General features: G+C 38.2%; 2 protein-coding genes and 1 pseudogene across 4 annotated transcripts in view; all 3 read right to left on the bottom strand.

The window, feature by feature from the left end:
* Positions 1-12950: 12950 nt before the first annotated feature.
* Positions 12951-14144, bottom strand: LOC149145105 (sugar transport protein 7 pseudogene; annotated as a pseudogene). The gene is made up of 2 exons (XR_016265140.1): positions 13833-14144; positions 12951-13646 (listed from the first exon to the last, which is right to left on the bottom strand). The product of XR_016265140.1 is annotated as a sugar transport protein 7 pseudogene (transcript).
* LOC149145104 (sugar transport protein 7-like) lies at positions 14024-59049 on the bottom strand. 2 transcript variants are annotated; one of them, XM_089448741.1, is made up of 4 exons: positions 58665-59049; positions 57277-57602; positions 56464-57090; positions 14024-14158 (listed from the first exon to the last, which is right to left on the bottom strand). In XM_089448741.1, the coding sequence occupies exons 1-4, from the start codon at positions 58807-58809 to the stop codon at positions 14150-14152; spliced, it is 1107 nt and encodes a 368-aa protein (XP_089304867.1). In that variant the 5' UTR covers positions 58810-59049; the 3' UTR covers positions 14024-14149. The 2 variants fall into 2 exon arrangements, with proteins under 2 accessions (XP_089304867.1, XP_089304868.1); XM_089448742.1 differs by having other exon boundaries at positions 57277-57683; positions 58665-58784.
* Positions 59050-70809: 11760 nt separating this feature from the next.
* Positions 70810-72089, bottom strand: part of LOC149145103 (sugar transport protein 7-like) — a 3517-nt gene continuing 2237 nt past the window's right edge. Inside the window, exon 4 of the mRNA XM_089453224.1 lies at positions 70810-71497. Within this exon, the coding sequence (XP_089309350.1) occupies positions 71048-71497 (450 nt within the window). The 3' untranslated portion in view covers positions 70810-71047. The remainder of the gene's footprint in view (positions 71498-72089) is intronic.

Genomic DNA, 72089 nt, shown 5'->3' with positions numbered 1-72089 from the left:
TCTTTCAACTCAATAATAAGATTTTGACTCTTCATTTATCATTTTCTCAATGATATTGTTCCAATTCAATTTATTATGCATATCAATTCCTAAATAATTGTATAAAGACACTTCCTTGAAACTATTATTATCAGAAACAAACAAACACACACACACACACATATCCCTAATGAGAATATTGTATTAAATCAAAATCCATGCCTAGGTCACAGACTGTATAGCAAGTGAGTACAATAATAATCCTTCGAGGCCAGCTATACATGTAACTTTAGGGTGGACTTTATTCTCAAAATATATTAGTCGTATTACTATCCTAAAGGATACATGGTCTTGGAGGTGTAAATTCTCCAAAAGACCTGTAGATACAGACAAAATTTACATTGCATAGTAGGTCGATTGTTAAGGAATAGTTGTGAGGGAAGGAATACCATTTCTCATTAAGACTCCTATGTCCAATTTTACACCTTTATTGGTGGGATCATCTGACAAGAGTTATTTATTTTTGAAACCTGAAAGAAGCTAATAGTAGAGAAGGCTAGTTTCACATTCTTTATTCGATCAATAATGCTTCACAACTTGCAATCCTTGGGAAAAGATCCATGAACAAGTTGATGGATAACCAACTGTGAATCTCCTAACACCACCAAATCTTTGATGTTTACTTATTTGCTCATAAGGAGCCTTTGCAGTAATTCATATGCTTCCGTTGCATTATTTGCTACCCCAAACTGTAGTCAATTTCAATTTTCCCATCGACTTTGAGAGTAATCCCTCTAGCTCCTGCCACCCCAAAAACAAAACTATACTAGAAAATCATTTTAAATTTAATTTTCATATTGAAAAATAAAACATTATATGTAATCTTTATTAAAAACACAAATTCAATATAATAAAAAATTGTTTAATAATTTTAATTTTATTATATTTAATAAATGTATTAAAAAGCATCTCATATCGAAACAAATTTGATCATCATTAAACGATGATACATTTAAAAAATATTTAAATATACAATAAGCTTATATAGAAACAATGTTTATGGTGTCGTCCACCGAGGTGGAGGAATTGCCTGGATTCCGGCCAAAAAAAATTCAAGAAATCTCGCAGTAGCACAGTTTGAATCATATTTATGGGCAACCCAAAATCTTGAAGTTTGACAGCTATAACCTGGATTTACAAAAATCCAGGGGACCAAAATATTGAAGTTTGACAGTTGTAACCTGGATTTACAAAAATCCCTGTCGGATTTTATCAAAATCTTGTCGGAATTTCTATGATTTTCAGAGCAAATTTGTAGCCTAGTTAAATTACGACAATGTTTATTATCTACAATATTAAAGAATGATACATTCGAAAGAATATTTCAAAGTTCAATAAGTTCTAGACTAATCATGTTTATCGTCTAGGATATTAATTAATAATACAATTTGTGATGAAATGGAATTTTTTTTATGTTTAAATTTTATTTTAAAAATACAAAATAAAATTGATTAGAATATATATTTTAAAAAGTTTGATATAATTTTTTTATTAAAATCTAAATGTTTAATAAATATATAAAATAATGTTTATCCTCTATAATATTGAACAATAATATATTAGAAAAATATCTGAATATTTAATAACATTTATCATTTATAAAATTTGAGGAGATATAATATAATGAAGGAATCAATTTATCAAAATTTCAAATATAATTTTTTATCGAAATCACTCTTTTTCACGCTGAAAAATGACTCTTTCTCTCTTCCATGGTGAGAAGAGCTAACATTGAAAATTGCACTATCATTTTCTATTGTAAAGTCGTTGTCAATGTGAATCAAAAACATTTGGCAGAAAGAGGGTGGATAGGAGGAATCAAATACTAAGTCGTCAGGTCTGTTGTCAGTTACTGCAAAATGTGTTTTCAGCTGTCCAAAGAGTAAATGAGAAGAGAAGTTTGCAGGCATCTTCTAAGCCCCAAAAGGACTCAAAACCCAAATCAGACCCCCTCCATTGGAAAGTTCTATGAACAAACTTTCCAACGATATGTGGAAGTCCAAAAATGGACTCCTGGATCAAAAGTTATGGTCTTCTGAAGTTTCAAGGATTGAAGCCTTGTGAAGGCATATCAGAATATTGAAGACTGCAATATCGGAGGTCTAGTGACATCAGGCATATCGACAATCACAACATCAGATATATCGGCGATCGCATATTAGAGGTCGGAGATACTAGCGCACCGCAACATCAGAGCATCAGTATATCGACGATCGCATATCAGAGGTCCTGGCATATAAGCAATCGCATATCGGAGGTCCCGCATGTCGAAGGTCCAATACAATAGAGTAGGCAATATCAGAGCTTGGAGGAGATGGACACATCAAAGCATCAAGCAGATCAGAAATCGGAGAATCAGAGCTTTTGAAGCTGACAACCTTTTAAAAGTTGCGACATGGAAAAGTTCTGATAGCGTTAAAAACCATTGAGGAGTGCCAAAAAGTATTAACAAAGGATTTCATCACAAAAACCAAGGTGAGCAAACCCTTTTATCTCTCCTCTAGCCAGACATGTGGCGACATAGCATTGGTTCCGGTAAATCTATAGTGGCATCTGACATGGCAGTATGACAGGACACGTGGCAGGTCGTTTTGGCAGTTTGAGGGGGCCCAAGGGGGCAAATATGGGTGACAAGTATCACCACTCATGAGGTGCCACGTGGAAGTGATGACATCATATCGTAGGTCGCACATCAAAGGTTAAAGATGTTGGCACTTTATAACAGTTTGCAATTGGAAACTTCCGATAAGGGGGTTCTGATATTGGGCTAGCACCACGGTCGCAAGGACTTAAAGAACCAAAGGCGTAAAGGTAGGGGTTGAGCACCAAGAGCTATCGGCGTATCAAAATATCACGACTCCAAAGTTATTTCCCCAATTGGAAACCTCTGATGAGAGGAGATATGATATTTGCCTAGAAAATGGTCTATAAAAAGTTAAAGAACCTCGGGCACTAAGCAGTTAACAAAGGGAGAATGGCCCATGGCAGGAGTTTAAATGCTTTAATGCCTCAAGGCTGGGTAGTAGGTCATGGCCCATGGTCCTATGGTGAAAAATGCAAGAAGGGCTAAGCAGAAGGGGCTTGTCATATTAGAGGTCGACAATCGACATATTATAATTATGCACCACTGTAAAGTCTACGATATGGAATCACTCTGATAAGAAAGTATAGAGCTTTAAGGGTGTATGGGTCAGTAGCAATGATATTTAATGAAGGCATAGAGGAGTTGGTGATTGAAAATGTCTAATCATGTGGAAGACCCTGTAACAAAAAACCAAGGAAAACATTGGCAACAAAAATGAAGTCTATTGCTTCGCGTGCATGTCTTCAGCGTGGTAAATGGAGGTATGGGACTCAGGAAGCAATTATTTCTCAGCATGGAGATCCATGTTGTCAGGCAATGAAATATTGTCAGGTCAATCTCCAGTTCTGTTCTGTGACAGGAAATCACATTTGATCGCTCCCGGCTCTAGAAAGTGGCAGATTGAAGTTGTTAAGGTGAAAGCGATAGGTGAACCAACCGAGTCGCTGAAGAGGAACATTATAGCAGAGACGTGGCCTGATCAGAGGCCATAAAAGGAATGGTGTTGAGATATTTTCCTCAAATCATCATTCAATTTCCCTTTTTCTTTTATTCTGTAAATTCTGCATTTTAAAGAACATAATCAAATCTGATTGCAATGACTTGGGCAGCAGACCTTCGTATCCCAAGACAGCGAGTCGATTAGACAACTGGAGCTCGGCTGAGATATTTTGTAACTGTTGTTTAAAGCTTCCCCTCTCCTTATAAATAGAGGGAAGAAACACTTAAGAGAGGTTCCTGAATTCTGCATCTAAGAGGCTCGAATTCTATGGTTCCATATTGGTTATATTTTCCCCTTCCTGAGGGACTTGAGCGATACAATTATTGAATGTAAATGGATTGGTGATTTGGACTCCATCTTGAAGGATTAATGAAACTATTTTGTTGATTCGAATCCTAGAAGTGCACATTATGTTTTCCCCTGTGTATATCATTTCACGTATGTCTTTCCTCTTTTGAAATTGTGTAATGAAGCTATCAGTTTCACTCTCATTTATGGATGTATCTATGCTGCTAAGTAGTGAACAGTACCTGTGAAAATGACATATTTACTTGTGTTAGTTTATATCCTGTAGTACATGTGTGTGCACGGATTTACTAATTGTTGTCTGGTGATAAATGTGTCCAGGAGGCATAGAGCATGAGACCTTGATTTGCGCTCCACTATTTCTATGTTTTCACCTCTTCATTCTTACATACCTCTGTTGGAACTTATTTCGTAGGGTTCAGTGTTCTATCCAACCCTCTGCATTGAATTCCCTCTTTTCTTTCCTCCTCTTCATTTTTACTGCAACGCCAATATTGGGCTTCCTATTGTTGTGTGTCAGCCACCAAAACCAAGACATTTCTCCTTCAGATTAGCCATATTTACCCCCTAAGTATTTAGATCTATGTATTTGCTTGAGTTTACCTTGATGAAGGAATATTGAACCAAGCCCCTGAATTATATCTTTCCAAATTATGTGACATATGGAGTGCAACAGAAATCCCTCAAATAATCTTCAAAAGCACTCCTCTCGAATGCCCTAGGCACTGGTCTTCTTTCAATCTAGAGGATGTCTCTAGGAGCCTTCTACATCTTTTGAAGCAATTGTGTGACATGTGATAGAAAAAGCTACAACATCTTTCTGGCACCGTTGCCAGGGACGAATTTGAAATACTTTTCCCTAGGTATGACAATTTTTTACATTCCCTCAGTCAGGGTAGAAAGGGAAATGTGGATTTAAGATCTCTCACCCTAGTGACTCCATTGTCTGAATCTTATTTTAAATATCCGACAACGACAACATATTTCTGGCGCCATTGTCGGGGAATAGATTAGAATATTTTTCCCCGGGTATGAAAATTTTTACATTCCCTCTGTTGGGTGAGCAAGGGAAGTGTGGGTTGAAGACATCTCACCTTGGTGACTCCACTATTTCAATCTTATGGTAAACAACCTGGCGACTTCACTGTCAAGTCATGCAAGAAAAGATGGATGAGATGGAGAGGTTAATAAAGAACTCAATTAAATTGTTAAAACTCGAGCTAGAAAATAGAAACATTCGATGGCAAAACTCCCAGTCTACTAATCGAGGTTTAAATCCCCAATACAGAAGGCCTCCCCTATATATATTGCAAAGGGAGAGGAAACAACAATAAGACCACAACCATCCTCCATTATATATAAAATATGATCCAGAGGAGCAGATACAAGATGCCAACGAAGTCCAGGGGAACCTGTATTCCTCTATCTCTGATGAAGAACAAGAAGTCAGAACGCATGAAGAAAAGGAGGATGATCTTGATGCACCGCTAAACGATGGTGAGATTGATCATTATTGCAAGTAGTTCATTGATTTCATGATGGCTCAGCTGCACAAGAAATATGATCTTCGATCATCTAGAAAGAGATCAAGGGGACACGACCAAAACGAAGGAACTTCCTTCCAAGAGCATCTTAAGCCCACTAACAAGGGGAAGGGGCCTTTAGATCAATTTATTCAAAAAAAGAGGGAGTCCTAAGATCCAAACTGCTTTAAGCTCAAAGGTCTCAAAGAAGAGAAGTCACCTCCCCCTTTTAGGCCCATCTATGAAAAATAAAAAGATCCAAGTAGTGTTTGTGGCTGCCCTAACCAAGAAGATATTGGTTAGCAGACTTTCCAAGAAAATAAGGCAGCTGTAATTTTCTCCTGACAGTTCTATGACCTAGTAGCCTACTACATGACAACATTCTTTGGTCAATAGCAGAGGTTGTTTCTGGGGTATGTATCAAACTTTTTGTTTGAAGATTTTTCACGGTGCATGTTTGTTTTGATTTTTAAATTTCAACAGCATGGAGGTATTAGGTCCAACACCCAAATGCTGACTTGGTACCATTGGAAGGTTGACCTCACTTGGGTGCATTGAGCCCTATGTCTAAGAAGGATTTGTATATAAATAAGCTCATTAGTTGAGCATTTAATTTCTAGTTGTTAGAGTTTATATTTCTGCATCTCAGTATTATGAGGAAAGGACTCCTAATAGATAAATTTCCATGGAGATTTTCTAGTTTTATAGGTTCAATATATTTTTTGACTCCATGCCCAATGGTGAAGATTATTAGTCTGCAGGTTCTCAACACCCTTCCAGCAAAGCACTATCCCCAAATGGAACCAATGTTGTCACTCACTACAAAATGTGTTTTCCGTTGCCCAAAGAGTAAATGAGCAGAGAAGTTTGCATTCATCTTCCAAGCCCCAAAAAGACTCAAAGCCCAAATCAAACTCTCTCCATTGGAAAGTTCTCTAAACAAGCTTTCCAAAAATATGTAGAAGTCCAAAAATGGACTCCTAAATCAAAAGTTATGGTCTTGTCAAGTTTCAAGGATTGAAGCCTTGTGAAGGTATATCAGAATATCAAAAATTGCAATATTGGAGGTCCAACGACATCAGGGATATCGACGATCACAACATCATAGATATCGTCAATCGCATATCGGAGGTCAAACATACCACCACATTGCAACAATAGAGCATCACATATAGGCAATCGCATATCGTAGGTCCTGGCATATCGGAGGTCCCACATGTTGGAGGTCCAATCCATCGGAGTAGGAAGTATCAGAGCTTCGAGGAGATCGACACGTCGGAGCATCAAACAAATTGACAATCGGAGAATCAAAGCTTTTGAAGGTGACAACCTTTTATAACTTGCGACATGGAAAAGTTATGATAACATTAAAAGCCACCGGGCAGCGCCGAAAAATATTACCAAGGGATTTAATCGTAAAACCAAAGGTGAGTGGGCCTTTTTCTCTCTCCTCTAGCCGGACACATGGAGACATAGGATTGGTTCCAATAAAGCTAAAGTGACATCTGACGTGGCGGTACGACAGGACACATGGTAGGCATTTTTGGCATTTTGAGGGGGCCTAAGGGGACAGATCTGGGTGACACGTGTCACCACTTATGAGGTGCCACATGGAAGTGATAACGTCATATCATAGGTTAAGGATGTCAACACTTTATAACAGTTTTCAATTGGAAACTTCCAATAAGGGGACTGATAATAGGCTGGCACCACAGTGACAAGGACTTAAAGAAAAAAAGGCATAAAGGCAGGCGCTGAGCACCAAGTGTTATCGACATATCAGAATATCGCAACTCCAAATTTATTTGCTTGATTGGAAACCTCCAATGAGAGGGGCTCTGACATTTGTCTAGTGCATGGTCTATAAGAAGTTAAAGAACCTTGGGTGCTAAGCAGTTAACAAAAGGAGAATGGCCCCCGACGGGAATTTAAACTCTCTAGCGCCTCAAGGTTAGGCAACAGGTCATGACCCATGGTCTTATGGTGAGAAATGCAGGAAGGGTTAAGCAGAAAGGGTCTTGTCATATCGGAGGTCGGTAATCAGAATATTATAATATTGCACCACCGTGAAGTTTGCGATATGGAATCGCTCCTATAAGGAAGTACAGAGCTTTAAGGGCCTATGGGCCGGTAGCTGCGATATTGAATGAAGGCGCAAAGGAGTTGGTGATTGAAAAGGTCTAATCCTGTGGAAGACCCTATAACAAGAAACCAAGGACAACAGTGGTCGCAGAAATGAAGTCTACTGTTTTGCGTGCATGTCTTTAGTGAGGTAAATGGAGGTATCGAACTCAGGGAGTAGTAATTTCTCAGCATGGAGCTCCACGCAGTTAGGCAATGAAATACTGCCAGGTCAATCTCCACTTCTGCTCTGTGACAAGAAACTACAGTGGATTGCTCTCGGCTCTAGAAAGTGGGAGATTCAAGCTGTTAAGGCGAAAGCGACATGTGAACCGACAGAGTGACTGAAGAGGAACATTGTGGCAGAGACTTGGAATAATCAGAGGCAATAACAAGAATGGTGTGGATGTATTTTCCTCAAATCATCATTCAGTTTTCCTTTTTCTTTTATTCTATAATTTCTGCATTTTAAAGAACGAAATCAAATCTGATTGCAATGATTTCGGCAGCATACCTTCGCACGTTGATATAGCTAGTTGATTAGATAGTCGAAGCTCGACTGAGATATTTTGTAACTGTTGTTCAAAGCTTCCCCTCTCCTTATAAATATAGGGAAGAAACACTTAAGAGAGGTTCCTGAATTCTGCATCCAAGAGGCTCAATTTCTGTGTTTCCACATTCGTTCTATTTTCCCTGTTCATGAGTGACTTGAGCAATTCAATTGTTGAATCTAAATGGACCAGTGATTTGGACGCCATCTTGAAGGATTAATGAAATTTTTTGTTGATTCCAATAAGAGCAATGCGCAGTATGTTTTCCCCTCTGTATATCATTTCACATATGTCTTTCCTCTTCTAAAATTGTGTAATGAAGCTATCGGTTTCACTCTGATTGATGGATGTATCTATGGTGCTAAGTAGTGAACAATACCTGTGGAAATGACAAATTTACTTGTGTTAGTTTATAGCTTATAGTACCTATGTGTGCACAGATTTACTTATTGTTGTTTGGTGATAAATGTGTCCATGAGGCATAGAGCATGAGACCTTAATTTGCACTCCTCTATTTACGCATTTTCACCTCTTCATTCTTCCATACTTCTGCTGGAACTTGTTGCTTAGGATTCTGTGTTGTAGCCAACCCTTTGCATCGAATTCCCTCATTTCATTCCCCATCTTCATTTTTAGTACAACGCCAATATTAAGTTACCTATTGTTGTGTGTCAGCGACTAGAACCAAGACATTTCTCTTTCAAATTAGCCATATTTACCCCCTGAGTATTTAGATCTATGTATTTGCTTGAGTTTACCTTGATGAAGGACTATTGAACCAATCCCATGAATTATATATTTCCAAATTATGTGACATATGTAATGCGGCAGAAATCCCTTAGATAATCTTCAAAAGCACTCCTCTCGGATGCCCTAGGCACTAGTCTGGTTTCAACCCAGAGGCTATCTCTAGGAGGCTTCTATATGTTTTGAAGCAATTGCGAGACAGGTGATAGAAAAAGCTACAACAAGGTCATACATGTGAGTTAATGTACTCTAGCCGGGTCGACCGCGACATGTTTAGTGCGTGGATAATTTATCCATTCACACAACCTTTCTGATTTATATGCCTCTCTATCCATTATGGAACTATCACTGTTGTGATTGATCTTGTTGGGTTAACTGGTTTACTTGACACATAACGTTGATAGCAAATTGGAAATCTAGTAATGTCGACTTGCCTAACAAGGGTACCTCCGCTAAGTCTAGAAGAGGAAACTATCCCATTCAAGCTTTTATTGTCCATGGTTGTGAAAGGGTGACAAGTAGCAGCGCTGATAACGTTAGTCACCATCACGTAGGTCCACTACTAAATGTAGGATTTCCTATACATGAGATGCTGAATTTACACACTAGGATTCATATCCCACTTTTGAGCCTATATATTCCTAGAACCCATTTCCGCCTGGGTTGATTCTGTAGAGGATGGCAAGTGGTTCTCTGCATGTAGTGGGAGTGTCATGAAGAAGGGCACAACAATACCAAGGCCGAGTAACGTTCTATGTTGTTGTTGTATGCATTATTGGTGCTATTGGGGGTTCCATATTCGGCTATGATATCAACATATCTGGTATTTGTGACCAATGTTTAAAAAAAATCAATTTCAATTTATATTTTGAGTTGGAAAATAATGCTATGAATTGATAATGATAAGAAGACAATAATTGAAGCCTATCTACTTCGATGAATTTATTGAATTATGTGTTGTGTTGTGAATAACAAGTGGGGTGACATCCATGGATCCATTTCTTGAGAAATTCTTCGCTCTAGTCTATCGCAATAAACCACAAAAGTGATTATTCCAAGTACAACAACTAGGGTCTGGCCATGTTCACCTCGTCCCTCTACATTGCAGGCCTCGTTGCTTCGTTGTTTGTGTGTCCCGTGACTAGGAAATATGGGCGCAGGGTCAGTATTATCAGTGGAGGTATCAGTTTTATCATAGGTGCATGTCTGAATGTTAGTGTTGTGAATTTGGCCATGCTTATTATTACGCACGTTATGCTTGGAGTCGGAATTGGCTTTGGAAATCAAGTAGGCTTGTATGGATTTTGGGGATTTTGAAAGCGGTTTTCTTCACCGAAAAAATTGTGGGTAACCAACGGTTATAGTCTTTTGGCTTTAACAGTTATTTCTATGGAATTCAATGACTTGGGATTACATAATTTTTAATTCCACTTATAATGACTTTTTTTTCAGAAAAAAAAGCAGTATTGATTATATTATGTTCAATATAAACAGATTTGTATACAAAAGAGCGGGCATCTGTCCCAGGAGAAGGCAAAATTTCCAGCGAGCATCTGGAGATATCTTTCCTTATACATTACAAAATTTTTTGGGGATCTTGTTATCGAAAGATCAGAACAAAATCTATAACTTTCCAGAATATATAAAAAGCCAGCAGATTGAGATATTTTCAGATATATGGCTGTAATTGCATACCTGTACATGTTGACTTCATATTCCTGGCATTGTGAAGGGCTGTATGTCATATGTACAGGGGACAGAAGTGATAAACAGGTGCCACTTACCGTGAGGCGAATGTAATCCTTTCTTTGACAAAATATCTGCTTGTCCATTTTGTTTGCGCCTTATATGAGTGATAGGGAATGTCGCCGGCTTCCATAGAGCTGCTATCCTTGCTAACCATCCAGTGAGGCTGTCGGTCTGAATTGCATGTATGCCTTTCACATGTTCTATGATAATTTTTGAGTCCCCGTATACCTTAATAGGCTCTATATCCATGAAAATGCAGAATAAAAGTAGACCATGTACGGCCATTGCCTCTGCCTTGTTACTTGTTGCTTTGCCACCGTTCCAAAATAAGGAGTAATGGACGTCATTTGTCATAGCAATGTAAATTCCACTTATAATGACTTGGTTACAAAGCTTATGTTTGACTTTGAACGAATTGGGTTTACAGGCCCTTTAATCTGAATTACTAGGGTTTGCAGACTTTTTTGGTAGTTTGGACACAAGAGGGCTTCGGTTTACAAAGTTTTTGGTTGGAATTTGAACGAATTGGTTAACAATTTTTTTTGTTTGATTTTGTGTCAAGGTCGTTCCCCTGTACCTCTTAGAACTGGCTCCTCCAAAACTCCACGGTTCCCCTGTACCTCTTAGAACTGGCTCCTCCAAAACTCCGTGGAGGACTTAATATGTTGTTGCAGTTCGCCACAACACTTGGGATTTTCATAGCAAATATGGTTAATTACGGTACTCAGGACATAACATCGTGGGGATGGCATCTTTCCCTGGGTTTGGCTTCAATTCCTGCTCTTTTGATGACAATTGGAGGGATCCTCCTTCCTGAGACTCCCAACAGTCTGATAGAATGCGGGCATCTAGAGAAAGGTCGCGCTATCCTGGAGAAGACTAGGGGCACCAAGCATGTAGATACAGAGTATGAGGATATGCTGGATGCAAGTGCATTGGCTAACACCATTGAACATCAATTCAAGAATATTTGGAGAGGAGGAATCAACCACAGCTAGTGATGGCCATCTCCCTGCCATGTTTCATATCTTGACTGGAATCAATTCCATATTGTTTTATGCCCTTGTTATTTTCGGCAGTTTGGTTCAAATGCTTCCTTGTATTCCTCTGTTTTGACCGCAGCTGTTGTTGTACTTTCCACCTTGGTATCAATTGCAACTGTTGACAGGTGGAGCCATAGACCCTTGTTTTTCGGTGGTTGTATTCTAATGATATCATGTCAGGTAAGAGCAAAACTGAGAGACGACGGGCCTTTTTTAATTTTGTTGCTTCTTGTTTTCAAGCATGTCAAAAGCAAGAAAGACTAATTCAAATCTCTATAATCTGCTACTAATTCTTTCGGGATCAAATGAAAATATGGTCAACTTCGTTTTTGCAGTGCAGTCAGTTTCCTAGATTAAAGAAGGGATTTAAATTTAAAAACTCGAGAAACAGATTCGGGTGTCTTGTTGCAACTTGGACTGACTATAAAATCTCTCCTTCCAAGCTACTTAGAAGATGGGGTTACAAACTTACAATTCATCTCATTTTGGACTCGGATTTGGACTGATTATAAAATCTCTCTTTCCAAGCTATTTAGAAGATGGGGTTACAAACTTACAATTCATCTCATTTTGGACATCTGAGTGGTTGCTGATACAATGAGATATTATCCCCTCCACCCAATTTTAAATCCTACATCGATATTATCCCCTCCACCCAATTTTAAATATCCCATATCTGTGGTTGGCACAATGTAATGCCTCCCCCCAATTTTGAATCACGCTGGCTAAGTAAATTTCTAATTTAATTGGAGAATTTATATCCAAGTTTTTTCCATAAATTAACAGGAATTTCTGTAACAATTCCATTTCAGAAGTAATAGGGACTTCTATGGTGAATAAAGGCATTCATCAAGATAATTGAAGCATGTTTGTTCAAGCTCCGTTCTCACCTAACGCAGCTTCTGCAGGCAAGAACTCTGGTTTCCTATTCAGCTCTGAAAATGTAAGCGAGACAGGTCACAAAAGGACTCGGGCATCGAGAGCTACCATGGTTGCAGAAAACTCAAATAAAAAAGAAAGCATGTTATCTGGGGCTTTGTTTAGCTGGTGTAAAAGTAAGAGACCAATGCAATTCCCATGGTTTAAAACTTTTCTGACCCTAATAATCGATAAGAGATCATCACTTCCATTCGGTTTCTAGATTTGAGGAACAGGAAATCTCAGAAAATGGATAGGAACTGGTATTCCCTGTCTGTTGGGGACCTCCCAATCCATGGTTAGAACATGGGTCATGATTCTTGAGCTTTGGCAGCTCAATTACCAGGTCTAAGATATATATTGTCATTCTTAAAAACAGGAAACATGAAATGCTGTGAAAAACAGAACAGAGACTACCTCTGTGCGTTTTAGTCTTACCTTACAGACTATCATCTGAATACCCCCACTAAGTAGCAGGGCTCTGCGCCCCCACCTGTCAACAGTGGCAATAGATACAAGGGTTGAAGCTACAAGAACAGCTCCAGTCATGACAGACGAGTAGAGGGAAGCATTTGCACCAAAGCCCAAACTGCCGAAAAGGACAGGGGCATAGAACAATATTGAATTGATTCCAGTCAAAATCTGAAACATGGGCATACAGATGGCCATCACAAGCTGTGGCCGATTCCTCCTCTCTAAAATATTCCTGAATGGATGCCTGATGGATTTAGCCAGTGCGGCTGCATCGACCATATCCTCATACTCTGCTTCTACATTCCTAGTGCCCCTGATCTTCTCCAGGACAGCTCTGCCTTTCTCCAGATGACCACGTTCTATCAGACTGTTGGGGGTATCAGGAAGGAACATCCCTCCAACGGTCATCAAAAGTGCAGGACCTGCAGCCAAGCCCAGAGAGAGACGCCATCCCCAAGTTTTTATGTGCTGAGTCCCATAATTAACCATATTTGCTGTGAAGATCCCGAGTGTTGTGGCCAACTGGAACATTATATTAAGCCCTCCGCGGAATTTTGGTGGAGCTAACTCTGAGAGGTACAGAGGAACAGCCTTGACACAAATTCAAACAAAAAGCTCTGTAAACCCAAGGCATTCATATCTAAACAAAAAACTCTGTAACTCAAATCACTCCAATTCAAAGCCAAATGTCTAAAGCTTTAGTAATGCGTGCTTTTATCAATATATCTTGGAGAAACTCTTTCGAAATCATTGAGCCCACAACCCATACAAGCCAACCTGATTTGCGAAGCCTATTCCCACTCCAAGCATTATGCGCCCAATAATGAGCATGCCTAAGCTGATGGCGCCGGCGTTGAGAGCTGCACCCACAAGAAAACAGATGCCTCCGCTTACAATACTGGCCTTGCGCCCATATCTCCTCGTTACGTGAGACGCGCCCACCGAAGCAATCAGACCTGCAATGTAGAGGGATGAGGTGAACATAGCCAGGCCTTGGTTGTTGTATTTGCAGTAATCGCTATCATGGTCATTTTCATAATGCTTCGTGTGGTACACTGCGGGGAAGAATTTCTGGAGAAAATCGTCCATGGATGTCACTCCACCTAAAATTCAAAACATAATTCATAATTCAGCCCTCGGCTGCAACTCCATTAAGCGTTATCCTCTAATCGAGTCATGGCAATCTGTACACAAACTATAAACTGAAACTGAAAACCAGAAGCAACTGAAACTGAAAACTAGAAGCAATTTCTGGGAGAAAACTATGGGATGAAGAGGTGAAATGTCTGATATTTCCAATGAACCTACCTATTATCATGGTAATCTAATAGTGATCTGTACGCACTGAACCTATAAACTGAAATTTTAAAGAAGCGAATTTTTTGGAGAAAACTGTGCGATGAAAAGGTGAAACTTCTAACATTTTAGATGAACGCACCCATTATCAAGAACAAGAAACGATAGAAATAGTGTTAATCTATGTTTATTGGTTTTTGTTGAGAGAAATTTTATGTTTATTACTTCTGGTCATTAACTATAAACTGAAATTGAAAAGAAGCGATTTTTGAATAAAACTGTGTGATGAAAAGGTGAAACTTCTAACATTTCAGATGAAGGCACCCATTATCAAGAGCAAGAAACAATAAATATATTGTTAACCTATGTTGTGTTAATCTAGGTTTATTGGTTTTTGATAAGAGAAATTCTATGTTTATTACTTCTTGTCATTAACTCTAAACTGAAATTGAAAAGAAGCGATTTTTTTGAGAAAACTGTGGGATGAAAAAGTGGAACTTTTAACATTTCAGATGAACGCACCCATTATCAAGAACAAGAAACAATAAACATAGTGTTAATCTGTGTTTATTGGTTTTTGATGAGAGAACTATGTTTATTACTTCTTGTCCGTGATGATGAGAGATGCTTCTTGTTCCTAATGATGAGAAATGATTGGAAAAGTTTTATGTTTTGTTACTTCTTGTACCTGATGATGGAGAAGTTCACCCACCTCTTCATCACACAGTTTCTTGTACCTGATGATGGGAGAAGTTCACACAGTTTCTTGTACCTGATGATGGGAGAAGTTCACCCACCTCTTCCTAACACAGTTTTTTTTTCCAGAAATAACTTTTACACCATAATACATACATAAGTGTACTGGATATACCTCGAACATACATACCTGATATACCGATATCATAGCCAAAGATGGAGCCCCCAATCGCAGCAACCATGCATGCAAAAACAACATAGAACGTTACTCGGCCCTGGTATTGCTGTGCTCTTTCGTGTGATACTCCCGGTGCGTCTACACAACCCCCTGCCATCCTCTACTGAAAATGAAAATGAAGGTAGAGATGGAGGTGGGTTTAACCAATTTTCATCCACTCAAAAAGCTGGAATATAAATCGTGACGGAGTTATATAATATCGATATTTAATCGACTGGTTGCTGACGTTCGATCACTTTCGTCGGCAGTGTGAACCTTTTCCAAATCCCCGACATGGGCGTGGATATTTTCAGAAAACTGACGGCTGGAGACGTTCGCAGAGGGTGTATGGCCTGTATCGCACAAATGCAGGATTTGGGTTTTGATTTGATTTGAACTCTAAGGTGAAGGTGGTGGTCACTAACTTTACCAGCGCCCACGAGTCATGCTTTCTTTCCCGGGAATTAAAAAACACATGAATTCACACAATATCTGATGTAACCAACCAGAAAGCTTTTTGTGTAAAGTATGTTTTCATAGAGAATGACCTGTGCAAAAAGTCATGTACGGCTGCCATAGTGATGTCAATTATTCCCCGAACTTGTAGTCACGGAATTACTGAGGTTCACCTGTTCCCAAACTTTTTGATTGGGCTTCATTTCAAGATATGCAGATAGCTGTAGTCGGCTTGTACTACGTTTTGAAGTTTTTTTCGGATATACATTTGAGTCGAATTTAGTTGGAATTACATTTTGAGTTTTTAAATTTTCATAATTTAAGTTTTATAAGAGTTTTTTAAGTTTTAAATCTATTTATATAGTGAAAAATATAGTTTATTAAATTTTGGCTAAAAAAATTTCAAAAATTAAAATAGTTTAATAATTCTTATCGCATCAAAATATTTACTTTATAATACATTTCATATTGTTAAAATTAAAATAATCATAAAATTGAACTAAATTATAACTTTATTTTAAATCAATATTAATTAAAAAAATTAATATACAAATTAAACATATACACATTTAAAGGAATATGGGACACAATTTTTAATTATGGAGATTTACCCTTACTTTATTATCGCTTTATTATGGAGATTCCTAATTTGTTTGTAAATATGTTTTGTTACAATATTATGGGTCAATACCATGGCTTATCAATAGTGCATACCCAAAAAATGGTAACTCACTTCAAATGACACTTGTACATATGACATTTTTTTAATTAATCAATTTAGTTAAAACAATAAAAATGACATAATTAATCTCAACCATTAATTTTTGTATAATACTATGAGTATTCTAAAATATTTTAATAATTATAGATAATTAAATTAAAATTTGGAAAGCTCTTTACTAAAATAATAGTTCATATATATATATATATATATATATATATATTAAACTGGTAGCCTCAAATTTCACCATTTAAAATTATATATATAATTAAATAGTAAACTAATTAAGTACCATTTCTAATTTAGAAGTGTGAAATTATACAACATGAGTGGGCTTAATGGTTAAGAGCATGTGTTTCCTCCTACGATGTCACGGGTTCAAAATCAAAGGGGGGTAGAGTATGTATGTCTTTGTAGGCTTAGCAATCAAATCGATGGGCAAAGGTGGGTCCCTTGTCCCACAAACAAGGAGGTCTCATACACCAATTTGGTGTTGGCCCACAAACAAGGGGGTCTCATACACCAATTTGGTGAATAGTAATATGTATATATATATTTAAAAGGTGGGTCCCTTGTCCCACAAACAAGGAAGGTGGGTCCCTTGTCCCACAAACAAGGAGGTCTCATACACCAATTTGGTGTTGGCCCACAAACAAGGGGGTCTCATACACCAATTTGGTGAATAGTAATATGTATATATATATTTAAAAGGTGGGTCCCTTGTCCCACAAACAAGGGGGTCTCATACACCAATTTGGTGAATAGTAATATGTATATATATATATTTAAAATTTAAATACGAAAACGGTAGTTTTTTTCTATAGGAGGTATGGCTTTTTAGGTTATCTATATAGAGTGAATCATTCACTTAAATCTTATATTTAAGAGTATTAATTGTAATTGATTATTTTTCTTTACTTTCAGTGATTTCATTCAGTAAGTGTTGGAAAACAGGGAAATATTGAGAGGGTTTGAATCAGTGTTTTATAAAAGAAATTAAATATTTTGCCAATCAAACACATTCAACAATACAATAGTGCACAAATCATATCAAGCTTGAACTCAGGATATTACATGGAGACCCATACAGGGGAAAATCACAAATCTTATTTTAATTTTCAATGTAAATGCAAGTACCAATTGTGGTTTACATTAGATTTTGTCAGCACCAGCCTACAAGAGACATCAACCCCCTTTTCTTTGCAAGCACCCACTTGCTTTAGCCACTCAAATCCCTCTCTCATAAATTTTAAGACTCAGATCTATGGCACTTTTATCATAGAATCATACTAACAACAAATTATATTCTCATATCTTCTCTAGGCATCAATTCTTTGCAGGCTCTCCAAACATTGCTTTTCACAACAGCTCTATAGCTCTGATATTGTTCACCTTCATCCTTTGTTTAGTATATATTTCAACACCCATTGTCTTAGATATGTAATCATTGGCTCCTAACTTCCTTAGATCTACATTTTATCCTTTACGTAACAACTACAAAACTCAATGAATCTACATTTGCACCTCTATACTACACTTCTCTCTCACAGATCCACTTGATTTGACATTTAGATCTTGTGTTATTTCATTATCTTCTTATGCTCTCTTTTGCTCTTGGCTCAACTGCAAATTGATTGCACTTTAGATTAGTTCTTGGATTCTCATATGCATTAGCTAACCAATTTGTTCAAGCATTTAGATTTTGTATTTATACTTTATTGCATCTATTATCAGGTGTATTGATCCATGGTTTTCACCCATGGTATCATGAGTTGAATTAGTTGTTCTACTCGTCCACGATAGTTACATTATTAATTTGCATGCAAATAGCTCGATCTGACATCATTTTTTTTCTTTTATAGATGCAAGGCTCCATATCTCAAATGGTTTCAACCTAAATTTGTTTTAATAACTTTGACACCTAAAACATTAGTTGTCATTGCCTTGAGTGCTTTAATGATCGACCCCATGTGACCAGTTCTAACCATTGTAGCTTAAATGACACTCTCACATCCCGAAGGTCTAGGATGAGGTTCAATGCTGATACACTAGAGTCTAAGGCCGAGATCCCAAGACCACATTTTCAAGATAATAGACCCATAGGTATCTATTGTTAAACCCTTCATGACCAAAAGGAGTGACCATGGTCATTAAATAACTCTTCTTAGATCTCGAAGGACAGAGATCCATTTAACACTAAACTCAAAACACACAACTCTAAGGTTGAATTCTCGAGACAATGAGCTCTGAAGCGCTTCATTGCTAACCCTTCATGAACAAGGTTGTGACCACTGGGTTAAGCTCTTCTTGAATCTCGAAGTTCGAAGATATTTTCAACATCAAGCTCCAAACATAAACACTAAGATCAAAGTCCCTTGACAATGAGATCTTGAGCACTTTATTATTAAGCCCTATGTGACCGAGAGTTATGGCCATAAGCTTAAGCTTCTTGATTCTCAGATATTGGGAACACCTTCCAATACTCCAAACATGAAACTCTGAGGTCGAGACTCTGATATAGGGTCCACTACCACATCACCTACCATCAGTACTGACACACCATCTATTGTTTTCATTAAGTGCCTACCATGTGTCCACTTGTTCATGCTTTCCTACCATGTGTCACTTACCAACTATCAATTTGTCTGATAAAAAATGTTGAATTTACTTGTCACATATCACCCACACATCCTGCCATGACATCTACTTTTCATATATGTTCCACTGTGGCAGCCATGTCATGCAACTTGTCATCCTTGTAAAATGTGCCACCAACTTGTCACGTGTGCTAGCCATTGTCTCACTAGTCATTTCTTTGTTGTATGCAAATAGAAATCTTAACAAATGGTTCGATACATGCCTAGGTGCTTTCCACTAGGATCCTTGTGATTGGGCACAGTGACCAATGGCTTGTTGTTCCACTACCTGTTAGTATACTTCATTGTTGTGTGCAAATAAGGTCTCAACTAGCAGTATGATGGATGCTTGGGTGCTTATCGTCAAGCTCCTTGTGACAAGGAATTGTGACCAACAACTTGTTGGTTCACTACCTACTAGTTGTTGGCACTATCTCCTGAGCTTGTGATTTGGGTTTTTGGTGTCGATCCAATGATGGGATAGTGTGTTGCATTCCCTTAAGAAACCACTAGTATCACGAGGGAGCCCTTCCTTCATTTGGGATAAAACAAGGGAGGGGGGTTGTGTAACCAATTGCATGCTGCCACTTAGTTGGTTGATAAACCATGATGGTTTCCACAATGATTTACATCCCTATTAACTTTAATACAGACTTGGGTCCCCTCTTGTCGTCAATCTACCCAAGAAGTTTGATCTGATGGCGCACTTTTTCCTTTTATCACCCATTTTGGCCAATCCACTTCAAACCCAAATTTCTTTTCAGTCTATGGGAGTTAGGAAAAGTTCCATATACCATTGGAAATGACTTTGAACAAGTTAGCTAACCATACATCTTTCAGACTCAACTGGAATAAGAACCTATAGACAAAGTTCTTGCAAAGATATGCTACTCAAGCTACACTATTGACACTTAGGAATCAAACTAGGAAACCAAAATTTAGAGAAATAATGACATCAAATATATCAATGAAAAAATAAAATTAGAAACCTACTATCGCATTCAACAATCTCCCCTTGAATTTTTCATCAATGACAACATATACTCAACAGTCTCCCCCTTTGGCATTGATGGGAACATCACTAGACATTGCTAGTCATTGATGGCTTTGGACTTGACTTCCCCTATCAACTCCCCTTGGTAGGCTATTAGGCTACTGTATGCTCACTCTCTCATTCTATCTTTTTATTCTCCCCCTTTAGCATCAATAGAAAACAGGTGTGGCTCAAATTGCATTTTCTGTAGAAAGGTATATATCTTTATTATTTGTCCTTTGTTTCTAAAATGAAGTCTTATATTTCTATACTAATTCAATTTTATGCTAATGTACACCAATGACTATTTCAAGATCCAAATTCTTCACCTGAACACGTGTTTCTCCTATTGATCTTTTAGTTCCTCCTAAGTTTATTCACTTTTGTTCTCTTTGACATCCTAGTAGACAATTATTCTTGATAGAAGTGGATAGTCGCTTTTGTTCCTTTCTAAGGAAATTATGGAAGAGATGAGGGAGTCATCACTATCAACTTTTCCTCAAATACTCAAATGGCTCTCATAAAAAAGGCTTGATGAATATATTAGCTATTTTTTCCTTTATTTATATATACTCCAACCTTACAATTTGATCAACCACTTGTTCTCTAAGAAAATGGTACTTTATGGGTATATTCTTGGTTTTTGAATGAAGAACGAGATTCTTGGACATGCTTATAACACTGGTATTATCACACAATGAGAATTAGTGCATCATACGTTACCTTCTTGTCTTGCAATGTTTGCTTCATTCACAAAGTCTGAGTGGAACACCCAACAGTTATTATGTACTCAGATTTAGTTGTGGACATTGAAATTAATGCTTCCTTTTTACTTAACCATGCTACCAAATGATATCCTAGAAAGAAAGCACCATCACTTGAGCTCTTATGATCATCTACACTGTAGCCCAATCAACATCTATGTATGTAGTTAAGGAAAAATTCTCACCTCTGAGCTACCATAAACCAAAGTCCATCGTGGCCTTTAAATATTTGAAGATCTTTTTTTGTTAGGTCCCTATAATACTAGTGTATCACACATTGGTATTATCAGTGTAGCCCCCTTATTTTTGTTGTTGTAACCATGTAGTCCCCATATTGTTATTATTGTGCCTCGTAGAAGCCCACTATTGTTATTGTTGTGCCCTTACATTATTATTGTTATGTCGGCTCTGATTATATTGTGACCCCTTAGACTCCTATATAGAAAGGAGGTTTTGTCATTTGAATCATCCAAGAATTGTTCCATTGTGTAATGTAAAGGAGTTTTCACCCTCAAAGAGGCTAATTTTGAAGTCGTTGATCTATATTTTCTTCTATTTTGTGAGTTGGTTGCATAATATTTGGTATCAAAGCTTTGGATTCTAGGGTTTTGCTTCTTCAAACGGGCCATCTTGGAATTTTCACTATAAAGTTTTTTATACAAGACTTCAAAAGCCGAATTTTTTTACCACGTGGATCCGAAATATTAGAGAGATTCGTGTAAAAAATTCAGATATTGGTTCGCTATATTTTCAGAGATATGTTCTGAGGAAGTTAGGGTTTTGGCAGGCTCCAGAATTTTGTCTCAAACAGGTGACATAGAGAAAATCGTCATAACTTTTGTTTCAGGCATCGCATTTGAATTATGTAAGAATTGGTTGAAAGTGCACGGACTGTAGTTTTTCTTGTAGCAATTGCAGGGTTGAAGGTTGAAACAGTGACACGTGGTATCTCGTACAACTTCGCTCTACTAAAGTAGTCCATAATTAGGTCATCATGGGAGATTTCGCATAGCTCTTTCTCGAAGAATACAATCTCAATAATACTTGTGGGGTTGGAAAGAAGACTCAAAGAGATACCATAGGAAGAAAATTCAAAACTTGGAGATGCGAAATTATAAATTTACAATTGTTTCAAGATCGATCTCCTAAAATGAAGAAAAAGGTGTGTATCATTTTTTTTTTTAAATTTGCATAACTTTTGTTTGAAAAATCAGTTTGAAGTGATTCAAAGGGCATAGTGAAGAATATATATATCATTGTTTGATTTCGAAATGCCTGGAAAAAAAAATGGAAACACCTAGTAAGAAAACAGAAATTTCTACTATGACACATGAAGAAGAAGAAGAAATCCAACATGATATATGAAAATTACGAGACCAGGGGTAACAAATTTTGAACTCACAAAGAGTAACCAAAAATGAAATGGAAGCTAATATGGATGGTTTGAAGAATAGTTTAAAATCATACATGGACGGTTTGAAGGATGGCATAGAAGCAAAAATGAAAGACAACATGTAATATTTGAATAATGGTTTAAAAGAAGACTTGGAAGGTTTGAAGGAAGTTTTGACAAAGTTGCTACAAGAAATCCTTCCTAATGGTGAAAAGGTAGTAGAGGAAACTCATGATGAGGACAAAAGAAATGTTAATCATGATTTCATAGACTCTAATGTTGGATTGAAGACCCACCATATTCCAAAGATCGATATGAGGAATTTTGATGGCAAGGATCCCGTAACATGGATACTTTAGATGGAGCAATATTTTGATCTCCATAATGTGCAAAACACATAAGAGGTGCGCATTGCAACTTTATATTAAGAACCCAATCAGTTTGTATGGTATCGATGCCTTTGCTCTCGTAAATAAATTATCACCTGGTCAATTTTTACAGAGTAAATGATAGCACATTATGAGGATACAAAGAGCAACACCTTCTTTAGCCAATTTATAAATCTCAAACAAAAGGGTTCAATGGTGGAGCACATTGAAGACTTCTAAAAATTGAATATAAGGGTAAATGATATTCCAGAGGAGCATAAGATTGATGTCTTCATAGAGACTTTAAAGGATTACATCCAACATGAGGTTCTCCTTTGGGAACCTGATTCATTGGAGAAGGCATTCAGATTGGCAAGAAAAATTGAAAGAAAAATTATGGCAACAAGGAAGCCTACCACTCACAACTATAAAGATGGAAGTGTTTTTTCTCCTAGCCTTCCACAACCTATAAGGTTGACACCACAAAAATTGGAAGAAAAAAGAACAAAAGGGATCTGTTACAATTGTGATAGAAAATACACTAAAGGTCATAAGTGTGCGGAGAATAAATTAATTTACATAGATTGTGAAGGGGAGGAAGAAAAGGAACAAGAAATGTCAAAAGAAGAGAATATAGACTAGGAACCAACCCTAGAGAAAGAAGAAATGAATCTGACCATATCTTGTAATGCATTGGCAAGAATTAACACTCCTCAAACTTTCAAGATAAAAGGATATATCAAGAAGAAAAAGGTAATAGTGTTGATTGATTTGGGTAGTACCCATTATTTTATTCATTGTAAGATAGCCAAGGAATTGAATTTCTTCCTATATCCAGCATCATAGTGTCAAGTGATGGTTTCAAATGGAGGAACCATATTTTTCTCTCGAAAGTTCCATAATATTAAGCTATCCATGGGAGAATTTGTATTGAATAGTTCAATGCTTTCCATTCCAATGGGTGGTGTTGATGTTGTACTAGGAGTCCAATGGTTACAATATTTGGGTACGAGAGATTTTGATTTTCAAGAACTTTTCTTGATTTTTTTTGGGAATGAAAGGAAGTTGAATTAAGGGATATCATAGGGAAACCAGGAAAGATAATCAAATATAATGGAATGAAAAATATTCTAAAGAAATAACAACGGGGCGTAATTGCACAATTATGTTCACTAGAGGTTCAAACATCCAAATCATCTATTTCTCCAGACCTCCAAAAAGTCTTGGACAATCATTCTAAGGTTCAAGAAATGGAATATCGCATTGATCATCTACAACAAGTTCTCCAACTCTTAAAGGATAACCTCACTTTGGCGCAAAATAGAATAAAACAACATGTAGATAAACATCGTAGTGAAAGAAATTTTGATGTAGGTGGCTGGGTATTTTTACAGCTACAACCATACAAACAAATGTCCCTCAAGAAAGCTAAGAAGGATAATAAATTATCACCAAAGTATTATGGTCCTTACAAGGTGTTGCAAAATATTGGTACTATGACATATAAATTGGATCTGCCTACATCTTCCCGAGTGCACCTAGTTTTCCATGTTTCATACTTAAAGAAGATTATGGGTGACAAGCTCCCAATTCAAACAATATTTCCAAAACTTGATGAGGAAGGAAAACTCATATTGGAACCTGAAGTAGTCTCGGAAACAAGAACATGACAACTACGAAATCGATCAATTTCAGAGTATCTCATCAAGTGGAAGAACTTACCCATGGAAGATTCCACTTGGGAGGATGAGAATTTTATACAGAAATATCCAGAACTACTCAAGCGTTGAGGAAAACACTTTTTTGGAAGGAGAGGGGCATGTTAGGTCCCTATAATACTAGTGTATTCCCTCATTTTTATTGTCAGTGTAGCCCCCTTATTATTATTGTTGTACCCATGTAGTCCCCATATTGTTATTATTATGCCCCATAGAAGCCCACTATTGTTCTTGTTGTTCCCTTACATTATTATTGTTATGTCAGCTCTAATTATATTGTGACCCATTAGACTCCTATATATAGAAAGGAGGTTTTGTCATTTGAATCATCCAAGAATTGTTCATTTGTGTAATTTAAAGGAGGTTTCCCCCTCAAAGAGGCTAATTTTGAAGTCGTTGAGCTATCTCTTCTTCTATTTTGTGAGTTGGTTGCATAAAAAGCAGTAAAGGTGGCCATGTCAATAGCCACAGTGTTGCACCACCTCCTCAACAAACAATCCAACTAGTGATGTTTGATCAACCTGCTTCCATGGGGAACCTCCTTCCTAATGACAAATACTATTATGAGCCCTACCTAGTTTTCTAGGAACTTGAACCTCGAGAGCACTATCTAGGTAAAGCACGACTATCAAGGTAGTTTTTTATGTAGCCACCACATAGTTTCTTAGTGCTTTTTAGGTTCCTTTCCCTTTTGATTTTGTATGTAATGATGCAAATATATTCTAGGAGAACATATAGTTTCTCCTTTTGGGGTTATGTTTCCTCCTAGTTTTTCACTTTCTTGACTCTCAGTCGGGCCTCAGAGCTCCCCTGCATCTAATTTTTGTACAACAAGTGTATTACAAAGGCTTATAACTTACCAAAAAGATATATTAAAATATTTTCTTAAAAAAAAATTAAATATTTTAATAATGATGGTTAACATCTATTAAAATAATAGGTTTATAAAATTTTTAAAAAGATTTAAAGAAATTATTTGGACTTTCTAAAAAAATCTCATGCATGAAAAATATTGAGAAAATGGTCTTAATATCACTGTAATGTTGATGACTTATAAGATTATGAAGGTTAATATTATGACACATATTTTGAAATTTTGACACTTCAAAAGAGAATCCCTCTCATCTTCAACCCTCTTAATATCACAAAGAGGAAATATTCTTTCATCTCAAGATGTTTTGAAAATTTTACAATGTTCATTTTCATTATGCAACTTGTGAGAGTTTATTATTATTTTAGCAATATTGATCCACTTCTTTGCCCTAGTCAAACCTGAGATATACTTTTGATTTTCTATGTTAGATTTGACTACTTGATGCAAGCCAATATTATAAGTTATATGTATTTCCTTGTTTTAATCGTTAAACCCAACGTTGGCTCCTTAGTCTTATTCCTTCAGATTGAGTCTAAAACGCCCAAATTATAGGCCTTAATTATATTTCGATTGGCAGCTTCGGTGCCAGCCCTAGATTTGGTGGGACAAGCATATGACCCAGTCTTATGTCCACGGTCTCAAATCTTGGTCTTGGCCTTTCCTAACGAGACCACCCTTGCAACCTTTAAAATTTCCTGAGATCGATATCCGAGACAGATATTTCAATCAACAAAAATTAATTATGGTTCTTGCCCTATCAACTAACGGGTCTCACCCTTTTTAAGGCCCCGAGATGGAGATTCAATTTACAACAATTATCTGGATTGGGTCTGTCTCGGCCTCCATTAAGAAATGACTTAAAATCTCCTCCTGTGAATCTCCTTTGAGATTCTAATCTGACAATGAATGTGAATAGTCCTCCATTAAATAGTGGGGCATACTAAAATTTTTTTGAATCAACCTTTGATGGTTTCTTCACATAGTTCTACACTTATAAAATCAAAGGAAAAAATCTCCAAATCTATGAGTAGGAAATAAGATTTATTTTCTACAGAGGTTCCTCTGGAGACTTAAAAATGCCTTTAACTCACTTACACCAAGAAAGAAAACAAAAACAACAACACTCAGGATAATCTCTGGAAAGGAATTTGTTCAATTCTCATTAGATCTCACAAACTTATTCCAACATACCTCGATTCAATTAACATAGGAAATTAGGGATTCTTATCATGCCACTGTAGGTAATAAAACATAGAGAACAATAATTTCACACAGTGGATTACGAGAATTAGATAAGAAACATAGGTCACCCTGCAAATGTTAATGACAAAAAATACGACCTTCATTAACACTCAAATCTAACATAAACACATACTCGGGTTTGATCATATCCATGGAAATTGGATCGAATGGACCAATTTTGGCTTAAGATCGAATTCTTTGAGCCTTTTCAAACTAATTAACAAAAATGATCGTATTACATGGAAAACTCAATTTTATTCCTTATAATATACACAAAACGGAATGAGAAAATTGAGCAACCAACTCCTCTAGTAAATATTATTTTGATTTCCTATAAGTCCAAGTAAAACTTTGATTGGTGCCCCTACACCACTACCTCTTTGTATTATCTTAATTTTATTTAATCCTCTAATATTTTCTAGCATAATAGATTTTCTTCAATTAGATATAATAATATTTTTAATATTATTGGTATTGTACAAAATGACATCTTCTTACATTCCCTAATGATTTAGGGGAGATTTAGTATCCTTATACGATACTCCTTGAGCTATTGGTAATTTTGACTAGATTTTAAAGAAATTTTGGAGAGCCTCTTGTCATCCATGTTGTTTATCTTGCTCTTGTAAATTAAGCAGCTAAGCATAGTTGTGATCTCAATGGTGGAAATTTTTTTTATGACAATAAGAGAAGGTGTATTGATTTTAATTTTGGGGTTATTGAGTTGTAAAATTATTTTGAAACTCTTTGATTTTTCCCATGAGTTTCTTCAAATATTATAATCTAGATTGGATCATTACATTGTTTTTCATCCTTATTGATTCTTTTAGAGTGGAAAAAGTGGTGAAATTAGCTCATAGGACCCTTTTTACCAACGGGGCCCAGTTGGTCAAATTGGGGTATGAAAACTACTAGCAGTGGTTTGAGGCATCAGACGACATTTTTTGGGGGTAAAACTTTTCCAACTTAGACCCACACCTTTTTCTCATATTCTACACAAAGAGACATTTGCAACAATGAAATAATCACATCAATCGAGTATGTATGCAAAAGTTATGCCACTCAGAAGTTGACCTTCCTGTTTTCACCACCATAATTAGAGAGGATGCCACATCAGCCCGCATTATTCATGAAAAAGGGGCCAGTCGCTTGATTATAATGTAGAAGACTCTAGACGAGTATATATTGTAACTCTATTTAATAGTTTAGGTATTCAAACCTTGGCCACTACTAGGCTATTGGGTTGTGTTATAACTGGGACACTACAAAGAAAAGAGGTTCCATTCTTTCGAGTGCATTTTTTCCATAGTTGAGTAAAACTAGCTGAGAGGGAAAGGAGATAGAGCACGTAGATAGGACTTGTGTACTGTATTAGCCCATAGGCCATAGGCCATACTTCTTTGTACTCACAGACATTTTCTACTAAGAGAAAGAGAGTAAAGAAGCTTGACCTTCTAGTTGGATTTTTCTCCCAAAAGGGTTTCACAGGTCATATCTTGTGTCAAATATGTGTGTGAGATTTATTTCGTTGTTCTCTAATTTTCGGCATGATTTTAATTCGCATGCATATGTTATTAATACTAATCTCTCTCTCTCTCTCTCTCTCTCTCTCTCTCTCTCTATCTACACACATACACACACATATATAAAGAGAAATTAAATTGTAATAGTGTAGATTCTAGATTTTTACGATTTGTTATGACAAATTGTCTAGTGGAATATCCACGATAGTTTACAGATCATATTGGTATCAGAACTAGATTTTCTCTAGGTATATCATGGAGATTTGCAAGGGATCTATATTATTTGGGCCAAAAGTTGTAAAAGCATAATCGTGGCCGACAAATCTATGAATAACCCGCACGATCTTGCAGAGGAGAGGTTTTTGTGACTGGAACAACAAGTAGTGGATATAAATCATAATGTAAATATCCTCATGGCAACCCTGACCAATAATTTTAGGATATTTGGAGAAGATGAGTTTTCTAATGCAGAGGAAAAATCAGAGGGGGGATCAGGAGATGAGGAAGAAATATAGAACCAGTCAAAGAAAGGACCTAAAAAAGATCAACTTAGTTCGAGTATCGTGAATCCTTCACAGTCCCTGTTCAAAACGGAAGCGAAGGTTGATATCAAGTTATACCACAATGAGATAAATGCTCTGAAGCTATATCACCGGTTGCAACAACTAGAAGTGTATTTTAGTGTCCATAACATTGAGGAAGAACATGTGATTTTATTTGTGCGACTGAAATTAGAGGGGCATGCCTTGGCTTGGTGGGAAAACCACACAGAGACCTTGAGGTTGGAGGGAGATCCTCCAATGACTAAGTGGGAGGAATTTTAAACTCTCATTAAGTCACAGTTTTACCCTATTGGGTATGTAGAGGACCAGTGGATTTGGTGGCACTACTTCAGGAAAAAGTCGAGGAAAAGCATGTAGGAGTACATGACAAAGTTAAAAAAGATGGTCATATTGTTGGGTATCTCCCCAAAGAACCCAAATATACTCCTCAAGTATTTTGGGGGTATACACTACCATATATGGTGGCAAGTGATGTTTTTCAAGCCAATATTAGTGGGTGAGGCTTATGTACATGCACAGTACTTGGAGAACATAGGCCTGAAGAAAGCACAAGCAAGTGGATCAAAATAAAAGGAGAAACATGGCACTTCTAAGGAGGGGAAGAAGAAGCAGAAAGGGGAAAAGATAAAAATATGACATACATTGCACATCAGTGAAAATATCCTATCAACCACTACAATTAGTGTGATATTGACAACCATACAGAGGACAAGTGTTAGAAGTTGCATCCAGAGCTTAACCTGAAGAACAAAAACAAGGACAATAAGAAGAAGAATCTCATGGCCACTGTTTTGAGCAACCAAGTTGAAGCAGATCAGACGTGGATGAGAAGATTCTCTATACGTAAATTTTGAAGGAGGTGAATCTAAGTAGCCTTCAGCAATAGGACGAGAAATAAATGACCAAACTCTTTCATATAAAGATATAAGTCAAGAAGGCCAATATTGATGCTTTGTTTGAATCAAGATCGCATGCGAGTATAATTGCAACAAATTTGTTCAAGAAATTGAAGTTCATGATCATCCAAGCCCATATCCACCAGTATGGGTAAATAAGGATTCATAGCTAAAGATAACAAAACAAAAAATATGACTCTCCGAAGAGCTCTTACTCTCCGAGACTTGTATAGAGTAGTTATGTCTTTACAGCAGCACACGGTATTCACTCCACCTCTTTCTATACAGCTTACGGTATTCACACGGATCAAAGTGCATGGACTAAGATATTCTCTCTTAAGGCTTGCTTCTATGGCACTGGGGCTTAAGGCATTCCATCCACATAGGGGGGTACTAGTCCAGTCCAATGGGGCTTACTGTACAGACTTCCATCAGTGTTCATTTTATTGATGAAGTAGAACTAGATGTGGTTCCCCTTGATGTATGCAGAGTCGTGCTTTTAGGGAGTCCCTACATGTACATGTGAGATGCAATATTCATGCAAAGAGGCAAACAATATCAACTCGTGAAGGATGGAAAATTGTTCACCATCAATGTGAAAAAGAAAAATCTAAAATTTCACTAGTAAGTGCTAACCAAGCCAAGAAATTGATCAGTTCCAGCAAGAAGTATGTTTATTTTTTTTAGAGAAAATCAATCTGTAGAAAATTTAGTAAGAGGTAAGGCATCCCTAAAGGGGTGTATTAAGAAATAGAAACAATACTTGGAAGAGTTACTATGGGCATACAAGGATGTGTTTTGAGAGCCTAAAGGGCTACCACCTGGTGAGCCCCAATATTGTAGCAATAATGCTACAACTCCTGGAACTCCCTTCTTTAATTTCATCAACCTGGTAGTTCGTAACAAACTTGGAAGCGACGGTGCTGTATGCACAAGTACTAGCTCTTGTCGCAGCTGTCACTTGGTCAGCTGGCACAAGTCCGCTAGGGCTCAAGCCAACTTCTATAGGCTCTCAGAAGAAGCTTGTTAAATGATGGACAAAAGCTAGCTCAAAGAAAACTAATCTACTTGGCAAAAATGAACTGAAAGCAAACCAAAGCATGGAAACCCTAGGAAACCCTAATCTGACTAGTTTAATCTCTATGATGCAATAGTGAGAGTGCAGATGTCTAATAATGATGCCATTACCTCTAGTTATGTGAAATGCATGAACTCAAACTACTTTCATGAAAAAGGACATTGTTTTTATGTTTTTGCTTGAATGGTTGGAGTGATTGTGATTTTGTTCTTATTAGGGTTTGGTTGTGCAGAGGTGGTGCAGAAGGAAGGAAAGCTTGGGAAAGGTTGGGGAGGCTAGGAGAGGTCCCCAGGGATCCTTAGCATCCGTCCATAGAGGTTCCTCACGTTCAGATGCTCAGCAACCGAGTGTGTGGGCTCCTACAGGATGTCTGCAGGGGATCCTACAGGAAACTCAGGAATTTCTACAGGAAGTCTATTAATTTCTACAGGATGTCCTACCGTGGGTGTTTTGGGTGATGGTGAAGTGATGGAATGGTATGGGAGGATAGGTGAGATGGAGAGGGAACTGGTGATGGCTCAGGAGCAGAGAAGTCAGATGGAGAAAGAGTGCATGTAGTGGGTTGATGGCTGGAAGGATGGGATCAACGAAAGGTTAAGTAAATGGAGCTTCGTGAGTAATGGAAGAGCTGGAAGGTAAACGAGCTGAACAGAGGTCGGTTGAGTGGCTTTAGGTGTGGTTGACAAGAAGAGGAAGGTAATGGAATGGTGTGGAGCAGTGTAGATGAAACAAATTGTCTATGAATGTCACCAAACACGAGAACTCTTTAACCTATGTTAACTGTGCTATTTTGAACCAATGAACAACAGTGCAATTTGTGAAAGAAACTCGTGCATGGAAGTGGAATGAAGAAGTAATGATCAAGACCAAAGTGCATGGATGGATCTACGACTAAAGTAACTGTTGCAGCTTGCATGGAAGTAAAAGACTGCGTTTCTTTTTGGTGGTTGGTATAGACTGCACCCCCAACCTCTAAACAGAGATGGCAGTGAAGGCTCTCTCAACCTTTTCTTGGAGCTCAAAGGAACACTAATCCTCCTACTCTAATTCAAAACAACTAGAAGCACTTAAACCATAAACTAATCCTACTTCAATCACATAAAACAAATCAAATCAGCAGGCTGGAAATTCTAAATGCATGACAAAACAGAGGAAATAAAGTGCTGCAAGGAAAAAGAAACAACATTACAAGGAGGAAGAGGTCTATTGCTCTCTTAAAAACTCAGAATTGGATCAAAAGCTGCCTGTCTTTATTGAATAATCATGAGTCTAATGACATGCCAAAACTGGCTTACAAGGAGCAAAAACCGAGCTACAACATGACTAACCAAATTGACTAACTAGCTAACCCCAAATTGACTAACTAGCTACACAAAATCACTACCAACTAGCTAACCAAAATGAGGCCCTAAGCCTTCTTATTTATACAATTTGAGGACCCAACAGTCCTCCTAAAATTTAGGGACTTGGCTGCCCAAGACTTGTAGTTGACAGCAGTCCAACTTGACTTGCTTGGCTGCCCTTGAGCTGATTGATTTGGTGGCCTTTGAACTCCGAGCTGATGGTGGAGAATTTGAGGTAAGGGCCCATAAATGAGGGGGACACCTTCCTACAAATCCTCTAGCTTGTTCTCCCACGAATTTGGCTGCCAAGTGCTCATTAAGACCTTCCATTTTGTCTCCAAGTTGACCAAAAAGGCTACACAAAGCACCCATTAGACTTGTTGGCATAATGACTAACCAAATTCACTCTATTAACATAAAAATAATAAAAAACATGCAATAAACAAATGAGAATGGTGGACTAAGCCAAATTAGGAGGTTGAATGAGCCCAAATAATTGTACATTTTTGGGGCTCATCATCACCCCCCTACTGAAAGTGTTGCTCATCCTCTGAGCAACCAAATCTCTCCCCTTGTCTTTGATGGCCCTGGTGACTTCCTTGGCTAGCATCTCGGCCGATTTCTCCTTTGGCTTCCCTCTTTTCAAACTTTCCTGTAGAAACTGTTCGATGGCTTCCTGTAGAAACAGTCCTCTGTCTTCCTGTAGAAACAGTCTCTGTCTTCCTGTAGAAACAGTCTTCACTGTTTGGGTCTGCGCGGCTGAGGGTGCCTTCTTCTCGAACTGTGCTGCTAGGCATGGTGAGAATACCCGGGTGACAGTGTCACATTTTTCATCATCATTCATCACTGCTTCATTGAGATCTTGATCTTGCCATGAATGTAGTTATGCCCATACTTCCAGCGCTGAGACTGAGGTTGTCCTCATTATTGCACCATTATTACATCATCATTGAGACCCTCACTGTTGCTTCTTTATCATATCCATGAGGTCTACCTGAAGGTTAGATCTCCATGTGTGTCTAAACTGTGATTGCAACCGTGGAATTCAAATACCCATTGAGAGATATCAATTTACCTTTTCAGATCTGCAGCTAGGATATCTGTTGTCTGTTCAAACAGCACTAGAATACACATCTGATAAGTGGAAACATTAAGTTCACACACAGCCCAGATTTCTGTGGGCAGGTTACCACATGCACCTAGCTGTGTTGGCCATGAACCTGTTGTGAGAACTTGCACGGCCAAAGTAGGCGCTTCGCTGATTTCATTGGATCCTTCCGACGGATATCATCAACAAACAAAGAAATATATTCTGGTGACATTGTATTCAAATTCATAAAGAATTCAAATGATGAATTCAAAGCATTTTGGAAAGTTTTATCATTGCTAAATGCCATGCTAATAATGTTGTCATACTTATCAAGAAGGTGTTGCACAAAGCCAACTGAATCTTTCAGCGTTTTCCTTCCGCAAAGCTGTTCTCTGCCTTTCCTGTAGACGACATCCTGTAGAAACGCCTGTAGAGCGTGACAGGTGAGAATTTTTTTATGAAACGACAGAAATCTAAGGAATCAGGTAGAAATATTGTAGAGCATCATTGGTTAATTGATCTGGAAGTGGTAGTCATGCGCTTCAGTTGACTGCAGTTAAACAGAGGGTGGTGAGAGTCAGCCAAGCATCATTTAATTTCAACGTGATTTTTGGTGAGGGAGTGAAGTGGCCAAGTGCACGTTGGCCCCATGCAACTATTGTCTCCACTGCAGTGTTTAACTAGTTGTTCTCTGCTGTTAATCTCATCCATCAAGCACGCTGAAGTCTAACTGTCCATCACTACCCGTTTTCAATTTCCTTCCTGCGATGGCTGAGCGCACGTGTCTCATTCACCCACCAAGCGTTGTTGAACTAGATGTGGGTGGCCAGTTAGCTGGCCACCGATTTTTTTAATCCTAACTATCTCATTCATTCATGCAATGCTCAGATTAGATTCATGCAAACAGAGGAACGAGTTTAGTCACGTACCTGCAAGTTAAATGGCTGATTGTGAAGCGTGTTGTTGCTGCATGCTCTGATTTTGCTGCTGCATGCTTGGATCCTTTGATTGCATGAGGGCTTGGCTAATGATTTTTGATTGTTTTTCCTTGTGTAGGTGTCCTCTGGCCGGATCTGAGCTGCATGCAATCGTTTCCTCGTTCAACTCTGCCCGTTCAAGCTGCTGCTGCTGCATGGTCACAAAACCAGAACTTCTTTTTGCCATTTCTCCCAAATGGTAGATCGAATTGATCTGAAACTCGGTGAGCATGTTCCTACCATCATTATGCATCTCCCATAGCAAATTCGTGATCAATGGATGCACGGATTTCGAGGAAATTGGAAAATGGCTGAAGATTTCAGAGGTCGATTTCTTGGAAACCGTGCATCGGAATCGGCTGAAACTGCTTGGGTAGGCTACTATCACCCATGTGCATCTCCCCATGAAACAGGTTTTGAAACGGATGCACGGTTATGGAGAAAATACAAAAATGGCTGATGGTGATGGAGGCTGATTTCTTAGAAACCGTGCATCGGAATTGCATGAAACTGCTCAGGCATGTTTTCATCAACCTTGTACAATCCCCCATAAAACGGTTTGTCAAAAGGATGCATGGTTTTCAAGTTATGGCAAAAACAAATTTGGTTCTATGGATTTTTGCCTCAAGGCTTTTTGCATGTGCTTGCATGGGATGACAAAATGAATTTTGTTTGTGATGCAGGTATGGAGATGATGGAGGAGGAGTTGGAAGATGGCATGAGGGCTTCTGAACCCTTGAGGAAGCTACCATGCTCGCCAAACCACTTTTTGAAATGCATGCCTAGTTTCCCACAATTTCTACAGGAAGTTCCTGTAGAAGCACAATGAGAAGCACAAGGAGGTGAAAAAAAATGATGGATGAAGGCAAGGGATGGACACACAAGTGCTTGTAGGCCTAATCAACAGATTCCCACCATTAGATTCACTTTTGAAATTGGATTTGGCTCGTCCAAAGGTTCTACAGGATGTTTCCTGTAGAAATACAGAGCTTCCTGTAGAAGACACAGTTTTGAGGAAAGAAGCATAATGACATGAAAAAATGATGGAAAAGGGGTGAGGAATGGAAACATGGATGTGGGTAGGCCTCATGGACATATTCCAAGCCTTCAGGTCCTCCTCGGAGATCAATTTGGCTTTTTTGTAAGCTTCCTGTAGAAGATACGAAACTTCCTGTAGAAGGCACAAAAACTTCTTTGTCTTTGTTTTGAGTGATCCACCTGACCTACAATGTCCTTCTTGCAACCTGCAATTAGCCAATGGAAATTAGTTTTATTTGTTCTTTTTTTCTTTTTCTCTTTTTTTTTTTTTTTTTTTGAAAAACAACTAGGGCGCCTCATGGAGGTTTTCACCCTAATTGCCTGCCCTGGGCGCCTCCAAGGAAGGTTTTCACCCAGGGATCTTATTCCCTTTTATTTTCTTTTCTTTCCAACCCATTGACTGCCTCATGGAGGTTTTCAATCAATGAGCCAATCTAAGGCGCCTCCGAGGGGGTTTTCACCTTAGATTTTTATTTTTCTCTTATTTTCATTTTTTCATTTCTTTACTTTTTTCTTTTTTTTCATTTTTTCTACCCTACCCTACTTGAAAAACAAAATCATTTTCAAGTATAAGAATACTTCCAATGGAGCCATGTGCACATCGAGATTAGAGACAAAATGATGTGAAGGCTCGAGATGCATGCTTTGACAGGTATCCAGATCTCAGAGACCAAATGATCTGGTGTTGAAGGGATCAAACAAAACTGAGGAAGAAAGTACTGTTGCGACTTAGTGACCTTCTGAAACCATATCTCCATATAGCTTTGATATCCTTGGTTCTTTTTCTGATCTGGATCATTCTTCATGTCACCTTCTAACATGACTTTCTCATCTTCCTCTTTTTGCTGATCTTTCTCTTGAATACATGGAGGATTTGATGGTAACCATGAGGGAACTCTCTCGATCTCTGATTCTGATCTCTTCTCTTCATCAAGTGCAATCAATGGTTCTTTGATCTCCTCTTTTGAATCTTCTTTTGCTGGATGTGATCCTTCAATGCTTTCAAGATAATCTCTTTTTTGCAATGCTTTTCCTGAGCTATGGTGAAGATCATTGAGCTCAAGAGGAGTCATTTGCACATGTTGTGCCTCAGCTTTGCAATTAGGTTGAGCTACTCCATTGTATGGCTTTTGAAATGGTACGGGTAGATGAGTGGAGGTGTGAGTTTGAGATGGAGATGGATGGCATTGTGGTTGGGTAGGCATTTGGGGTTGCCTTGGTGGAGGAGGAGGCGATGGTTGTGGATGAGCAGGTGGTGGAGGAAAATGAGCGGAAGGAGTGTTGTATTGGGGCCTCCACTCCTGATAAGGTGCATTCCACTGAGGCTGTGGCTGAGCATAAGAGTGAAACGAATGAGCAGCTGGTTGGGCATAATATGGATCTGTGAAGGAATAAGGAGGAGGTGTGAACCAGGAAGGATGAGCAGGGGGACCCCAAGAAGGCATGAAAGTGGCTTGATAGGGGTCATAATAGGTCTCGGGTGTCCCTTGCAGTTCCTGCTGGTAAAATCTAGGTCCATGTGGCCTCCTTTGGTTCATATAATAGAGTGATTCAGTGGCTCCCTTGGCTCTTTGATATGCAGCTTTGATTCTGGGCAAGGAAGGGCACTGATCTGTAGGATGGTATTCTTCACAGATGAAACACACTTCTAGGGAGTGCATTGGACATTCGTTCCTAGGATGCTTTCTAGTGCACCTAGGACAAAAAATGGCCAAAGCCCTCTTGGCTTCTTCTCGCTTCTTTTGGATCCGCAAGGTATCTAGTTGCATGGCAAGAAACTGCCTCATATCACTCTTGAAATCTTGGATCTGATTTTCAAATTCATCTTTGGACAAGATGTTGCTCCCAACATCTCTGCTTGTAGCCATTTGCTCCAGAGGAATGTTTTCTTCTTCTTCTCCCCTAGAGGTTCTTCAGATATGTCTTGATGTCCACCCTGGGGTTCTTCAATCACAGCCATCGAAGAAGAGAGAATCTTGGCTGTGTGAAGCAGTGGGGGTGTTGTGCAATCATTTTTCTAACTTATCTCTACTCCTACAAGGCATGAAATGAAATATTTTTGGTTGATATTTTCTTTTTTCTACTTCTACTTGCAAAACTGAAATAGATTGAACTGCAACTAACTATCTTGCGAAAATGAAAATGCGGAATTGGAATGAAAGCAGGAAAGGACTAATCTATTTTGCTCAAATGAAATTGCAGGAATGAAATGCTAGGCTACGCTTGCAGAATTGAAATGCTAATTTACGCTTGCAAAAATGAAATTGCGGAATTGAAATGCTAATCTATGAAAGCAAGAAATGCTAATCTACTTTTGCATAAATGAAATTGCATAATGGAAATGAAATAAACTACTTAGCAGAAGGTTGTAGTAGAAAATAGCAGAATAGCAACAATCACCAATACTCTGTCGCGTCCCCGGCAACGGTGCCAAAAAGATGGTGAGCCCCAGTATTGTAGCAATAATGCTACAACTCCTGGAACTCCCTTCTTTAATTTTATCAACCCGGTAGTTCGTAACAAACTTGGAAGCGACGGTGCTGTATGCACAAGTACTAGCTCTTGTCGCAGCTGTCACTTGGTCAGCTGGCACAAGTCCGCTAGGGCTCAAGCCAACTTCTATAGGCTCTCAGAAGAAGCTTGTTAAATGATGGACGAAAGCTAGCTCAAAGAAAACTAATCTACTTGGCAAAAATGAACTGAAAGCAAACCAAAGCACGGAAACCCTAGGAAACCCTAATCTGACTAGTTTAACCTCTATGATGCAATAGTGAGAGTGCAGATGTCTAAAATGATGCCATTACCTCTAGTTATGTGAAATGCATGAACTCAAACTACTTTCATAAAAAAGGACATTGTTTTTATGTTTTTGCTTGAATGGTTGGAGTGATTGTGATTTTGTTCTTATTAGGGTTTGGTTGTGCAGAGGTGGTGCAGAAGGAAGGAAAGCTTGGGAAAGGTTGGGGAAGCTAGGAGAGGTCCCCAGGGATCCTTAGCATCCGTCCATAGAGGTTCCTCACGTTCAGATGCTCAACAACCGAGTGTGTGGGCTCCTACAAGATGTTTGCAGGGGATCCTACAGGAAACTCAGGAATTTCTACAGGAAGTCTATTAATTTCTATAGGATGTCCTACCGTGGGTGTTTTGGGTGATGGTGAAGTGATGGAATGGTATGGGAGGATAGGTGAGATGGAGAGGGAACTGGTGATGGCTCAGGAGCAGAGAAGTCAGATGGAGAAAGAGTGCATGCAGTGGGTTGATGGCTGGAAGGATGGGATCAACGAAAGGTTAAGTAAATGGAGCTTCGTGAGTAATGGAAGAGCTGGAAGGTAAACGAGCTGAACAGAGGTCGGTTGAGTTGCTTTAGGTGTGGTTGACAAGAAGAGGAAGGTAATGGAATGGTGTGGAGCAGTGTAGATGAAACAAATTGTCTATGAATGTCACCAAAAACGAGAACTCTTTAACCTATGTTAACTGTGCTATTTTGAACCAATGAACAGCAGTGCAATTTGTGAAAGAAACTCGTGCATGGAAGTGGAATGAAGAAGTAATGATCAAGACCAAAGTGCATGGATGGATCTATGACTAAAGTAACTGTTGCAGCTTGCATGGAAGTAAAAGACTGCGTTTCTTTTTGGTGGTTGGTATAGACTGCACCCCCAACCTCTAAACAGAGATGGCAGTGAAGGCTCTCTCAACCTTTTCTTGGAGCTCAAAGGAACACTAATCCTCCTACTCTAATTCAAAACAACTAGAAGCACTTAAACCATAAACTAATCCTACTTCAATCACATAAAACAAATCAAATCAGCAGGCTGGAAATTCTAAATGCATGACAAAACAGAGGAAATAAAGTGTTGCAAGGAAAAAGAAATAACATTACAAGGAGGAAGAGGTCTATTGCTCTCTTAAAAACTCAGAATTGGATCAAAAGCTGTCTGTCTTTATTGAATAATCATGAGTCTAATGACATGCCAAAACTGGCTTACAAGGAGCAAAAACCGAGCTACAACATGACTAACCAAATTGACTAACTAGCTAACCCCAAATTGACTAACTAGCTACACAAAATGACTACCAACTAGCTAACCAAAATGAGGCCCTAAGCCTTCTTATTTATACAATTTGAGGACCCAACAGTCCTCCTAAAATTTAGGGACTTGGCTGCCCAAGACTTGTAGTTGACAGTAGTCCAACTTGACTTGCTTGGCTGCCCTTGAGCTGATTGATTTGGTGGCCTTTGAACTCCGAGCTGATGGTGGAGAATTCGAGGTAAGGGCCCATAAATGAGGGGGACACCTTCCTACAAATCCTCTAGCTTGTTCTCCCACGAATTTGGCTGCCAAGTGCTCATTAAGACCTTCCATTTTGTCTCCAAGTTGACCAAAAAGGCTACACAAAGCACCCATTAGACTTGTTGGCATAATGACTAACCAAATTCACTCTATTAACATAAAAATAATCAAAAACATGCAATAAACAAATGAGAATGGTGGACTAAGCCAAATTAGGAGGTTGAATGAGCCCAAATAATTGTACATTTTTGGGGCTCATCACCACCTAAGGGGGAAGTGGAGCACGAGATATACCTTTTACTGGACTCCCAATTTCCAAATGTTGGGTTGCACAGGAAGTTTGTCATAGAAGTAAGTGAGGTGAATAAACAAGTTGCAACAACTATTGAACTAGGTTTCATTCGACCAAGTACATCACCATGTGGGTGACCCATTATAATTGTGCCAAAGAAGGATGGGACTTGGAGGATGTGTACAGATTACATGGCATTGAAAAAAATCACACTAAAGAATGAGTATCCCCTGGCAAGGATAGATGATCTACTGGGTCAGTTGTAGCAAGAAAAATACTTCACCAAGTTGGACTTAAAGTCTTCATATCACCTGGTTCGAGTCAAAGAATAAAATACCTGGAAGACTTCCTTAAAAACAGGCAAGGTTTGTATGAGTTGTTAGTCATGCCATTTGGCCTATGTAATGCACCAACTGCATTTATAAGATTAATGAATGATGTATTGCGCCCTTTTATAGATTCATTTATTATTTCCTATTTGGATGATATAGTGGTATACAATGCTACCTGGGAGGAGCACATATCACATTTAACACAGATGTTGGAGACATTAAAGAATCAGCAACTTCTAGCAAATCTTAAGAAGTGTGAGTTTTCATAATAGTCTTTAGTGTATCTGGGGTGTGTGATAGGTGGATGAGAGATGAAGATAGATCCCTCCAAGATGGAGGCCATCATGAAATGGTCAATTCCTACTAATGTTTCTGAGGTTAGGAGTTTCTTTAGGGCAAAAAATTGTACCTGAGGAAATGCATAGCCTCGTTTTCAGTGGTAGCAACATTATTCCACACCATAACAACAAGTGGTAAGAGTTTCAAGTGCGGAAAGGGTCAGCAGAGTGCCTTCGAGGAGATAAAGAAGAAGATCAGTCAAGCACGCATTCTAGCATTACCAAAATTGTAGCAACCTTTTGAAGTGGAAAAAAATGTGAGTGGGCATGTTATGGGAGGAAGGCTTGTATGCTACCATTCTAAAGTATTTCATGGGGAAACTCTTTACTACCCTACTTATGACAAGGAACTCTATGCCTGAGTGCAAGATGTGAAGAAGTGGAAGCACTATCTAATAGGAAAGGAGAAAATAATACAAATAGGCCACCAGCCACTACAGTACCTGTAGGCCTAGAGTAAGCTACAATAGACTAGGAATTACAATTCGATGGGGTTTCTACAACAATTCCATTTAGTGATCAAGTATAAGAATGGAAACACGAACAAGTTGGTAAACATGCTTTCAAGGCCACCCACATCAAATATCACAGCGTTGGAGACTTTTATGCACATGGAGCCATTTACCCATGATGGACACAAGGAGGCATATTCAAAGGATGAGGACTTAAAGGAGGTGTTTCAAAAGTTTCAAAGTCATAGGCATGTGCATGATGGTGACAACACCGTTGAATACCATCTTCAGGATGGGTTACTCTATAGGTTGGATAAGCTATGTGTTCTTAAAGGCGAGCGATTTCAGTTGATTAGAGAAGCTCACACCTCCAAGGTTGTAGGGCACTTTGGTGTAGGGAAGACCATTGCCAACTTGCAAAGGAATGTGTATTAGCCCAAGATGCAAGAGTAGGTAGATATGTTCGTAAGAGGATGCACATGCTTTGTTGTACAAACAATCCTAGAAACATGAAACATGGTGTATATCATCCCTTACATGTACCCACTCGTCCTTGGGAAAACATTTCCATGGACTTTGTGGGAGGTTTACCAACAACCAGTAAGCGACATGGCCACATGTTCGTGGTAGTTGATAGGTTTAGTAAGATGTGTTTTCTAATGCCGTAAAAAGACCATCAGTGGGAAAGAAGCAGTAAATATTGTTCTTTGGACATGTTTGGGTGCACTTTGGGATACCAAGGAACATCATTTCAAATAGGGACATAAAAGTTCTATGTGCATTATGGATTACATTGTGGGAGAATGTGGACAAAAAGTTGAAGAGATTTGCAACATTATATTCGCAAATAGATGGGAAGACATAAGTAGTCAATAGGATTTTGGTGCAACTTTTGAGGGGATACAACCAAAAGCATCCAAATACTTGGGATCAAAATATGGTATATATGGAACATTCTTACAATAAAGTAGTCCACACTTCTATTAGACATTCCCCATTTTAAACTTGTTTTGGATATTTGTTTCTTTCACCTTTAGACATTACATATGGGCATTAAGTAGGAGTGAGGGAAGATCTTATAGGATACACCTTGAGGGATGAAAAATTATAAAGAAGATTAGGTAGATACATATATAGGTATAAGTGACACTACAAAAGTCACGAGAGGTATATAAGGCCATGCATGATTGGCATAGAACAAAGAAATTGTTCAAGGTGGAAGATAGTGTATGGTTATAGCTGAACAAGGAGAGGCTACAAGGGCCTAGTAAGAAAATCAAGGCTCAGTAGTATGGTCCCTTCGAGATAATAGAAAAGGTGGGTGATAATGCTTATCAACTTAGTTTACCACCATATATGTTCATTTACTCTGTTGCGAATGTAGAGAATATAAAAATATATGACCCTTCCATGGTAGATCAAGAAGAGGAATAGGTCCTACCTTGTATGGTAGATTTGTCAGTAAATGCTTAGGCAGTGTTAACAAAAGATATAGTTTTGAAAAAGAGGTACAAAACTAGAAGACAAGAGAGCATGACCTTTGGTAGATTGGGTTGAAAGGACAACTTCCAAACAAAGATAAATTATACACTCGAGAAAAGGTGGAGTACAAATTTCCTTACCTCATTCAATAGAAGCTTTTGGCAACCAAAAGCCTCCGAAAATGGGGAGGTGTGATCCAAATTAGATCATTATATTTCTTGTCATCCATCTTAATGATTTCATAGTGGAAAAAGTGGAGGAATTAGTTCATGGGAATTTTTTTACAAGTGGGGCCCTGTTTGGAAAATTGGGGTTTGAAACCTTCCAAGAGCATTTTCGGGCATCAAATGACATTTTTTGGGGTAAAACTTTTCCTCTTCAGCACCACACCTTTTTTTCATATTTTACACACATGTCTTTCCGACAATGCAAGAATCATGTCAATCAGAGTCTGTATGCGAAAGTTATGTCACTCAAAAGTTGACCTTCATGTTTTCACCACCATACTTTGAGAGGATGCCATGTCAACTCCCGTTATTTATAAAAAAAGGGGCTAGCCATGTGATTTTGATGTAGAAGACTCTAGAAGATTCTATATTGTAACTCTAGTTAAGAGTTGAGGCAATCAAACCTAACGAATAGTAGGCTATCGAGTTGCGTTATAACCAAGCCACTAAGAGGAATATGGGTTCCATTATTTTGAGTGCATTTGTTCCATAGTTGAGAAAAAATAACTAAGATGGAAAAAAGGTAGAGCACATAGAGAGGATTTGTGCATTATAGTAGCCCACATGCCACAGGCCATACTTCTTTGTACTTGTAGACATTTTCTACTAAAAGAAAGAGAACAAAGAAGCCTCACCTTCCAGCTGGGTTTTTTTTATATTGAAACGGTTTTCCAGGTCATATCTTGTGTCAAATGTGTGTGTGTGTGTGTGTGTGTATGTCATCTTTTATTACATTGTTCTTTATTTTTCCGAATAATTTTATTTGCGTGCATACACTCTTAACAATAATCTATAGATCTATAAATCTAAAGAGAAATGAAATTGTATTAGCATAGATTTTTTATTTTTTTAAGATATGTTGTGATGAACTGTCCAGTGGAATATCCAAGACAGTTTACGAGACATATTGCATACAAAAACTTTACATCTATATAAGATATCATGAGTGATGAGAGTCTCTGAGAGGATATTTTTTCTTCTCTCATAGTTAAATGTTTGCTAATTTGCATTTTCTTTCAACTCAATAATAAGATTTTGACTCTTCATTTATCATTTTCTCAATGATATTGTTCCAATTCAATTTATTATGCATATCAATTCCTAAATAATTGTATAAAGACACTTCCTTGAAACTATTATTATCAGAAACAAACAAACACACACACACACATATATCCCTAATGAGAATATTGTATTAAATCAAAATCCATGCCTAGGTCACAGACTGTATAGCAAGTGAGTACAATAATAATCCTTCGAGGCCAGCTATACATGTAACTTTAGGGTGGACTTTATTCTCAAAATATATTAGTCGTATTACTATCCTAAATGATACATGGTCTTGGAGGTGTAAATTCTCCAAAAGACCTGTAGATACAAACAAAATTTACATTGCATAGTAGGCCGATTGTTAAGGAATAGTTGTGAGGGAAGGAATACCATTTCTCATTAAGACTCCTATGTCCAATTTTACACCTTTATTGGTGGGATCATCTGACAAGAGTTATTTATTTTTGAAACCTGAAAGAAGCTAATAGTAGAGAAGGCTAGTTTCACATTCTTTATTCGATCAATAATGCTTCACAACTTGCAATCCTTGGGAAAAGATCCATGAACAAGTTGATGGATAACCAACTGTGAATCTCCTAACACCACCAAATCTTTGATGTTTACTTATTTGCTCATAAGGAGCCTTTGCAGTAATTCATATGCTTCCGTTGCATTATTTGCTAACCCCAAACTGTAGTCAATTTCAATTTTCCCATCGACTTTGAGAGTAATCCCTCCAGCTCCTGCCACCCCAAAAACAAAACTATACTAGAAAATCATTTTAAATTTAATTTTCATATTGAAAAATAAAACATTATATGTAATCTTTATTAAAAACACAAATTCAATATAATAAAAAATTGTTTAATAATTTTAATTTTATTATATTTAATAAATGTATTAAAAAGCATCTCATATCGAAACAAATTTTATCATCATTAAACGATGATACATTTAAAAAATATTTAAATATACAATAAGCTTATATAGAAACAATGTTTATGGTGTCGTCCACCGAGGTGGAGGAATTGCCTAGATAGTCAAAAGTGGCTGGATTCCGGCCAAAAAAAATTCAAGAAATCTCGCAGTAGCACAGTTTGAATCATATTTATGGGCAACCCAAAATCTTGAAGTTTGACAGCTATAACCTGGATTTACAAAAATCCAGGGGACCCAAAATATTGAAGTTTGACAGTTGTACCCTGGATTTACAAAAATCCCTGTCGGATTTTATCAAAATCTTGCCGGAATTTCTATGATTTTCAGAGCAAATTTGTAGCCTAGTTAAATTACTACAATGTTTATTATCTACAATATTAAAGAATGATACATTCGAAAGAATATTTCAAAGTTCAATAAGTTCTAGACTAATCATGTTTATCGTCTAGGATATTAATTAATAATACAATTTGTGATGAAATGGAATTTTGTTTATGTTTAAATTTTATTTTTAAAAATACAAAATAAAATTGATTAGAATATATATTTTAAAAAGTTTGATATAATTTTTTTATTAAAATCTAAATGTTTAATAAATATATAAAATAATGTTTATCCTCTATAATATTGAACAATAATATATTAGAAAAATATCTGAATATTTAATAACATTTATCATTTATAAAATTTGAGGAGATATAATATAATGAAGGAATCAATTTATCAAAATTTCAAATATAATTTTTTATCGAAATCACTCTTTTTCACGCTGAAAAATGACTCTTTCTCTCTTCCATGGTGAGAAGAGCTAACATTGAAAATTGCACTATTATTTTCTATTGTAAAGTCGTTGTCAATGTGAATCAAAAACATTTGGCAGAAAGAGGGTGGATAGGAGGAATCAAATACTAAGTCGTCAGGTCTGTTGTCAGTTACTGCAAAATGTGTTTTCAGCTGTCCAAAGAGTAAATGAGAAGAGAAGTTTGCAGGCATCTTCTAAGCCCCAAAAGGACTCAAAACCCAAATCAGACCCCCTCCATTGGAAAGTTCTATGAACAAACTTTCCAACGATATGTGGAAGTCCAAAAATGGACTCCTGGATCAAAAGTTATGGTCTTCTGAAGTTTCAAGGATTGAAGCCTTGTGAAGGCATATCAGAATATTGAAGACTGCAATATCGGAGGTCTAGTGACATCAGGCATATCGACAATCACAACATCAGATATATCGGCGATCGCATATTAGAGGTCGGAGATACTAGCGCACCGCAACATCAGAGCATCAGTATATCGACGATCGCATATCAGAGGTCCTGGCATATAAGCAATCGCATATCGGAGGTCTCGCATGTCGGAAGTCCAATACAATAGAGTAGGCAATATCAGAGCTTGGAGGAGATGGACACATCAAAGCATCAAGCAGATCAGAAATCGGAGAATCAGAGCTTTTGAAGCTGACAACCTTTTAAAAGTTGCGACATGGAAAAGTTCTGATAGCGTTAAAAACCATTGAGGAGTGCCAAAAAGTATTAACAAAGGATTTCATCACAAAAACCAAGGTGAGCAAACCCTTTTATCTCTCCTCTAGCCAGACATGTGGCGACATAGCATTGGTTCCGGTAAATCTATAGTGGCATCTGACATGGCAGTATGACAGGACACGTGGCAGGTCGTTTTGGCAGTTTGAGGGGGCCCAAGGGGGCAAATATGGGTGACAAGTATCACCACTCATGAGGTGCCACGTGGAAGTGATGACATCATATCGTAGGTCGCACATCAAAGGTTAAAGATGTTGGCACTTTATAACAGTTTGCAATTGGAAACTTCCGATAAGGGGGTTCTGATATTGGGCTAGCACCACGGCCGCAAGGACTTAAAGAACCAAAGGCGTAAAGGTAGGGGTTGAGCACCAAGAGCTATCGGCGTATCAAAAGATCACGACTCCAAAGTTATTTCCCCAATTGGAAACCTCTGATGAGAGGAGATATGATATTTGCCTAGAAAATGGTCTATAAAAAGTTAAAGAACCTCGGGCACTAAGCAGTTAACAAAGGGAGAATGGCCCCTGGCAGGAGTTTAAATGCTTTAATGCCTCAAGGCTGGGTAGTAGGTCATGGCCCATGGTCCTATGGTGAAAAATGCAAGAAGGGCTAAGCAGAAGGGGCTTGTCATATTAGAGGTCGACAATCGACATATTATAATTATGCACCACTGTAAAGTCTACGATATGGAATCACTCTGATAAGAAAGTATAGAGCTTTAAGGGTGTATGGGTCAGTAGCAATGATATTTAATGAAGGCATAGAGGAGTTGGTGATTGAAAATGTCTAATCATGTGGAAGACCCTGTAACAAAAAACCAAGGAAAACATTGGCAACAAAAATGAAGTCTATTGCTTCGCGTGCATGTCTTCAGCGTGGTAAATGGAGGTATGGGACTCAGGAAGCAATTATTTCTCAGCATGGAGATCCATGTTGTCAGGCAATGAAATATTGTCAGGTCAATCTCCAGTTCTGTTCTGTGACAGGAAATCACATTTGATCGCTCCCGGCTCTAGAAAGTGGCAGATTGAAGTTGTCAAGGTGAAAGCGATAGGTGAACCAACCGAGTCACTGAAGAGGAACATTATAGCAGAGACGTGGCCTGATCAGAGGCCATAAAAGGAATGGTGTTGAGATATTTTCCTCAAATCATCATTCAATTTCCCTTTTTCTTTTATTCTGTAAATTCTGCATTTTAAAGAACATAATCAAATCTGATTGCAATGACTTGGGCAGCAGACCTTCGTATCCCAAGACAGCGAGTCGATTAGACAACTGGAGCTCGGCTGAGATATTTTGTAACTGTTGTTTAAAGCTTCCCCTCTCCTTATAAATAGAGGGAAGAAACACTTAAGAGAGGTTCCTGAATTCTGCATCTAAGAGGCTCGAATTCTATGGTTCCATATTGGTTATATTTTCCCCTTCCTAAGGGACTTGAGCGATACAATTATTGAATGTAAATGGATTGGTGATTTGGACTCCATCTTGAAGGATTAATGAAACTATTTTGTTGATTCGAATCCTAGAAGTGCACATTATGTTTTCCCCTGTGTATATCATTTCACGTATGTCTTTCCTCTTTTGAAATTGTGTAATGAAGCTATCAGTTTCACTCTCATTTATGGATGTATCTATGCTGCTAAGTAGTGAACAGTACCTGTGAAAATGACATATTTACTTGTGTTAGTTTATATCCTGTAGTACATGTGTGTGCACGGATTTACTAATTGTTGTCTGGTGATAAATGTGTCCAGGAGGCATAGAGCATGAGACCTTGATTTGCGCTCCACTATTTCTATGTTTTCACCTCTTCATTCTTACATACCTCTGTTGGAACTTATTTCGTAGGGTTCAGTGTTCTATCCAACCCTCTGCATTGAATTCCCTCTTTTCTTTCCTCCTCTTCATTTTTACTGCAACGCCAATATTGGGCTTCCTATTGTTGTGTGTCAGCCACCAAAACCAAGACATTTCTCCTTCAGATTAGCCATATTTACCCCCTAAGTATTTAGATCTATGTATTTGCTTGAGTTTACCTTGATGAAGGAATATTGAACCAAGCCCCTGAATTATATCTTTCCAAATTATGTGACATATGGAGTGCAACAGAAATCCCTCAAATAATCTTCAAAAGCACTCCTCTCGGATGCCCTAGGCACTGGTCTTCTTTCAATCTAGAGGATGTCTCTAGGAGCCTTCTACATCTTTTGAAGCAATTGTGTGACATGTGATAGAAAAAGCTACAACATCTTTCTGGCACCGTTGCCAGGGACGAATTTGAAATACTTTTCCCTAGGTATGACAATTTTTTACATTCCCTCAGTCAGGGTAGAAAGGGAAATGTGGATTTAAGATCTCTCACCCTAGCGACTCCATTGTCTGAATCTTATTTTAAATTTCCGACAACGACAACATATTTCTGGCGCCATTGTCGGGGAATAGATTAGAATATTTTTCCCCGGGTATGAAATTTTTTACATTCCCTTTGTTGGGTGAGCAAGGGAAGTGTGGGTTGAAGACATCTCACCTTGGTGACTCCACTATTTCAATCTTATGGTAAACAACCTGGCTACTTCACTGTCAAGTCATGCAAGAAAAGATGGATGAGATGGAGAGGTTAATAAAGAACTCAATTAAATTGATAAAACTCGAGCTAGAAAATAGAAACATTCGATGGCAAAACTCCCAGTCTACTAATCGAGGTTTAAATCCCCAATACAGAAGGCCTCCCCTATATATATTGCAAAGGGAGAGGAAACAACAATAAGACCACAACCATCCTCCATTATATATAAAATATGATCCAGAGGAGCAGATACAAGATGCCAACGAAGTCCAGGGGAACCTGTATTCCTCTATCTCTGATGAAGAACAAGAAGTCAGAATGCATGAAGAAAAGGAGGATGATCTTGATGCACCGCTAAATGATGGTGAGATTGATCATTATTGCAAGTAGTTCATTGATTTCATGATGGCTCAGCTGCACAAGAAATATGATCTTCGGTCATCTAGAAAGAGATCAAGGGGACACGACCAAAACGAAGGAACTTCCTTCCAAGAGCATCTTAAGCCAACTGACAAGGGGAAGGGGCCTTTAGATCAATTTATTCAAAAAAAGAGGGAGTCCTAAGATCCAAACTGCTTTAAGCTCAAAGTTCTCAAAGAAGAGAAGTCACCTCCCCGTTTTAGGCCCATCTATGAAAAATAAAAAGAGCCAAGTAGTGTTTGTGGCTGCCCTAACCAAGAAGATATTGGTTAGCAGACTTTCCAAGAAAATAAGGCAGCTGTAATTTTCTCCTGACAGTTCTATGACCTAGTAGCCTACTACATGACAACATTCTTTGGTCAATAGCAGAGATTGTTTCTGGGGTATGTATCAAACTTTTTGTTTGAAGATTTTTCACGGTGCATGTTTGTTTTGATTTTTAAATTTCAATAGCATGGAGGTATTAGGTCCAACATCCAAACGCTGACTTGGTACCATTGGAAGGTTGACCTCACTTGGGTGCATTGAGCCCTATGTCTAAGAAGGATTTGTATATAAATAAGCTCATTAGTTGAGCATTTAATTTCTAGTTGTTAGAGTTTATATTTCTGCATTTCAGTATTATGAGGAAAGGACTCCTAATAGATAAATTTCCATGGAGATTTTCTAGTTTTATAGGTTCAATATATTTTTTGACTCCATGCCCAATGGTGAAGATTATTAGTCTACAGGTTCTCAACACCCTTCTAGCAAAGCACTATCCCCAAATGGAACCAATGTTGTCACTCACTACAAAATGTGTTTTCCGTTGCCCAAAGAGTAAATGAGCAGAGAAGTTTGCATTCATCTTCCAAGCCCCAAAAAGACTCAAAGCCCAAATCAAACTCTCTCCATTGGAAAGTTCTCTAAACAAGCTTTCCAAAAATATGTAGAAGTCCAAAAATGGACTCCTAAATCAAAAGTTATGGTCTTCTCAAGTTTCAAGGATTGAAGCCTTGTGAAGGTATATCATAATATCAAAAATTGCAATATTGGAGGTCCAACGACATCAGGGATATCGACGATCACAACATCATAGATATCGTCAATCGCATATCGGAGGTCAAACATACCACCACATTGCAAGAATAGAGCATCACATATCGGCAATCGCATATCGTAGGTCCTGGCATATCGGAGGTCCCACATGTTGGAGGTCCAATCCATCGGAGTAGGAAGTATCAGAGCTTTGAGGAGATCGACACGTCGGAGCATCAAACAAATTGACAATCGGAGAATCAAAGCTTTTGAAGGTGACAACCTTTTATAACTTGCGACATGGAAAAGTTATGATAGCATTAAAAGCCACCGGGGAGCGCCGAAAAATATTACCAAGGGATTTAATCGTAAAACCAAAGGTGAGTGGGCCTTTTTCTCTCTCCTCTAGCCGGACACATGGAGACATAGGATTGGTTCCAATAAAGCTAAAGTGACATCTGACGTGGCGGTACGACAGGACACATGGTAGGCATTTTTGGCATTTTGAGGGGGCCTAAGGGGACAGATCTGGGTGACACGTGTCACCACTTATGAGGTGCCACATGGAAGTGATAACGTCATATCATAGGTTAAGGATGTCAACACTTTATAACAGTTTTCAATTGGAAACTTCCAATAAGGGGGCTGATAATAGGCTGGCACCACAGTGACAAGGACTTAAAGAAAAAAAGGCATAAAGGCAGGCGCTGAGCACCAAGTGTTATCGACATATCAGAATATCGCAACTCCAAATTTATTTGCTTGATTGGAAACCTCCGATGAGAGGGGCTCTGACATTTGTCTAGTGCATGGTCTATAAGAAGTTAAAGAACCTTGGGTGCTAAGCAGTTAACAAAAGGAGAATGGCCCCCGACGGGAATTTAAACTCTCTAGCGCCTCAAGGTTACGCAACAGGTCATGACCCATGGTCCTATGGTGAGAAATGCAGGAAGGGTTAAGCAGAAAGGGTCTTGTCATATCGGAGGTCGGTAATCAGAATATTATAATATTGCACCACCGTGAAGTTTGCAATATGGAATCGCTCCTATAAGGAAGTACAGAGCTTTAAGGGCCTATGGGCCGGTAGCTGCGATATTGAATGAAGGCGCAAAGGAGTTGGTGATTGAAAAGGTCTAATCCTATGGAAGACCCTATAACAAGAAACCAAGGACAACAGTGGTCGCAGAAATGAAGTCTACTGTTTTGCATGCATGTCTTTAGTGAGGTAAATGGAGGTATCGGACTCAGGGAGTAGTAATTTCTCAGCATGGACCTCCACGCAGTTAGGCAATGAAATACTACCAGGTCAATCTCCACTTCTGCTCTGTGACAAGAAACTACAGTGGATTGCTCTTGGCTCTAGAAAGTGGGAGATTCAAGCTGTTAAGGCGAAAGCGACATGTGAACCGACAGAGTGACTGAAGAGGAACATTGTGGCAGAGACTTGGAATAATCAGAGGCCATAACAAGAATGGTGTGGATATATTTTCCTCAAATCATCATTCAGTTTTCCTTTTTCTTTTATTCTGTAATTTCTGCATTTTAAAGAACGAAATCAAATCTGATTGCAATGATTTCGGCAGCATACCTTCGCACGTTGATATAGCTAGTTGATTAGATAGTCGAAGCTCGACTGAGATATTTTGTAACTGTTGTTCAAAGCTTCCCCTCTCCTTATAAATAGAGGGAAGAAACACTTAAGAGAGGTTCCTGAATTCTGCATCCAAGAGGCTCAATTTCTGTGTTTCCACATTCGTTCTATTTTCCCTGTTCATGAGTGACTTGAGCGATTCAATTGTTGAATCTAAATGGACCAGTGATTTGGACGCCATCTTGAAGGATTAATGAAATTTTTTGTTGATTCCAATAAGAGCAATGCGCAGTATGTTTTCCCCTCTGTATATCATTTCACATATGTCTTTCCTCTTCTAAAATTGTGTAATGAAGCTATCGGTTTCACTCTGATTGATGGATGTATCTATGGTGCTAAGTAGTGAACAATACCTGTGGAAATGACAAATTTACTTGTGTTAGTTTATAGCTTATAGTACCTATGTGTGCACAGATTTACTTATTGTTGTTTGGTGATAAATGTGTCCATGAGGCATAGAGCATGAGACCTTAATTTGCACTCCTCTATTTACGCATTTTCACCTCTTCATTCTTCCATACTTCTGCTGGAACTTGTTGCTTAGGATTCTGTGTTGTAGCCAACCCTTTGCATCGAATTCCCTCATTTCATTCCCCATCTTCATTTTTAGTACAACGCCAATATTAAGTTACCTATTGTTGTGTGTCAGCGACTAGAACCAAGACATTTCTCTTTCAAATTAGCCATATTTACCCCCTGAGTATTTAGATCTATGTATTTGCTTGAGTTTACCTTGATGAAGGACTATTGAACCAATCCCATGAATTATATATTTCCAAGTTATGTGACATATGTAATGCAGCAGAAATCCCTTAGATAATCTTCAAAAGCACTCCTCTCGGATGCCCTAGGCACTAGTCTGGTTTCAACCCAGAGGCTATCTCTAGGAGGCTTCTATATGTTTTGAAGCAATTGCGAGACAGGTGATAGAAAAAGCTACAACAAGGTCATACATGTGAGTTAATGTACTCTAGCCGGGTCGACCGCGACATGTTTAGTGCGTGGATAATTTATCCATTCACACAACCTTTCTAATTTATATGCCTCTCTATCCATTATGGAACTATCGCTATTGTGATTGATCTTGTTGGGTTAACTGGTTTACTTGACACATAATGTTGATAGCAAATAAATCTAGTAATGTCGACTTGCCTAATAAGGGTACCTCCGCTAAGTCTAGAAGAGGAAACTATCCCATTCAAGCTTTTATTGTCCATGGTTGTGAAAGGGCGACAAGTAGCAGCGCTGATAACGTTAGTCACCATCACGTAGGTCCACTACTAAATGTAGGATTTCCTATACATGAGATGCTGAATTTACACACTAGGATTCATATCCCACTTTTGAGCCTATATATTCCTAGAACCCATTTCCGCCTGGGTTGATTCTGTAGAGGATGGCAAGTGGTTCTCTGCATGTAGTGGGAGTGTCATGAAGAAGGGCACAACAATACCAAGGCCGAGTAACGTTCTATGTTGTTGTTGCATGCATTATTGGTGCTATTGGGGGTTCCATATTCGGCTATGATATCGACATATCTGGTATTTGTGACCAATGTTTAAAAAAAAATCAATTTCAATTTATATTTTGAGTTGGAAAATAATGCTATGAATTGATAATGATAAAAAGACAATAATTGAAGCCTATCTACTTCGATGAATTTATTGAATTATGTGTTGTGTTGTGAATAACAAGTGGGGTGACATCCATGGATCCATTTCTTGAGAAATTCTTCGCTCTAGTCTATCGCAATAAACCACAAAAGTGATTATTCCAAGTACAACAACTAGGGTCTGGCCATGTTCACCTCGTCCCTCTACATTGCAGGCCTCGTTGCTTCGTTGTTTGTGTGTCCCGTAACTAGGAAATATGGGCGCAGGGTCAGTATTATCAGTGGAGGTATCAGTTTTATCATAGGTGCATCTCCGAATGTTAGTGTTGTGAATTTGGCCATGCTTATTATTACGCACGTTATGCTTGGAGTCGGAATTGGCTTTGGAAATCAAGTAGGCTTGTATGGATTTTGGGGATTTTGAAAGCGGTTTTCTTCACTGAAAAAATTGTGGGTAACCAACGGTTATAGTCTTTTGGCTTTAACAGTTACAGTTATTTGTATGGAATTCAATGACTTGGGATTACATAATTTTTAATTCCACTTATAATGACTTTTTTTTCAGAAGAAAAAGCAGTATTGATTATATTATGTTCAATATAAACAGATTTGTATACAAAAGAGCGGGCATCTGTCCCGGGAGAAGGCAAAATTTCCAGCGAACATCTGGAGATATCTTTCCTTATACATTACAAAATTTTTTGGGGATCTTGTTATCGAAAGATCAGAACAAAATCTATAACTTTCCAGAATATATAAAAAGCCAGCAGATTGAGATATTTTCAGATATATGGCTGTAATTGCATACCTGTACATGTTGACTTCATATTCCTGCCATTGTGAAGGGCTGTATGTCATATATACAGGGGACAGAAGTGATAAACAGGTGCCACTTACCGTGAGGCGAATGTAATCCTTTCTTTGACAAAATATCTGCTTGTCCATTTTGTTTGCGCCTTATATGAGTGATAGGGAATGTCGCCGGCTTCCATAGAGCTGCTATCCTTGCTAACCATCCAGTGAGGCTGTCGGTCTGAATTGCATGTATGCCTTTCACATGTTCTATGATAATTTTTGAGTCCCCGTATACCTTAATAGGCTCTATATCCATGAAAATGCAGAATAAAAGTAGACCATGTACGGCCATTGCCTCTGCCTTGTTACTTGTTGCTTTGCCACCGTTCCAAAATAAGGAGTAATGGAGGTCATTTGTCATAGCAATGTAAATTCCACTTATAATGACTTGGTTACAAAGCTTATGTTTGACTTTGAACGAATTGGGTTTACAGGCCCTTTAATCTGAATTACTAGGGTTTGCAGACTTTTTTGGTAGTTTGGACACAAGAGGGCTTCGGTTTACAAAGTTTTTGGTTGGAATTTGAACGAATTGGTTAACAATTTTTTTTGTTTGATTTTGTGTCAAGGTCGTTCCCCTGTACCTCTTAGAACTGGCTCCTCCAAAACTCCACGGTTCCCCTGTACCTCTTAGAACTGGCTCCTCCAAAACTCCGTGGAGGACTTAATATGTTGTTGCAGTTCGCCACAACACTTGGGATTTTCATAGCAAATATGGTTAATTACGGTACTCAGGACATAACATCGTGGGGATGGCATCTTTCCCTGGGTTTGGCTTCATTTCCTGCTCTTTTGATGACAATTGGAGGGATCCTCCTTCCTGAGACTCCCAACAGTCTGATAGAATGCGGGCATCTAGAGAAAGGTCGCGCTATCCTGGAGAAGACTAGGGGCACCAAGCATGTAGATACAGAGTATGAGGATATGCTGGATGCAAGTGCATTGGCTAACACCATTGAACATCAATTCAAGAATATTTTGGAGAGGAGGAATCAACCACAGCTAGTGATGGCCATCTCCCTGCCATGTTTCATATCTTGACTGGAATCAATTCCATATTGTTTTATGCCCTTGTTATTTTCGGCAGTTTGGTTCAAATGCTTCCTTGTATTCCTCTGTTTTGACCGCAGCTGTTGTTGTACTTTCCACCTTGGTATCAATTGCAACTGTTGACAGGTGGAGCCATAGACCCTTGTTTTTCGGTGGTTGTATTCTAATGATATCATGTCAGGTAAGAGCAAAACTGAGAGACGACGGGCCTTTTTTAATTTTGTTGCTTCTTGTTTTCAAGCATGTCAAAAGCAAGAAAGACTAATTCAAATCTCTATAATCTGCTACTAATTATTTCGGGATCAAATGAAAATATGGTCAACTTCGTTTGTGCAGTGCAGTCAATTTCCCAGATTAATGAAGGGATTTAGATTTAAGAACTCTGGAAACAGATTCGCGTGTCCTTGTTGCAACTTGGACGGACTATAAAATCTCTCCTTCCAAGCTACTTAGAAGATGGGGTTACAAACTTACAATTCATCTCATTTTGGACTCGGATTTGGACTGATTATAAAATCTCTCCTTCCAAGCTACTTAGAAGATGGGGTTACAAACTTACAATTCATCTCATTTTGCACATCCGAGTGGTTGTTGCTGATATAATGGGATGTTATCCCCTCCACCCAATTTTAAATCTCACATCAATGTTATCCCCTCCATTCCATTTTAAATCCCACATCCCAGTAGTTGTGGTTGGTACAATGCAATGCCTCCCCGCAATTTTGAATCACACTGGCTAAGTAAATTTCTAATTTAATTGGAGAATTTATATCCAAGTTTTTTTCCATAAATTAACAGGAATTTCTGTAACAATAACATTTCAGAAGTAATAGGGACTTCTGTGGTGAATAAAGGCATTCATCAAGATAATTGAAGCATGTTTGTTCAAGCTCCGTTCTCACCTCACTCAGCTGCTGCAGGCAAGAACTCTGGTTTCCTATTCAGCTCTGAAAATGTAAGCGAGACAGGTCACAAAAGGACTCGGGCATGGAGAGCTACCATGGTTGCAGAAAACTCAAATAAAAAAGAAAGCATGTTATCTGGGGCTTTGTTTAGCTGGTGTAAAAGTAAGAGACCAATGCAATTCCCATGGTTTAAAACTTTTCTGACCCTAATAATCGATAAGAGATCATCACTTCCATTCGGTTTCTAGATTTGAGGAACAGGAAATCTCAGAAAATGGATAGGAACTGGTATTCCCTGTCTGTTGGGGACCTCCCAATCCATGGTTAGAACATGGGTCATGATTCTTGAGCTTTGGCAGCTCAATTACCAGGTCTAAGATATATATTGTCATTCGTAAAAACAGGAAACATGAAATGCTGTGAAAAACAGAACAGAGACTACCTCTGTGTGTTTTAGTCTTACCTTACAGACTATCATCTGAATACCCCCACTAAGTAGCAGGGCTCTGCGCCCCCACCTGTCAACAGCGGCAATAGATACAAGGGTTGAAGCTACAAGAACAGCTCCAGTCATGACAGACGAGTAGAGGGAAGCATTTGCACCAAAGCCCAAACTGCCGAAAAGGACAGGGGCATAGAACAATATTGAATTGATTCCAGTCAATATCTGAAACATGGGCATACAGATGGCCATCACAAGCTGTGGCCGATTCCTCCTCTCTAAAATATTCCTGAATGGATGCCTGATGGATTTAGCCAGTGCGGCTGCATCGACCATATCCTCATACTCTGCTTCTACATTCCTAGTGCCCCTGATCTTCTCCAGGACAGCTCTGCCTTTCTCCAGATGACCACGTTCTATCAGACTGTTGGGGGTATCAGGAAGGAACATCCCTCCAACGGTCATCAAAAGTGCAGGACCTGCAGCCAAGCCCAGAGAGAGACGCCATCCCCAAGTTTTTATGTGCTGAGTCCCATAATTAACCATATTTGCTGTGAAGATCCCGAGTGTTGTGGCCAACTGGAACATTATATTAAGCCCTCCGCGGAATTTTGGTGGAGCTAACTCTGAGAGGTACAGAGGAACAGCCTTGACACAAATTCAAACAAAAAGCTCTGTAAACCCAAGGCATTCATATCTAAACAAAAAACTCTGTAACTCAAATCACTCCAATTCAAAGCCAAATGTCTAAAGCTTTAGTAATGCGTGCTTTTATCAATATATCTTGGAGAAACTCTTTCGAAATCATTGAGCCCACAACCCATACAAGCCAACCTGATTTGCGAAGCCTATTCCCACTCCAAGCATTATGCGCCCAATAATGAGCATGCCTAAGCTGATGGCGCCGGCGTTGAGAGCTGCACCCACAAGAAAACAGATGCCTCCGCTTACAATACTGGCCTTGCGCCCATATCTCCTCGTTACGTGAGACGCGCCCACCGAAGCAATCAGACCTGCAATGTAGAGGGATGAGGTGAACATAGCCAGGCCTTGGTTGTTGTATTTGCAGTAATCGCTATCATGGTCATTTTCATAATGCTTCGTGTGGTACACTGCGGGGAAGAATTTCTGGAGAAAATCGTCCATGGATGTCACTCCACCTAAAATTCAAAACATAATTCATAATTCAGCCCTCGGCTGCAACTCCATTAAGCGTTATCCTCTAATCGAGTCATGGCAATCTGTACACAAACTATAAACTGAAACTGAAAACCAGAAGCAACTGAAACTGAAAACTAGAAGCAATTTCTGGGAGAAAACTATGGGATGAAGAGGTGAAATGTCTGATATTTCCAATGAACCTACCTATTATCATGGTAATCTAATAGTGATCTGTACGCACTGAACCTATAAACTGAAATTTTAAAGAAGCGATTTTTTTGGAGAAAACTGTGCGATGAAAAGGTGAAACTTCTAACATTTTAGATGAACGCACCCATTATCAAGAACAAGAAACGATAGAAATAGTGTTAATCTATGTTTATTGGTTTTTGTTGAGAGAAATTTTATGTTTATTACTTCTGGTCATTAACTATAAACTGAAATTGAAAAGAAGCGATTTTTGAATAAAACTGTGTGATGAAAAGGTGAAACTTCTAACATTTCAGATGAAGGCACCCATTATCAAGAGCAAGAAACAATAAATATATTGTTAACCTATGTTGTGTTAATCTAGGTTTATTGGTTTTTGATAAGAGAAATTCTATGTTTATTACTTCTTGTCATTAACTCTAAACTGAAATTGAAAAGAAGCGATTTTTTTGAGAAAACTGTGGGATGAAAAGGTGAAACTTGTAACATTTCAGATGAACGCACCCATTATCAAGAACAAGAAACAATAAACATAGTGTTAATCTATGTTTATTGGTTTTTGATGAGAGAACTATGTTTATTACTTCTTGTCCGTGATGATGAGAGATGCTTCTTGTGAAATGATAGGAAAAGTTTTATGTTTATTACTTCTTGTACCTGATGATGGAAGTTCACCCACCTCTTCATCACACAGTTTCTTGTACTGATGATGGGAGAAGTTCACACAGTTTCTTGTAACTGATGATGGGAGAAGTTCACCCACCTCTTCCTCACACAGTTTTTTTTCCAGAAATAACTTTTACACCATAATACATACATAAGTGTACTGGATATACCTCGAACATACATACCTGATATACCGATATCATAGCCAAAGATGGAGCCCCCAATCGCAGCAACCATGCATGCAAAAACAACATAGAACGTTATTCGGCCCTGGTATTGCTGTGCTCTTTCGTTTGATACTCCCGGTGCGTCTACACAACCCCCTGCCATCCTCTACTGAAAATGAAAATGAAGGTAGAGATGGAGGTGGGTTTAACCAAATCGTGACGGAGTTATATAATATCGATATTTAATCGACTGGTTGCTGACGTTCGATCACTTTCGTAGGCAGTGTGAACCTTTTCCAAATCCCCGACATGGGCGTGGATATTTTCAGAAAACTGACGGCTGAGACGTTCGCAGAGGGTGTATGGCCTGTATCGCACAAATGCAGGATTTGGGTTTTGATTTGATTTGAACTCTAAGGTGAAGGTGGTGGTCACTAACTTTACCAGCGCCCACTAGTTATGCTTTCTTTCCCGGGAATTAAAAAACACATGAATTCACACAATATCTGATGTAACCAACCAGAAAGCTTTTTGTGTAAAGTATGTTTTTATAGAGAATGACCTGTGCAAAAAGTCATGTACGGCTGCCATAGTGATGTGAATTATTCCCCGAACTTGTAGTCACGGAATTATTGAGGTTCACCTGTTCCCAAACTTTTTGATTGGGCTTCATTTCAAGATATGCAGATAGCTGTAGTCGGCTTGTACTACGTTTTGAAGTTTTTTTCGGATATACATTTGAGTCGAATTTAGTTGGAATTACATTTTGAGTTTTTAAATTTTCATAATTTAAGTTTTATAAGAGTGTTTTTTTAATAGTGTTAAATCTATTTATATAGTGAAAAATATAGTTTATTAAATTTTGGCTAAAAAAATTTCAAAAATTAAAATAGTTTAATAATTCTTATCGCATCAAAATATTTACTTTATAATACATTTCATATTGTTAAAATTAAAATAATCATAAAATTGAACTAAATTATAACTTTATTTTAAATCAATATTAATTAAAAAAATTAATATACAAATTAAACATATACACATTTAAAGGAATATGGGACACAATTTTTAATTATGGAGATTTACCCTTACTTTATTATCGCTTTATTATGGAGATTCCTAATTTGTTTGTAAATATGTTTTGTTACAATATTATGGGTCAATACCATGGCTTATCAATAGTGCATACCCAAAAAATGGTAACTCACTTCAAATGACACTTGTACATATGACATTTTTTTAATTAATCAATTTAGTTAAAACAATAAAAATGACATAATTAATCTCAACCATTAATTTTTGTATAATACTATGAGTATTCTAAAATATTTTAATAATTATAGATAATTAAATTAAAATTTGGAAAGCTCTTTACTAAAATAATAGTTCATATATATATATATATATATATATATATATTAAACTGGTAGCCTCAAATTTCACCATTTAAAATTATATATATAATTAAATAGTAAACTAATTAAGTACCATTTCTAATTTAGAAGTGTGAAATTATACAACATGAGTGGGCTTAATGGTTAAGAGCATGTGTTTCCTCCTACGATGTCACGGGTTCAAAATCAAAGGGGGGTAGAGTATGTATGTCTTTGTAGGCTTAGCAATCAAATCGATGGGCAAAGGTGGGTCCCTTGTCCCACAAACAAGGAGGTCTCATACACCAATTTGGTGTTGGCCCACAAACAAGGGGGTCTCATACACCAATTTGGTGAATAGTAATATGTATATATATATTTAAAAGGTGGGTCCCTTGTCCCACAAACAAGGAAGGTGGGTCCCTTGTCCCACAAACAAGGAGGTCTCATACACCAATTTGGTGTTGGCCCACAAACAAGGGGGTCTCATACACCAATTTGGTGAATAGTAATATGTATATATATATTTAAAAGGTGGGTCCCTTGTCCCACAAACAAGGGGGTCTCATACACCAATTTGGTGAATAGTAATATGTATATATATATATTTAAAATTTAAATACGAAAAATGTAATTTTTTTCTATAGGAGGTATGGCTTTTTAGGTTATCTATATAGAGTGAATCATTCACTTAAATCTTATTTTTAAGAGTATTAATTGTAATTGATTATTTTTCTTTACTTTCAGTGATTTCATTTAGTAAGTGTTGGAAAACAGGGAAATATTGAGAGGGTTTGAATCAGTGTTTTATAAAAGAAATTAAATATTTTGCCAATCAAACACATTCAATAATACAATAGTGCACAAATCATATCAAGCTTGAACTCGGGATATTACATGGAGACCCATACAAGGGAAAATCACAAATCTTATTTTAATTTTCAATGTAAATGCAAGTGCCAATTGTGGTTTACATTAGATTTTGTCAGCACCAGCCTACAAGAGACATCAACCCCCTTTTCTTTGCAAGCACCCACTTGCTTTAGCCACTCAAATCCCTCTCTCATAAATTTTAAGACTCAGATCTATGGCACTTTTATCATAGAATAATACTAACAACAAATTATATTCTCATATCTTCTCTAGGCATCAATTCTTTGCAAGCTCTCCAAACATTGCTTTTCACAACAGCTCTATAGCTCTGATATTGTTCACCTTCATCCTTTGTTTAGTATATATTTCAACACCCATTGTCTTAGATATGTAATCATTGGCTCCTAACTTCCTTAGATCTACATTTTATCCTTTACGTAACAACTACAAAACTCAATGAATCTACATTTGCACCTCTATACTACACTTCTCTCTCACAGATCCACTTGATTTGACATTTAGATCTTGTGTTATTTCATTATCTTCTTATGCTCTCTTTTGCTCTTGGCTCAACTGCAAATTGATTGCACTTTAGATTAGTTCTTGGATTCTCATATGCATTAGCTAACCAATTTGTTCAAGCATTTAGATTTTGTATTTATACTTTATTGCATCTATTATCAGGTGTATTGATCCATGGTTTTCACCCATGGTATCATGAGTTGAATTAGTTGTTCTACTCGTCCACGGTAGTTACATTATTAATTTGCATGCAAATAGCTCGATCTGACATCATTTTTTTCCTTTTATAGATGCAAGGCTCCATATCTCAAATGGTTTCAACCTAAATTTGTTTTAATAACTTTGACACCTAAAACATTAGTTGTCATTGCCTTGAGTGCTTTAATGATCGACCCCATGTGACCAGTTCTAACCATTGTAGCTTAAATGACACTCTCACATCCCGAAGGTCTAGGATGAGGTTCAATGCTGATACACTAGAGTCTAAGGCCGAGATCCCAAGACCACATTTTCAAGATAATAGACCCATAGGTATCTATTGTTAAACCCTTCATGACCAAAAGGAGTGACCATGGTCATTAAATAACTCTTCTTAGATCTCGAAGGACAGAGATCCATTTAACACTAAACTCAAAACACACAACTCTAAGGTTGAATTCTCGAGACAATGAGCTCTGAAGCGCTTCATTGCTAACCCTTCATGAACAAGGTTGTGACCACTGGGTTAAGCTCTTCTTGAATCTCGAAGTTCGAAGATATTTTCAACATCAAGCTCCAAACATAAACACTAAGATCAAAGTCCCTTGACAATGAGATCTTGAGCACTTTATTATTAAGCCCTATGTGACCGAGAGTTATGGCCATAAGCTTAAGCTTCTTGATTCTCAGATATTGGGAACACCTTCCAATACTCCAAACATGAAACTCTGAGGTCGAGACTCTGATATAGGGTCCACTACCACATCACCTACCATCAGTACTGACACACCATCTATTGTTTTCATTAAGTGCCTACCATGTGTCCACTTGTTCATGCTTTCCTACCATGTGTCACTTACCAACTATCAATTTGTCTGATAAAAAATGTTGAATTTACTTGTCACATATCACCCACACATCCTGCCATGACATCTACTTTTCATATATGTTCCACTGTGGCAGCCATGTCATGCAACTTGTCATCCTTGTAAAATGTGCCACCAACTTGTCACGTGTGCTAGCCATTGTCTCACTAGTCATTTCTTTGTTGTATGCAAATAGAAATCTTAACAAATGGTTCGATACATGCCTAGGTGCTTTCCACTAGGATCCTTGTGATTGGGCACAGTGACCAATGGCTTGTTGTTCCACTACCTGTTAGTATACTTCATTGTTGTGTGCAAATAAGGTCTCAACTAGCAGTATGATGGATGCTTGGGTGCTTATCGTCAAGCTCCTTGTGACAAGGAATTGTGACCAACAACTTGTTGGTTCACTACCTACTAGTTGTTGGCACTACCTCCTGAGCTTGTGATTTGGGTGTTTGGTGTCGATCCAATGATGGGATAGTGTGTTGCATTCCCTTAAGAAACCACTAGTATCACGAGGGAGCCCTTCCTTCATTTGGGATAAAACAAGGGAGGGGGGTTGTGTAACCAATTGCATGCTGCCACTTAGTTGGTTGATAAACCATGATGGTTTCCACAATGATTTACATCCCTATTAACTTTAATACAGACTTGGGTCCCCTCTTGTCGTCAATCTACCCAAGAAGTTTGATCTGATGGCGCACTTTTTCCTTTTATCACCCATTTTGGCCAATCCACTTCAAACCCAAATTTCTTTTCAGTCTATGGGAGTTAGGAAAAGTTCCATATACCATTGGAAATGACTTTGAACAAGTTAGCTAACCATACATCTTTCAGACTCAACTGGAATAAGAACCTATAGACTCCTAGATCAAAAGTTATGGTCTTCTCAAGTTTCAAGGATTGAAGCCTTGTGAAGGTATATCAGAATATCGAAAATTGCAATATTAGAGGTCCAGCGACATCAGGGATATCGACGATCGCAACATCATAGTATCGTCAATCGCATATCGGAGGTCAAACATACCACCACATTGCAACAATAGAGCATCACATATCGGCGATCGCATATCGTAGGTCCTGGCATATCAGAGGTCCCGCATGTTGGAGGTCCAATCCATCGGAGTAGGAAGTATCAGAGCTTGGAGGAGATCGACACGTCGGAGCATCAAACAGATCGATAATCGAAGAATCAAAGCTTTTGAAGGTGACAACCTTTTATAACTTGCGACATGGAAAAGTTATGATAGCATAAAAAATCACCGGGGAGTGCCGAAAAATATTACCAAGGGATTTAATCGTAAAACCAAAGGTGAGTGGTCTTTTTTCTCTCTCCTCTAGCCGGACACATGGAGACATAGGATTGGTTCCAATAAAGCTAAAGTGACATCTGACGTGGCGGTACGACAGGACACATGGTAGGCATTTTTGGCATTTTGAGGGGGCCTAAGGGGATAGATCTGGGTGACACGTGTCACCACTCATGAGGTGCCACATGGAAGTGATAACATCATATCATAGGTTAAGGATGTCAACACTTTATAACAGTTTTCAATTGGAAACTTCCAATAAGGGGGCTGATAATAGGCTGGCACCACAGTCACAAGGACTTAAAGAAAAAAAGGCATAAAGGCAGGGGCTGAGCATCAAGTGTTATCGACATATCAGAATATCGCAACTCCAAATTTATTTGCTTGATTGGAAACCTCCGATGAGAGGGGCTCTGACATTTGTCTAGTGCATGGTCTATAAGAAGTTAAAGAACCTTGGGTGCTAAGCAGTTAACAAAAGGAGAATTGCCCCCGACGAGAATTTAAACTCTCTAGCGCCTCAAGGCTAGGCAACAGGTCATGACCCATGGTCCTATGGTGAGAAATGCAAGAAGGGTTAAGCAGAAAGGGGCTTGTCATATCGGAGGTCGGTAATCAGAATATTATAATATTGCACCACCGTGAAGTTTGCGATATGGAATCGCTCCTATAAGGAAGTACAGAGCTTTAAGGGCCTATGGGCCGGTAGCTGCGATATTGAATGAAGGCGCAAAGGAGTTGGTGATTGAAAAGTTCTAATCCTGTGGAAGACCCTATAACAAGAAATCAAGGACAACAGTGGCCGCAGAAATGAAGTCTACTGTTTCGCGTGCACGTCTTTAGCGAGGTAAATGGAGGTATCGGACTCAGGGAGTAGTAATTTCTCAACATGGAGCTCCGCGCAGTTAGGCAATGAAATACTGCCAGGTCAATCTCCACTTCTGCTCTGTGACAAGAAACTATAGTGGATTGCTCTCGGCTCTAGAAAGCGGGAGATTCATGCTGTTAAGGCGAAAGCGACATGTGAACTGACGGAGTGACTGAAGAGGAACATTGTGGCAGAGACTTGGAATAATCAGAGGCCATAACAAGAATGGTGTGGATATATTTTCCTCAAATCATCATTCAGTTTTTCTTTTTCTTTTATTCTGTAATTTCTGCATTTTAAAGAACGAAATCAAATCTGATTGCAATGATTTCGGCAGCATACCTTTGCACGTTGATACAACTAGTCGATTAAATAGTCAAAGCTCCACTGAGATATTTTGTAACTGTTGTTCAAAGCTTCCCCTCTCCTTATAAATAGAGGGAAGAAACACTTAAGCGAGGTTCTTGAATTCTGCATCCAAGAGGCTCAATTTCTGTGTTTCCACATTCGTTCTATTTTCCCTGTTCATGAGTGACTTGAGCGATTTAATTGTTGAATCTAAATGGACCAGTGATTTGGACGCCATCTTGAAGGATTAATGAAATCTTTTGTTGATTCCAATCAGAGCAATGTGCAGTATGTTTTCCCCTCTGTATATCATTTCACATATGTCTTTCCTCTTCTAAAATTGTGTAATGAAGCTATTGGTTTCACTCTGATTGATGGATGTATCTATGGTGCTAAGTAGTGAACAATACCTGTGGAAATGACAAATTTACTTGTGTTAGTTTATAGCTTATAGTACCTATGTGTGCACAGATTTACTAATTGTTGTTTGGTGATAACTGTGTCCATGAGGCATAGAGCATGAGACCTTAATTTGCACTCCTCTATTTACGCATTTTCACCTCTTCATTCTTCCATACTTCTGCTGGAACTTGTTGCTTAGGATTTTGTGTTGTAGCCAACCCTCTGCATCGAATTCCCTCATTTCATTCCCCCTCTTCATTTTTAGTACAACGCCAATATTAAACTACCTATTGTTGTGTGTCAGCGACTAGAACCAAGACATTTCTCTTTCAAATTAGCCATATTTACCCCCTGAGTATTTAGATCTATGTATTTGCTTGAGTTTACCTTGATGAAGGACTATTGAACCAATCCCATGAATTATATATTTCCAAATTATGTGACATATGTAATGCAGTAGAAATCCCTTAGATAATCTTCAAAAGCACTCCTCTCGGATGCCCTAGGCACTAGTCTGGTTTCAACCTAGAGGCTATCTCTAGGAGGCTTCTATATGTTTTGAAGCAATTGCGCGACAAGTGATAGAAAAAGCTACAACAAGGTCATACATGTGAGTTAATGTACTCTAGCCGGGCCGACCGCGACATGTTTAGTGCGTGGATAATTTATCCATTCACACAACCTTTCTGACTTATATGCCTCTCTATCCATTATGGAACTATGGCTGCTGTGATTGATCTTGTTAGGTTAACTGGTTTACTTGACACATAACGTTGATAGCAAATTGGAAATCTAGTAATGTCGACTTGCCTAATAAGGGTACCTCCGCTAAGTCTAGAAGAGGAAACTATCCCATTCAAGCTTTTATTGTCCATGGTTGTGAAAGGACGACAAGTAGCAGCGCTGATAACGTTAGTCACCATCACATAGGTCCACTACTAAATGTAGGATTTCCTATACATGAGACGCTGAATTTACACACTAGGATTCATATCCCACTTTTGAGCCTGTATATTCCTAGAACCCATTTCCACCTGGGTTGATTCTGTAGAGGATGGCAGGGGGTTCTCTGCATGTAGTGGGAGTGTCATGAAGAAGGGCACAACAATACCAGGGCCGAGTAACGTTCTATGTTGTTGTTGCATGCATTATTGGTGCTATTGGGGGTTCCATATTCGGCTATGATATCGACATATCTGGTATTTGTGACCAATGTTTAAAAAAAAATCAGTTTCAATTTATATTTTGAGTTGGAAAATAATGCTATGAATTGATAATGATAAGAAGACAATAATTGAAGCCTATCTACTTCGATGAATTTATTGAATTATGTGTTATGTTGTGAATAACAAGTGGGGTGACATCCATGGATCCATTTCTTGAGAAATTCTTCCCTCTAGTCTATCGCAATAAACCACAAAAGTGATTATTCCAAGTACAACAACTAGGGTCTGGCCATGTTCACCTCGTCCCTCTAGATTGCAGGCCTCGATGCTTCGTTGTTTGTGTCTCCCGTGACTAGGAAATATGGGCGCAGGGTCAGTGTTATCAGTGAAGGTATCAGTTTTATCATAGGTGCATCTCCGAATGTCAGTGTTGTGAATTTGGCCATGCTTATTATTAGGCACGTTATGCTTGGAGTCGGAATTGGCTTTGGAAATGAAGTAGGCTTGTATGGATTTTGGGGATTTTGAAAGCGGTTTTATTCACTGAAAAAATTGTGGGGAACCAACGGTTATAGTCTTTTGGCTTTAACAGTTACAGTTATTTGTATGGAATTCAATGACTTGGGATTACATAATTTTTAATCCACTTATAATGACTTGGTTAGAAAGCTTATGTTTGACTTTGAACGAATTGGGTTTGCAGGGTTTTTTGGTAGTTTGGACATAAAAGGGCTTCGGTTTACAAAGTTTTTGGTTGGAATTTGAACGAATTGGTTAACAATTTTTTTTGTTTGAATTTGTGTCAAGGTCGTTCCCCTGTACCTCTCAGAACTGGCTCCTCCGAAACTCCGTGGAGGACTTACTATGTTGTTCCAGTTCGACGCAACACTTGGGATTTTCATAGCAAATATGGTTAATTACGGTACTCAAGACATAACATCGTGGGGATGGCATCTTTCCCTGGGTTTGGCTTCAATTCTTGCTCCTTTGATGGCAATTGGAGGGATCCTCCTTCCCGAGACTCCCAACAGTCTGATAGAATGCGGGCATCTAGAGAAAGGTCGCGCTATCCTGGAGAAGACTAGGGGCACCAAGCATGTAGATACAGAGTATGAGGATATGCTGAATGCAAGTGCATTGGCTAACACCATTGAACATCCATTCAAGAATATTTTGGAGAGAAGGAATCAACCACAGCTAGTGATGGCCATCTCCCTGCCATGTTTCATATCTTGACTGGAATCAATTCCATATTGTTTTATGCCCTTGTTATTTTCGGCAGTTTGGTTCAAATGCTTCCTTGTATTCCTCTGTTTTGACCGCAGCTGTTGTTGTACTTTCCACCCTGGTATCAATTGTAACTGTTGACAGGTGGGGCCATAGACCCTTGTTTTTTGGTGGTTGTATTCTAATGATATCATGTCAGGTAAGAGAAAAACTGAGAGACGACGGGCCTTTTTTAATTTTGTTGCATCTTGTTTTCAAGCATGTCAGCATACATCTTAGATATGGATTTTCAGCTGGTGAAACCCAGGGTTCAAACATAACTCATTCCTTATTAGACACCCATGTTTTCACCATGGATAGGGAGCCCCCCATAAAGAAAAACCATATTTTTGGAGGATTCCTGTGCTTCAACTCTAGGAGCCAAATGCACTTCATGATTTCTCATCGAATATTAGTTCAAAATAAGGTTTGAACTGTGGGAATTGCATCAGTCCCTTACTTTTGCACCAGGAAAACAAAGCTCCAGATATTCTGCTTTCTCTTTTATAGGGTTGGCGGCAACCATTGATGCTATCTCTGGTTGAGTGCTTTTGTGGCCTATTTCACTTACATTTGCAGAGTTGAATCGGAATCCTAAGTTTTTGCCTACATGAGCTGAGTAAGTGAGAGGAAATCTATAATAAATATGCTTCAATTGTATTCTTGATTTCTTTTATTCTGCATGGAAGTCCGTATTACTTCTTAAAAGGATAGGAATTGCTGTGAGTGTTAGGGGGAAATTGGTTATAAAATCTCTCTAATTAAATTAGTAGTAGTTGTGAGTCGTGACCACATCCATTAAGTAGCTTGTAAAGAGGGATTTTGTAGTGACTCCAAGTTCATATGCCATGCCATGTGTAACAGGGACATGCGAACCTGTTTTCAAAGTTCCAAATTCCAAACCCCTTCTTTAATCTCAACAACTGGTTGCACTGGGAAGAAAAGCCCTTATTCGAATTACTATTGTCTGTTTAAGAAAAGTTTAGTAGTAGCTTATGGAAAGTGTTTTTGGCCTTTCTTTTTGGGTTGCTTCCTGTTGGACCCGTCAATAACAATATTGTCCTATCTTTTGACAGGTTGCTGTTGGCATAATCTTGAGCGTAAAGTTGGGAGGAAACAAACAACTATCCAAAGGCTTCTCAGCATTGGTGGTAACAGTTATCTGTTTATTTGTGGCTGGATTTGGGTGGTGATGGGGTTCTCTTGGATGGACTGTGCCAATGAAATTTTCCCACTAGAAACCCGTTCTGCTGGACAAGCCATAATTGTCTCTATGAATTTTCTTTTCACATTTGCAATTGCACAGGCCTTCCTATATTTTTTTATGTACTTTCAAGTATGGGATTCTCCTATTCTTTGCAGGGTGAATCTGTATCTGATTGTCTTTGTATACCTCTTCTTGCCAGAAACTAAGGGTCTACCCATTGAAGAAATGATTTTTCAATGGAGAAAGCATTGGTTTTGGAAGAATATAGTTCCACCCATGGATGAGGGGGCACAGACTTGGAAGCAACCAGATGCGTGATTGGTGCGTGATTGATGTAAAGACTAATTTAGTATATGAGTTTGCTCCACTCTTTATTGTAACTTGGAAGTGTATTTATCTCCACATATATAGAAGGGCATATGTATAGTGTTTCCTTACAAATATATGAAAATGCTTATGTATCTAAACATATGTACGTACTTTTACATATCCACATATATGGAAGCACTTCCATATCTACACACATACAAGTGCTTCCATGTATATACTATGTGCGCATATACAAAAGCACTTTCATACATCTATATATATATAAGAGTGTTTTCATAAATATACAAAGTGTTTTTGTATAAAGAAATATATGAGAAGTGCTCTCATATATGTGCATGTATAAAAGGGCAAGGGCTTTCATATTACATGAAACAATTTTATATTTCTATAAATATAGAAGTGTTTCTATATATGTGCATATGCAAAAGTGCTTTGTGTATATACAAAAATGTTTTCGTTTTCCCTATATATAAAAGGGCTTTCATATTACATGAAACAATTTTATATTTCTATAAATATAGAAGTGTTTCTATATATGTGCATATACAAAAGTGCTTTGTGTATATACAAAAATGTTTTCGTTTTCCCTATATACACATAGATGTAGCGTTTTTTTCATATACTTTTATATTAAAGAATTTTCTCCACATATAGAAATGCTTCATACATATACAAAACCAATTCCATATACGAATATATAGAAATGCTTCCATAGTCATGCATATGTATGCATTTTTGCATATGTATACGGCATCATCTACCGAGGCAGTAGATTTGCCCAGACAGTCACAATGGCTGGAATCCGGCAATCTTTTTTTTCAAAAAATCTCTGAGTAGGAGTGTTTGAATCTTGTTTTTAGTGGCGAAAATGGATTCAGCACTATCAAAAACTTCTCAGCACCCAAAATCTCAAAGTTTGATATTTGTAACCTGGATTTACAAAAATTCCTGCCAGATTATATCAAAATCTTACCAAAATTTCCATGATTTTCTGGACAAATTTGAAAACTAACTAGACTACAACTATATATACTATATATACAAAAAAATTCCATATATCCACATACATATGGAAACTTATGTATACAAAAGTACATACCTATGTACATTTCTGTGAATGACTTCTGTATATATTCTTATATTAAATCACTTTCTGCATATGCATTTATATGAAACGACATGAAGCTTCTATATATGTGTCAAACACCTCTGTATACGAGTGGAAGTGCATGAGTGTTTTTTACATATCCATGAGAAACTACTTATATGTGCATACACATATATGGGAGTGCTTTTTACATGTGCGGAGGAAACAATTTCTATGTGATTCATTATATATCCATGTATGGAAACACTGTACATATACCCTTCTATATATATGGAGATAAATCCTACTTAAATACACATACAATTGCAAGTTACAATAAAGAGTGGAGCAAACTCATAAACTAAATTACTCTTTACATCAATCACAGAACCTAAATTAGTCGTTACATCAATCACAGATGTGGTTGCTTCAAAGTCTGTGCCGCCTCATCCACGGGTGGAACTATATTCTTCCAAAACCAATGCTTTCTCCATTGAAAAATCATTTCTTCAATGGGTACACCCTTAGTTTCTGGCAAGAAGAGGTATACAAAGACAGAACCTAAATTGGTCTTTACATCAATCACAGATCTGGTTCCTTCAAAGTCTGTGCCCCCTCAACCACGGGTGGAACTATATTCTTCCAAAACCAATGTTTTCTCCATTGAAAAATCATTTCTTCAATGGGTACACCCTTAGTTTCTGGCAAGAAGAGGTATACAAAGACAGTCATGATACAGATCCAGCCTGCAAAGAATAGGAAAATCCCATACTTGAAAGTACATAAAAGAGATAGGAAGGCCTGTGCAATTGCAAATGTGAAAAGAAAGTTCACAGAGACTGTTATGGCCTGTCCAGCAGAACGGGTTTCTAGTGGGAAAATTTCACTTGGCACAGTCCATCCAAGAGAACCCCATGACCACCCAAATCCAGCCACAAATAAACAGATAACTGTTACCACCAATGCTGAGAAGCCTTTGGATAGTTGTTTGTTTCCTCCGAACTTTACACTCAAGATTATGCCAACAGCAACCTGTCAAAAGATAGGACAATATTGTTACTGACGGGTCCAACAGGAAGCAACCCAAAAAGAAAGGCCAAAAAAACTTTCCATAAGCTGCTACTAAACTTTTCTTAAACAGACAATAGTAATTCGAGGGCTTTTCTTCCCAGTGCAACCAGTTGTTGAGATTAAAGAAGGGGTTTGGAATTTGGAACTTTGAAAACAGGTTCGCATGTCCCTGTTACACATGGCATGGCATATGAACTTGGAGTCACTACAAAATCCCTCTTTACAAGCTACTTAATGGATGTGGTCACAACTACTAATTTAATTAGAGAGATTTTACAACCAATTTCCCCCTAACACTTACAGCAATTCCTATCCTTTTAAGAAGTCATACAGGCTTCCATGCCGAATAAAAGAAACCAGGAATACAATTGAAGCATATTTATTCTAGCTTTCCTCTCACTTACTCTGCTCATGTAGGCAAAAACTCAGGATTCCGATTCAACTCTGCAAATGTAAGTGGAACAGGCCACAAAAGCACTCAAGCACAGATAGCAACAATGGTTTCAACCAACCCTTAAAAGAGAAAGCATAATATCGGGAGCTTTGTTTCCCT

The sequence above is a fragment of the Pinus tabuliformis genome, chromosome X, assembly GCF_031772625.1.
Source record: "Pinus tabuliformis cultivar Carrire ecotype Pingquan chromosome X, CPIR1, whole genome shotgun sequence".
NCBI lineage: Eukaryota > Viridiplantae > Streptophyta > Pinopsida > Pinales > Pinaceae > Pinus > Pinus tabuliformis.
Note: the sequence above shows the minus strand (reverse complement) of the source record. Positions and strands in the feature narration are given on the sequence as shown.

What these genes read in the sequence shown, in the direction of transcription:
- LOC149145104 (XM_089448741.1), bottom strand. Translation starts at nt 58,809, where the DNA reads ATGGCAGGGGGTTGTGTAGACGCACCGGGAGTATCAAACGAAAGAGCA. An exon ending in CTATGATATCGGTATATCAG is followed by an intron (nt 57,603 to 58,664) that starts GTATGTATGTTC and finishes TTTGAATTTTAG; the next exon opens with GTGGAGTGACATCCATGGAC. An exon ending in GAATAGGCTTCGCAAATCAG is followed by an intron (nt 57,091 to 57,276) that starts GTTGGCTTGTAT and finishes ATTTGTGTCAAG; the next exon opens with GCTGTTCCTCTGTACCTCTC.